This window comes from Corvus moneduloides, chromosome 19, assembly GCF_009650955.1.
Source record: "Corvus moneduloides isolate bCorMon1 chromosome 19, bCorMon1.pri, whole genome shotgun sequence".
NCBI classification, from domain to species: domain Eukaryota; kingdom Metazoa; phylum Chordata; class Aves; order Passeriformes; family Corvidae; genus Corvus; species Corvus moneduloides.
Window position 1 is genome coordinate 11,978,926 of NC_045494.1, and position 69,180 is coordinate 12,048,105.

A 69,180-nucleotide genomic window follows, 5' to 3' on the forward strand; every position below is an offset into this window, starting at 1 on the left:
CATCCCAGCCTCCGGTAAATGTTAAACTAACAAATAAATCTGCTTCACTCAGCAGCCGGAGCTGAGCCTTCGAGCTGGGCTGAAGCTTTTAAATATCATCGGGCATATTTTCTTTAAAGGAAGGAAGGATCTTAATTCCAGCATTCCAACCCAAAATAGATGTCCCTAAGAATAGCCCTTCCCCATGGCAGGGCAGGATGCTGCCAGGAGGAAAAGGGGCTGGGGGGAAACAAGGAGTGCTTTCCCTAAATAGGCTGGAATTGGGAAGTGATGGGGTTTAGCTTTGACCGTGGGTGATTGTCCCTGGAGCATCCAACCCCACAGAGGTTGCTCAGAGCTGCTCCTTGGGCAGGGGGCTGGAGCGGGCCAGGGGCTCCTGGGGTGGATGGGGCTGTTCCACAGGGATCTGCTGGCCCCGGCAGGGGAGGTCACTGCTGTCCTTCCCCCTGTGCCAGCCCTGCCCAGCCCAGCCCAGCCCAGCGGAGCCGTGCTCCAGGCAGGGAGGGACGCTCCAGGCAGGCTCTGTGTGCCCATGGAGAGAAGCAAAGGCATCCCTTGGGAACAGTGAGGTTGGGCAGTGTGGCCTCTCTTCTGGGGGGAGTTATCCTGGATCTGGAGCTGCTAGGCTGGAGGGATTTGTCTGGGTAGGGAATCTCTTATTCCCATCTCTTCCAGTTTGAAAAGTGCCGTGCTGAAGCACCTCAGGCTCCATGAAGTTCAGCAAGAGATTGGAGGGATGGAGTCTGCATTCCCACTCCTTTTCCCTAGAAAGTTCAGTTTTGCACCATTTGAACACTTTTGACTTGGATATTTCCCTTTTGGGGTCACCTTTTTTGTGCAGGTGGGAGCTTCAGAGAGGAATCTTGGCATGAGAGATGAGTTTCTCAAACAGCCCCAGAGTCGTGGCTTTAAGAAAACCACAAACTTCTGTGAAAGTCCCGATGAAACAATAAAACCTGACAGTGCAGGCAGCTCCTTCCACCCCATTTCCTTCCTGTAAGAGCTGGCAGTGGAATTTCAATTTCCCAACTCATAAACAGCCTCAGAAGCCGAGAGCTCAGCATCTCCTGGAGGTTCCAGCTGCACCTTCCCAGTACCTACAGCTTCTCCCTGTTCCTGGTACATCCATCCTGGAGCTTTTGGAAGCCTTTTCTGTGCAACTTTAGTGTCACATTTGGACTGAGCTTTCCCCAGAAATCTGTAACCAGACTCTGGAGATGCTCAGCACTAAGTAACATCACCCCAGGGTTTTCATGAGCCAGACCTCAAATATCCTGGTTTTGGCTTTACCAAATTGCATCTTTAGTTTGAAAACGGCATTTTGAGTGCTGCATGTGCCTGGTGGAGGGTGGCATTTGTCCCAGTCCACGTCCATTGGGAAAGTGTCCCCGTGGGAGCTGGCTGTGATGATTCCCTCAGCTCTCAGGAGGCGGAAAGAAGAAATTTTGGGGCAGAATCACTGCCTGCCATGATGGTATTAAATGTATAAGCAAGTGAATGAACTGGCTCTGTTTTGTAGCCCAGCTTTAAAACTGAGATGATTTATATATTCAGGTGGGTTGAAAAATGTTGGTCTAAAACCAGGCAAAACCCACTGGGCTTGGCCAATGACTTACTCTGTGCTTTGGGCCCCTCTCAAATAAAACTCCCGGTGGGTGTAACGAAACCACAAACCCCCAGATCGGAAAGATCCCTCAGCCAACCCCTGAGCAGCCCCCAGGAGCTGAACCTCGCCCTCCGGAAAGAGGAGAAAATAATCAGGTGGGAAAATGTGAGCTCCACCAGGCTGCAAACCCAAAACCTTTTGGTGCTTGTTTGTGGCAGACCAAGCCAAGGAGGGGAGCTCAGGCCGGAACTGCAGTGTGGGAAGGACTGGACCGGCCCAGTTGGCTCCGTCCTGTTTCTTGCACTTTCCGAGGGATAAACCCTCCACAGACACACGAGGGAAAAGACTTCCCATGGGATAAGATTCAGGCACACCTCTGTGAGCCCACGCTGTGTGCCGAGTCCTTCCGGTGCCTAAAGGGGCTCCGGGAGAGCTGGAGAGAGACTTGGGACAGGGGATGGAGGGACAGGACACAGGGAATGGCTCCCACTGCCAGAGGGCAGGGCTGGGTGGGATATTGGGAAGGAATTCCTCCCTGTGAGGGTGGGCAGGCCCTGGCACAGGGTGCCCAGAGCAGCTGTGGCTGCCCCTGGATTCCTGGCAGTGCCCAAGGCCAGGCTGGACACTGGGGCTTGGAGCAGCCTGGGACAGTGGGAGGTGTCCCTGCCATGGCAGGGGTGGGAATGGATGGGCTTTGGGGTCCCTTCCAACCCGAACCATTCCATGATCCCAGAATTGTTGGTGACTGAAGATGATCAGGGCAAGCAGATAATTAAATAATTTCTCCAAAAACTGTGGGAAAATGCAGATTTCCTGGTGTGCTTTTCCTGCTTTTGTGATACATTGCAAATGTCTGCTGGTCATTATTTGCTGCACTGTCTTTATCGGGTTTTATCTGCTCTCATTGTTCCAAGGTGCAGTCAGGGTGGTTTGTTTTGCTCTGTGCACTGATGGCTGAAGGTGGATCATGTTCCAGGGCCCCCCTGCCCACTCTCAGGCTCCTTTGTGTGATGAATTTCTGGTGCAGGACACCCCTGTCCGAGTCCGTCTTTGCCAGGCCTGTGGGTGGCACTGGGAAAGCCCAGCCTGGTGCTCCTCACCCCCTCTGTCACAGGCCTGGTGCCGTGCCTGTGCCTCGGATTATGATTGTGTAAGGCAAAATTTAGGAAGAAACCAAGGTATCTGGAGAAAAACAGAGGCTGGCACATCACTTTTGGGGATGCAGGTGAAAATCCTGGCTCAAACCTCGAAATTGGAGCAAATCTTTATGAAGGAGAGACCTCAAAGATTTTCATCCTTTCCTGTTAGTCTGAGGGACATCCATCTCTCCAAAACATGCCAGAATTAACCTTTTCCTGCAGGCAGCTCAGGATACAATCACAAAACATCCTTTGCTTAAACTCCTTGAAAAGATTTGTCACTTCCAGAGGGAGAAGCCCATGGCTTCATCCCTGCTTTCCGTTTCCATGAGCAGGCAGCGCGTGCTCTATCTGGCTGAGTGGGCGCAGGGCTCCAGGGATAAAAATGTCGTGTAATATGAGAGAAAGTATCAGCAAAATATTTATGTAATGAAATGTTAGTGATCCTTCTAAAGGTCTGTGGCAGGGCAGGGCAGAGAAGAGCCTCTCCTCCTGCTGGAGTGTCACAGCGAGGGACAGATGCACAGGAACGGCGCTGGCAGCGGGAGGAAAAGGGCCTTTATTGGGAAATCTGATCTGTCCTTTCTAGCAAAAAACCCTGACAAATGATACCAAGTCATTTGCAGGATCTGATCTGATCGCAGCTGTCTTAATTATTTTTCAGCTCGACGTGGGAATGGTTTCCCTTTGTTTTGGAGGATAAACATCCTCCGTGCTCCTCAGCCCGGCGCTGCTGCCGCTCGGAACGCAGAGAGCACCGCTGTCCCCAGCCCCACGGCCGGAGCTCAGGGCTGGGCTGGGAGTGCAGCCAGAGCCAGCCCCCATTTCCATGGGGCATCCAGCCCCCATTTCCATGGGGCATCCAGCCTGGCATCCTGGCTGGGGCTGGGGCTGGGGCAGCCATGGGGGCCAGGCATCCTCCATGGTAAGAAAAGCAAATTCTCCAAAAGGAAAGGACAGTTCAGATCCAGGCTCTCATTCCAGCTGAGTATTCGGGCAGGTGAGCCCGGCTGCTTTGCTGTCCTTATTCAGCACCTAAGGGTAGTTGGAGTTTTTCATATCACAAATCAAAACATCTCTTAAATACACAGGCTTTGGGCTTATCAGGGCTCTCAGGGCCAAATCTGATCAAAGGAAATGCTGTCTGGAGTTAGACAATCCCTCAGGTGATCCCAAATAATGAGTGATGCTGAAATGTGGAATTACTGCTTCATCGGTAGCAGCAGCAGCTCTGTAGGGGATCCCTCTGTGGAGGGGTTCACATCAGGCAAGCGCAGCCTGGGCGGGGTTCTAAGCCAACTCTGCTCACAAGCACTTGGTTTGCTGTGAGGGACAAACCACCCGAGGCCACCTGGATTTTGGGAAGCTGAAGTAAAAGCAGCTGGAATTTAAATTGTTGTGTTTTGGCTGCAGCCTCTGAGGTCCCCCGGGCACATCGCAGAATCCCAGAAAGACTTGGGTTGGGAGGGACCTCAGAGCTCATCCAGTTCTACCCTCTGCCATGGGGATGCATGTCCTGAGCGGCACCAAAAGGACGTGGAACATCCCCTGCTTGTGCCAGGGGACAGACAGCTCAGGGCACATCCCCCCTCCCAAATCCCCTGCTGGGGAAGGATGTTGGGATGCCCATGGAGGGAGCACCTGGGCTGTGCTCATGGGGAGCTGAAAAGTGAGAGGAGAGATTTTTGGGGGTTGGGACTAGGGGATCTTTATGGTCCCTTCCAACTCAAACCATTCTGTGATTTTTTTCTTTCTTTCTTTTTAAAGCAATTTCCATGAGTGCTGGTTTGGGTTTTTTCCAGAGGAGCTTTCTGGGCCCTTCCACACCAGGATTGTGTTCAGCCCTCACTATTTCCTGAGGAGCAGGGGCTGAGGTTGTTCCTATCAGCTCTGCAGACGTTTTGATCCTTTTGCTGTCTGTGGAATCACAGCCTGAGTACTATGACAGGAAAAAAACCAGAGTAACTCTGCCTCCCTTTTCCAATGCAAGCCCTTTGCCAAAGCAATAAAAAACTTTAAACAATGGCCAGTCATGACATAAACCAGCCCTGGGGCTGTCTGCCAAAACTCACCTCAAGAAAGGAGGTCCAGAAATAAACAGTAACCTATAAAAAGCCCCACAGACTTAAAGAGAGCCCTCTCAGTGTGTTAATTGATTTCACATCTGGCTCTGAAATGAGGAGTGTGTAAGGCAAGGAGAGGCCACCAATAACTCACTGCAGCTGAGCACAAAAGCGTGTGTACAGCATCAATCACCAGAGCCATCCACTGCTACTCCGAGACCTCAGATGCTGGGGCTCAGTTTTAAATTCTGTGTTTAAACTGCCCTGAAATAATGGGGCTGATGTTAATAAACAGCACATGGTTAAACGCTTTCACAGGTGGGATATTTCAAGGTAAATGTAGAGAAACTGGTTTCATTTCCCTTTTTCTCCTCCATCAGTTATCAGAGCAGTTTCTGCCTGCCCTTGGGAAGGAGTCAGCCCCAGGGTGGGTGGAAGGTTTGGTGATCAAGGGCTACAGCAAGGTGGGACCTACAAAGGAAAATAGCTGGGGATGGTTTCACGAGGCCTTTTCTGTGTGCCAAGGATGTGACCCCAAACTGTGACCTTGTGTGAGCTTGGCTGGAAGGGCCAAACTCGCCCGGGCTCTCCCCTGTCAGATCCCAGGGGCAGCGCTGTGGTGGAGGCTCTGCACCCCCTGCTCTGGGCTGTGTTCACCTCTCAGGCCAACATCTGCACCCTTTGTGTGGCTGTGAGTCCAGGGGTGCACGGAGCTGTCTCCTCCTGCTCCCACACCTGTTGGTTTGTGCAGCTGGGTGATTTTAGGGTGTGAGAGCCCCTCTGTTTGTTGGATGCAGTTCAGAGCACGCCTTCCCCACTGCCCTGGACTGTGCAGTGCCACCAAGGCAGAGGGCAAAGCCCAGAGCTCCCTCAGCCCAGGGGGGGTTGAAGAGGCTGCAGGGAGGCTCTCCCTGAACTCAGTTTTTTATTTCTGATGGTTCCTGGGCACTGCTGAGAACATCACCAGTAAATGATGACATCTTCTGAGGTCACCAGTGCTGTAATTACAGGAGTGATCCCAGGCTTAACCTTGGCGATGAGCAGAGCCTGCCCTGAGCATCTGTGGTTTGTTGGTTGTGACTCATCACAAGAGCTCAGGGGGGGATTTGTGGTGATTTATTCATGCCACATTTATTGTTTGGAAAGCTCAGTCAAATACTACTCTGGTTAGACTGAATAATTCAGCTGCCAGCCTACTTTTGGTCTACTTTTGGTTTACTTTTGATCTCTTCATTGCTTTTTCTCTCTCTTAAGAGCCTCATTTCAGAGGTGAAAATCATCTCAGAGAATCATGGAATGGTTTGGGTTGGGAGGAAACCTAAAGCCCATCTCATCCCACCCCTGCCATGGGCAGGGACACCTTCCACTGTCCCAGGGTGCTCCAAGCTCTCTCCCAACCCAACCCGCTCTGGGGTTCTGTGGTTCCATAAATAAACAGTGGATCCCTTTCAGGCAGGTGCAGCATTTATGGGAGACAGAGGAACATTCAAACGTGAGTAAGACTGTGACTGGGCTGTTCTGGGTACGTGCAGGCTCACAGGGGATGCTATAAAGGATCTGGGTCTGGGTATTTTCAGCAGGGCAGCTCCTGACCCAGTGTAATGCTGTATTAATAGACAGCCAGAATGTAGAGCTGTGACACAAAGATCAACAGCTCTTGGCAGTAGATTTTGTACTCAGGTATCCAAATGTATCCCTTGAAATTCCAGTTTGGTCAGCCTGGCCAGCCTGGGCTGCCGTGCTGAGAACTGGCACCTCTGCTTCCCATCAGCTCACATGGTTTTGTTCTTTTATTCTGAGCTAAACTGGTTGAGGCTTCAGCACAAGCTGTGTCCTCACGTGTCCACCCGAACTGGATGCGGCCCAGCACAGCTGGGTGGGGACAATTTGTAATTTTAGTGATGCTGCAGCTGTTGGAGTTGTAGTCAGAATTAAGGAACCAGGTTTAATTACTAGAATAAATGGTGGGGGTGTAAAGAGCCTGTTTAATTCACTGGGGCACTCAGAGATTTGGGATTTTGGGATCACAGACTGTGTGCACTTGGCCGCTACTTGAGAGGCACTTGTGGTATTTGACTGTTTTACCTGTGCCAATTCTCCTCCTCATCTTTGCAGCTTTTAGGATGTGTGAGTGGAGGTCTAGGTTGGATTTTAGGAATAGATTGTTCCCCCAGAGGGTGCTGGGCACTGCCCAGGCTCCCCAGGAAATGGGCACGGCCCCGAGGCTGCCAGAGCTCCAGGAGCGTTGGGACAGCGCTGCCAGGGATGCCCAGGGTGGGATTTGGGGTGTCTGGGCAGGGCCAGGAGCTGCACTGGGTGATCCCTGTGGGTCCCTTCCAGCCCAGGATATTCTGTGATTCTGGTGGGGCCAAAGCTGGGCCCACTGCGACGTCCCCACTGTCCCTGTGCTTGTGGCGCTGCCCCGGAGGGTCCTGCCTGGGCTTCACTGTGCACCGTGGGCCATTTACAGCATTATCAAATTATTATTGCCTAATTTTGCAATTACTTCAAAAGCCCTGTGGTTGCCTCCCACAATCAGTGGTGTCCCTGGTCGGGCAGTGATTCATCTGAACAGAATTAGCCACGGGCAGGGCGTGAGAGCCAAGCTGGAGCTGGGAGCGTGCAGGGAGCAGAGAGCTGGGCTGGTGTCCTGCTGGGGGACAGGGCTTGGCTGGCTTTCACTGCAATTATGTTATCTGGTTTGGCTGTAGGAAAACCAACTTAGGCGCTGAATGTTTTGTTTCAGGTGGATGAAGCTGATTCCTCACCCGGCTGAAGCAGGACGTGCGCTAGAAGGGAAATGAAGATGTGCTGCATTCTGTGTACACGAAGCACTTTGGGTTTCATTTTCCGTCACTCCTTGGCAAGGGGCAGAGCTGCCCAGAGAGCCCAGCCCAGGAGGGGGGGCCAGGGGGTCACTGCACCACCAGAACCTGGGAAACCCCTCAGTGCAGTCCCAGTCTGCAGGTGCAGGAGTTGGGAGAATCAGGAGAAACTGAGGTGGCTGAGAGAGGGCAGAATCACCAGCCTGGGTACTTGATGAGCCGTGGACACAGCTGGGAAATGAGGAAAATGAAAATATTCCTGTGGATGAAGTGAGACATGGAAGCTGCCACAGCAGAGCTGAATGGTGTTCCCAAAAGCTGGGGAGAGACCCCCTTGGATGAGCTGGAGTGCCTGGGCTCACCCCCAACATCCCTACCCAGCTCCTCCTGTCTGCCTGTTCCCAGGCTAGAGCCAGAGATAACCAGGAAAGCATTCCCAGGAGTATTCCCAGTGTCACTGGGTGACTGCTGCTTGTCACCCTGGTGCTGGGAGGGGCTCCTGGGACATCTCACTGGGGTGCCAGCACCCCCACTCTGGGGCACCCACCCACCTAGTGAGGCTCTGGCTGGCCCAGGAGCACCAGTGAGGACACTGGGTTGCCCAGGGTGGCACCGGGCTGTCCACTGAGAGCCCTGAGTTCATAGGACCATAAAATATCCCAGGCTGGAAGGGACCCATAAGGGTCATGCTCCTTGCAGGGCAACCTGCACCTAAACCAGGTGGCCACGAGCATTACCCTGCCACTCAACACCTGCCCCTGCTTGCCCAGGGGCTGCACAAAGCTGCCCAGCAGGGAAGGAGGTTTAGGGCAGGAACTGGGATGCCCTGGGAGGTGTTTGCTGGCCCCAGGTTGCCCACCCAGCACGCTGTGTTGCCCAACAGCCATTCCTGTGGCCATTACAGGGCGGGTCAATGGCCAGGACGGGTCACAGAGCCCGGGCACTGTCACAGAACCCCCCCAGAACACAGTCACTGGCCACGGAACCCCCCGTCCATAGCAACGGGGCCCTGTGCCAGTGCTGCCCCTCGGGTCCGGGCAGAGCCGGGCAGTGCCAGCACCACCACAGCACCCGGTGATGAGCAGCAGCACCCCCAGGCACCCCCAGCCCTGAGCTCACCCCACACTCGCAGCCAGGGGGGAGCTGTGCCTGACGGGGAGGGACCACCAGCACAGCCGGTACTGCCCTCAGCCCCAACCCTCCTCCATCCCCCCATATCCCAGACTGGGCGCTCAGCAGCTCCTGGGGTGTGCCCGTGTCCACGGGGACTGGAACCTCTCATCCTGGCATGGCTTATCCCAAAGGGGACACAGAGGCATTTATTTCAGCTGGAAGTGTGTGGAAAAGTAATCCAGTCCATTCCCAAGGCTTTTTTCTTCCTTAAACACTTGTCTGTCAGTGGCTGAAGGGGAAGGATTTATTCGCAGGGGTGGGAGCCAGGGAAAGCATCTCCCCCTCTCCAGCTGCTGCTCCCCAGGTATCAGTAAGTGGCATGGAGACAGGGAATGGCAGTGGCATGGAGACAGGGAATGGCAGTGGCCTGTCCCCAGCAGGGACAGAAGGGCTGGAGTGACGGGTTTGTGGGAACAGCACTCGCAGGGGCGTTTGCTGGAGCTGAGCACAGACGTCTCATCCTCGGTTCTGCCAAACTGACTCGGAGCCAGTCACACCTGTGAAAGCTTTTGTGCTGAATTTGAGGCTGTGAGTGTCCCGCTGCCCACCCCAAAGCCTTTGGCCAGGCTGGATCCTGGGATGAGACTCGCTGGCCTGGGTTGGAAGGGACCATCCCTGCCATGGCAGGGACACCTCCCACTGTCCCAGGCTGCTCCAAGCCCCAGTGTCCAGCCTGGCCTTGGGCACTGCCAGGGATCCAGGGGCAGCCCCAGCTGCTCTGGGCACCCTGTGCCAGGGCCTCCCCACCCTCTCAGGGGAGGTCATTAGATTGACAGGGAAAATGAAGGAATAATAGGAAATAAAGAATTAAGGAAAACAAAGGTGTGAGATCTGTCATCCTCTTTAGCAGCCGTGATTTGTTTCTCTCCTCATTTCAAGACCTGACACAAGATACCAAGGACAAAGCTGGTATCAAATCCCTCCCTATCCAAATGCTTGGGATGCTGTCAGGGGGGATTTACCTTCAGGAGATTTAGGGGCTGTGTGGGTGCCCCAGGCAGGGCTGGTCCCATCACAAGTCGGGTGCTGCTGTAAGAGGTGCCACAAGGACAGGAACTCTCTGAGTGCAGTTTTCCTCTGCCTCCTTTGTGCAGGACCCGCACCAGCTGCATTCCAGGATGGAACTCTACGGCTATCCCTTAAAAGCCAAGTTTAACCAGCCACGGCCACCACCTCCCAAGGTCCTGCCGGCCACCAACACCATGACCACCAGCTACAAGAACCGCATTCCCTACCATCCTGAGAGCTTCAGCATGCCATGGATGCCCAACTCCTACTACAAAGCAGCTGCCCTCAACCCAACCTTGTCTCCCCTCACTGAAAGCTTCCCGGGGCTTCCCCCCACCAAGATAGTTCCTTTTATTTCCGAGAGACCCAACGGCGTCTTCAGCCGGCACTCGCTGGATGACTGGCACAGGTCCAACATGACCAACTACAAGGAGTCGGAGACCACCCGGCACAACGCAGAGCGCCTGCGGGCTGACCTGACCCGCACCATCAAGGACGTGTACCAGCAGGCCAAGAGGACCCAAGGGGAGAGCACCAAGAACCTGGGAGAGCGCGTCAATGACATAGAGTACTGGAAATCCGAGCTCTGCATCGAGCTGGATGCCATGATCAGGGAGACCAATTCCCTGATGGACATGCAGAAACGGCTGGAGAGAGCCTTGGCCGACACCGAGGGCCCCTTCCAGGTAGGGACCCTGCAGCCCCCAGCCCAAACATCTGCAGCCACTCAAACCTCTCATAAAGTTCATCCCAGCTCTGTAACACTGGAAAGTTTTCATGGAGAGCCCATTAGTTGAGTCAGTGGTAAACAAATCCCCTGCATCTGCTGCGTTCCCCTCCAGCACATGCTGAGCACATCACTGCAGTGTTTGTTTAACCAAGTATTTCCCTATCCAAAATCCCGGTTTGGGACACAGAAGGCCATGTCTTACTACAAGGCTCTGGGGAGGTCGACAGCGAGCCTGACACAGGTCCCTGCATTCAGCTGTGGTGGCCCAGGGACACGCGGGCTCCCTCCCACTGGTTCCGTGCTGAAGTTCCACTCGGCTGCTGCTGTCAGCTCACCCAGCTGCCTCGGGCAGCTTTTCCCAGGCTGCCATCCCTGTGCCCACCGGAATTTTCTTTTCCTGCATTCCCTGACATGGGCACTGTCCCTGCAGGGAGCCCTGCCCCTGCAGCCAGCACTGATGTCATGACATGTCCCCACCAGGTCGCTCACAAGTGTTTGCTCAATCGGGAGAAGAGGATGGGCATCGACCTGGTCAATGACGACGTGGAGAAACAGCTCATCACAGTAAGTCTGGCAGCACACATCGTGTGCCAAAGTTATTTTTACCTAAACTCCCCTGAACAAGTTTGGCAGCCCTGTTCCCTCACTGGCTCTTCAGCGCTGGTGAGGTGCTAAATTCTTCAACTCTCCAAACCTGCTGGGGCAGGGGCTGGTGTTCCCACTCAGCAGCGTGTCCATGGGAGAGGAGGGAAGAGCTGGAAACCAGCCGGGTTTGTGTGGCTTATCAGGGTCCTCTGTCCCTCTTTGAGGAGTCTGTGAGATGGCCCTGCCTTTCAGAGTCCTGCCAGCACAGACCTCTGTTTATTTATCTGATCTGTCTCTGTATCTATAGCACATTCTATATATTACACACACACGCAGATGGAGAGGGCAGGGTGTGCCTGAGCTCGTCTGCTTTCCCCAGCTATATTAGCTGGGCTAATAAAAGGTACTCATTCCACTTCCCCCAGCTCTGCTCTGCTCAGGGCAGTGTGGCTGCAGCAGGACTGACACTCTGTGTGCTCAGGCAATGGATTTGATAGAAATCATAGAAACCTGCACTCCTGCCTGCCTTTATCTAGGCTGCTTTAAATCATGAATTAAAAGCAAACATGAGGAGAGCTGGCACAGCAAATGGGATCCTAATGCAGGGTACAGCGAAACAGAATCACTGCAAAAGCCTCACAAAACTGGGAAGGAAATTGCAGCCCCTGGGCCTGTGAAGTCACTGCTCTCTTAGAAGATGTTTTGTTATGAGTCAGGCCCTGAAAATTTAAATGATTAATTTAAAAGTCCTGAGGGTTTAGGAAATTTATCAGAGCTGGTATCTCCATAATGCCATTTGGGTTTTTAAGTGTTTGGGATGCATTTAGGCTGTGCTTTCAGCTGGCTCCTGCAGACAGGAGGATTGAAAATCCCTGGGTTTGGAGCACTGCTCACCAGCCTCTGGAAACCTTCACGGGGGCAATAGGCTTGTGCTGGAGTCAAGGGAGCCGAGAGCAGCACGAGCCTTCCTCCAGGGGAGCTGAACCCTGCCTGGAACTGACTGGGGATTTACACCAAAGTCCTCTTGTCCCATATGGATGGGATTTCTTGTGGGGAGGAAAATGCCCTGGGACTGGGGATGGGGATGCGTGGCACTGCTGGCCCAGGGTATCACTGTGCCTGTTCACATCAGGTCAGGATCTGGCTCTGTCTCCCTGTGATGGAACCAAGCAGCCCTGGCCATTGATGTCAAGATGAAAAAACTCGGGAATCCACCCTGGAAGTGATTTCAGAGACCTTGGCCATGGCCACAGCCCCCTCCTGTCCCCTGCTGGTGCCTGGCCATGGCTCAGCTGCACAAGCACTGGGGCTGGGGGGCCCTTCCTGCAGCCCCTGTTTGCTGTGGGGGAAAGGGGAGCCCTCGCTGTGTGCGAGGCTGGAGAGGCCCGAGGGGAGCAGTGCCCCCGATGTCTGAGCACCGAGGCTGATGGGGTCTGTTCTGCCTTCGCCCAGGAAATCAAGACCATCAGGTCCTGCCGGGAGAGGTTACAGCAGTGCCTGGACACGGTGAATTGCCAGCTCATGTAAGGAGGGCTCTGGGCCCCTGCTGCAGGGCTGATGTGCAGCTGTGCCGTGGCCCCCAGCAGATCCCTACTGCCCCGCTCCCTGCGGTCAAAGCCCTGCAGGCTCCACGGGAGGCAGGCAGGGATGCTCCGGGAGCTGCAGCAGAATGGGATGGGCAGGAAACCATCCCACGCCTCCATCCCGACTGAGGCCTGCACTTTGTGTGTTCCAGGTGCAACAAGGAGGCCCGGCAGGAGCTGGAGAAGGACCTGGCTGACAAACAGATGGGCCACCACATCGACAGCAAGTGCTACCAGCTGAAGAACACCTCCAGAGGCATCCACTACTACAAAGGCGTGGAGAGGGTCGATGCCACGTGAGTACGGGGGGCCCTGGCGGGCACAGACCCTGTCCCGGGCAGGGAGCTGGGATTTCCTGGCCCACTCTGAAGGCACATCCATCCCTCCTGGAGACACCCACCTCCAGGGCTCGTTTCTCTCTGGTCTCTGCAGGCGGAGAAGAACCCTCTGCTTTCAGATGGATGCTGAGCACCCGGCAGGCGAAAGCGAGCCCGAGCTAATTAAACATTAGATCAGGGCTCAGAGCTTAACCTGCAAACAAATTCAGCCCAGCACCTCTGCACAGCTCATTAAGTTCATGCATATTTTCAAAGATGTGTCAGTGCTTGCCTGAGTGCTCCTCACTGATGGAAAGTCTGGGGGCTCACCCCTGCATGGAGAGGGCCTGGCAGGGAGCCGAAATGACCCAGAAAATAAAGAAGTGAGAGCGTGGTCCTGCAACAGAGTTCAGCTGCCTTTGAGTGCCAGGAATTCAGCTTTGGCTCTGCAGTAAATGAACAGTGACCTAACCCAGCACTCACAGAGAGATGCCCTAAGTGGCAAAGGGCTGAGAGAATAAATCTGCTCACACACACCCATGAGGTTTATGGAGAGGCACAGATTGATACCATTTTTTTAATAGTTTGAATAATTATTCACAGTAGAGCTCAGACACATTTAAACAGGCAAATGGATTGCAAAGGATTGAGGCTAAAATTCAGAGGAGGGTAAAATGTGCCGAGAATCAGCAGGTTTTAAATGGAGCTTATGTGGTATTTAAGTCTTTTGTTGACCTTGTTCTGGACTACTGCACAGGCAGGAACTTCATCCCAAATGCACAGACAGGGAACGGAGTGGGATCTAAAGCTTGTTCGGTTTAGTGGGAGACTGAGATGGGCTGTGAGCAAAAGGAATTGACTGAATTGTGATGTGTGTGTCCTCGTGGGGCTGGGAACTCCTTGGCTCTTAATGCCTCGAAGGTGTAAATAGGAGCTCTGACTGGAATCTCTGTTTTTTATGGGACAACCTTTTGTTTGTCTGAGCTTTCACAAGCTGTCTTCATGAACATGCCCTCATTTGATAAATATCATCAAACAAACGGGGTCCAGATGTTTCACTTCCATGTAATTTAATTAAGGGCGCAGATTTCATTTGCATCAATCTCCACCCAGGCTCAGCAGCGTGGGTTTGCCAAGGGCCTGTCCTCTCCCCCCGCAGGGTCTCGGTGCCAGAGACGTGGGCCAGGTTCACGGACAACAACATCTTCCGCTCGCAGAGCGCGCGCGCGACCTCGGCCAAGCTGCGCGCGAGCACCGAGAGCCTCCTCATGGGCACGGCCGACGAGATGTGGCGGCAGTTCAGCAAAGTCAACGACGCCTTCACCAGCCGCATCACCGAGACCGCCAACGCCAAGAGCAAGATCCAGACACACCTGGCCAAGGTACCCGACCCCGCCCTGGCGCTGCCGCTGCCACTCAACTTCCTCCCGAGGGATGGGCAGTTATCCGTGGGCTCCCTGCCCTGCTCTGCCAGATCAGTGATGGGACCTGCCTCGGGCCAGTGGGACTCATGGAAAGCTCCCTGGCAAGGCCTCAGACTGGTTAAGTTTGCAGCACTGGGGGCTGATGCCACATCCTTATATGAGGAGCCGTTAAAACCTTTCCCTCTGTTAGCTGATGGATGATCAGTTCTTGCAAGCAGCAATTTTGGGAAGCTGGTAATTTGACACATCCATCACTGCTCCTAAACCTCCTCTGCTCCTAAATCTCTGATGTGACAGCAAGAGCAAAGACATTTTCCCTGAAAACTCTGCTGGATCTGTGCCTTGATGTGGCAGAGCAACGGTGGCCTGAGCCCAGGGGCTGCTTATTGAACTTGGGTTTTTTCTGCACAAACAGAGAAAAGGGAATGATGGGATCACTTGAGAAGGTATCTTTTCACTGATACCTGTGTCTCTGTTTCACCCCAGACACGGCAGGAAATCTTCCAGATCGAGACGAAGATCCAAGTCATCCAGAAGACCATAAGGGACAAAGAGGTTCAGTTAAAGGTGGCTCAGACCCGGCTGGATGAGCGCACGAGGAGACCCAACGTGGAGCTGTGCCGGGACGCTGCCCAGATCCGGTACAGCCGGGCTGCAGGGCTGCCAGGGCTTGGGGAGTCACTCAGGAGCATCTCTGCATGACAAATTTGCATTTTTCCCCCTAAATATTCCTTCCATGAGTGCCCTGGTAGAATCTAAAGCACTGAGCAGGTGTCCCAGCCTCTGGGTGCTGGGAGAGCTCTGCACCTGCAACGGAGGCTGGACACCACGGCCGGGTCCAGCCTGATGCCACCCCATGAGGGGCTGGAATTTTCCCACTTGGGTAAACCTCATCTTCTCTCCTGTCTCATCCAGGCAGCTGGATGTGCTCAGTTTTGAAGGATAAGCCCTTATTTGCTGTGTGTGCATCCTGTGCAGGACCCCTGCACAGGGAAATCCAGGAGGGTGAACCAACAAAGCCACAAACCCAAACAGAAACGGGAAACCACAGCTGCTCATTCCTGTTCCCGGTGGCGCAAGCTGCTCTGGCAGACGTGGCTGAACATATCCAGAGCTTTGGAACAAACTTCTCCATTCCTCCCAATGGAGGTCGGGAGGAGCTCTGCCCTTGGCTTTCCCATACCAGGAATGGGGCGCTGGCTTCAGCCTGGGTGTGCTGATGGGGAAAACCCTGTGCCCAGAGGGCCCATCTGGATGGGCACCGCCCCGTGGTGGGGCTCTAACGGGGTCCCGCTGTTTTCCAGCCTTGTCCAAGAGGTCAACGAGATCAACGAGACACTGCGGAACCTGCACCAGTGCCTGCGGGCCTCCGAGGACATGCTGCAGATGCTGGTGCGCTCCAAGGGCGTCCTGGAGCACGACCTGGTGGTCAAGAACAACTCCCTGTTCATCGACCAGGAGCGCTGCATGGGGATGCGCAAGAGCTATCCCAGCACCGTGCAGATCCTGGGGTACGTCTCCGCAGGACTCACCTGAGCGCGCTGCACCGACGGCGGGACACGTTCTCACTTTCCCTCAGCTTCTTTGCCAATACATTGTTGCAATTTCACAAACGTGTTTGGATGTCATTTCCTGATGTAAACTCCGGGCAGAAATTAAATGAGCGTTTTGTTTGTTGGGTTACCAGGATAATTTTTTTCCTTGGTATTTTCTCTTTCACTCTGTGCCAGGAAGGAGCTGAAAATATCCTGTATGTCACCAAATCCACCCACGGGGACCCATCCCTGCCCTTCCAGTCTGTGTTTTCAGGAGAAAAACTGTCGCATCTTCCTCCTTTGGAGTGTGTGTGATGTGGAAAAGGCACAAGGGGAAGTAAAGCCACTTGTCAGAATAATGAACTGCTGACATGCATGATGGACTTTTAATGGTGCAGCAGAAGACACACAAACTGTCCCGGAAAAAGTTGCAGTTTGTGCTGTTCCTAAAATAGAAAAATGTGCATTTTAAGCTGATTTCTAATGATAATTGTCTTGCTTTTGAAAAAAGTTAAATGCCATCAGAAATGTCAGTGCTGGGGTGTTAAAAAGAGGAAGTAGATTCGACTTGAAGAAAGTTCATTGAAGAAAATGCTGTGGGTTTAATTTTGGCTTCCTAATTAAACCTCTCACGTGTGCTTTGTTGGTGGGAGCACCAAAGCACTTTGAAGATAAAGAGATTAATCAGTGTTTAAGCCCCTCTGGCTTCCAGGGAACCTTCTCTTGCTGTAAATCCGACTGATTTTACCAAGTATTGGAATTTTCAGAGGGATAAGTCTTCAATCGATCTGAGACTGAGTGTGAAAGTAATTTTGCAGTTTCCCTCCTTAGACTCACACGTTTCTTAAGTCTTTTAACCCCAGCAGTCAAGCTCAGCCTAAAGCCGGAGGGCGCCAGGAATCCCAAAGGAGCAGAAGCTCGAGTCCCTCCCCCTCTCTCAGGAATCCAGGGCAGGGACCACCAGCCCAGCGTGGGGGCTCTCAGGAGCTGGGAGCACCTTTCCTTGTCCCCATCCCCGGGTGACTCCTCCTCATCCCACAGACCCCTCTGTCCTCCTCCCCCCGTCCTCAGCGTCTTGGCAGGATCTCCATCCCAGCACCAGCCCTAAACAGGAAACAATTTCTTTCTAACCTTTTTTTGTCTTTACTAGCACTTCTGTCGAGACTAAAAATAGATTTCCTCTGCTTTGTGTGTCTTGGGGCCGGAGTCTGTCAGAGATAGCAGCCACCCTTTCCAAGGAAAGGGACAACTGTGAGCAGGAAAAGCTGCCCAGCTGATCACACCTTCCCTTTCTGCACTTCCCTGCCCCCCAAAGGGCCCCCTCGGGCTGCTCTGGGCTGTTCTCTGCCTGTGCTCCTTTCCCGAAGCCTTCCCCAGCCCCTGGTGATTTTGGCTGCTCCGCTTCTCTGCAGCCCCACTCCAGATGTTTTCAGGTTTTTGGGCTTCATGAGTTTGTCCCCAGCTGAGTGTGGGGCAGCAGTGGCACCCACAGCCCCTTCCTGAAAAGCTCCAGCCTTTGAGTACCCGGAGCCAAGTCCTGGCACCAGCGACAGCTTTGCCTTCGTTTCACTTCCACCTTTGGTTTTGAGTCATGTCAAAAATATCTGGGCTCTGTTTTACAGTGAGGGCACACCACGATCAGTCTCCACTTTTCTCCAGTTTTGCTTTCAGAGCTCCCCAAACACTGATCTTTCCCACTGGCCCAGCTCCTTTAGGGCTTTCTCCTGATTGCCAGCATTTATGTGGTGCTGCAATTACCCAGCTCCATTTTCTCTTGCTGTCCTGCCCTCTCAATGCTCCTTTCCACAACTCTGCCAAAGAGTTTCTTTCCTCTGTTCGAGCCGTGACCAGAGGAATTTCAGTTTCAGCTCCTCTAATTTCTTTCACAAATACTTTCCACTTTCCTGCAGCAATTTCCCAGACGTTAGAGAATTCCCAGGTCCCTCTGGGGTTTCGTTCTCTCCACGCCAGTTTTCCATAAGTTGTCAGTACTGATGTTACTTCTGGCAGCTGATATCCCCAGCTGCCCCCAGACACTTTGCTCAGGGCATCCCATGTGTGCTTCAGAGTGAGTCCCTTGGTTCCCCTGAGGGGAGCCCACCCTGCACAAACTCCTCTAAAATGGGTCTCCAGGGACAGGCTTTGGGTGCAATTGCAATGAACACGTGGCTCTTGGCCAGGTCTCCTGCACGGGGATGGATTTGCTTTCCATGACAGAGCTGCTGCTGAGTGAAGCTGCTCCATTTAATCCCCACAGGGCTCTGTTTGGGATTTGAGCAGCCTTTGATGCATTCCAGGAGATGAAACAACAGCCCTGCCTCCTCCTGCTGATGGCTGGGATGCCTTTGCTGCCGTGCCATTAAATGATTTCCTTTCAGAGATCACTTCTAAATCACAGCCCAGGCCCATCATCCACCTTTCTGCACGGATGGGATGCCTCCTTTCTCCACTCTGAGGAACGACGTGTCTGCTTTTATTGCTATTTATTGCTGGTTTATTGCTGCCTCTCTCAGCCAAGTTGCTGAGGAAGTTTGTGGAAATTCCTTTGCATCTTAGAGCCATCTTCCCACCCTTTTGCATCATTCCTTTTGCATCACTGCTGCAGAGCTGGGTGTGTAAATTAATTGTTTACTGACTGGAAGAAAGACGATAAATTAATAAACCCAGGACGCTGTTGCTTTATGTCAGTCCTGGATCCAGGTGAACACTCCAGGCAGGGCTAGCAAGACACTTCTCAGACAGGAGGTTCTGTTGTTTAAGAAAACAAAAATCATTGAATGTCCTGGAAGGGTTTGACATGAATTTGGGCAAAGTCAAAGCTTGCCAAAACCCATGTTAACAATGTATTGCATAACTAGTGCAGATTATTGTGCTCAAGGGAGAGAGAATTCCCCAAACAGCATCAGCAGTCAGAAAAAAACCAACCCTAAACTCATTGCTATTATGGAAAAAAAGGGAGAAAACTTTGGCAAAATGCTAAAGGAAAATTTGGGCAGTGTAGGATCACAGAAATGCTTGTGCTGGCTCAGAGCAAAGTGCAGCCTCTGGTGCAGCCTCTGCCAGAGCCAATGGGAGATGCTGAGATAAAAGCACCAGAAGGCGGCAGGAACTCTGTGAGATTCTCCCAGTCCACTTTCCCAGCTTCCAGCACTTAGTATCCCAAGGACTTCCTGAGCTGACAGGGCTGTCCTTGGATTTAATATCCCCCAATGGATTTGTTTCACATGCTCTTGTTCCCGTTGCTCTTGGAGCCCGCACAGCATCCGCTGTGTCCCTGAGCGGGGATCCGCAGGGCACGGAGCATCCGCACCCTCAGAGCGGCAGTGGCCGCTCCAGGGACCCTGGGGGGACTGAAAAAGGGGCCAGACCTGGCACTGCTGGAGCCAAAAGTGTAAAACTCAATAGTTTGGGCAAAAATGTGGCTCAAAGCTGGTTTAGACCTGTGTCCTCCGTAGGGTCTGTTCTGCGCTGGCAGGAGATGAGCACGAACCAGCTGCTCAAGAAGGATCTGAGGATGTTCAGAGTCCCAGCTGGGAAGCTCAGTTGATTTTTTGAGGATTTGGGGGTCAGTGGGTAAATTCTGGTTTCCCTGAAGTCAGTGGGATTTTCTCCAGCGATTTCAGCCTGGCTCTATCAGTGCTGATAACTGGCTTGGAGTGGAAAGCGAAAAGTTGGATGAAGTTGGTTTGGGGGCATGAATGCAGACAGGACTAAAGTGTTCTATAATTTCTTCTTTCATTGGCAGAAAACAAATCGGGAAAAACAAGTCATGCTTCCAAGATATATTAGACCTTTTGTTATTGAAGTCTGCTCGATATAAAGTCTCCCCTTCCATTTCTTTCTGGTTGAAACATTTTTTCTGATACCCATCCCAGCGGTGTAAATGTATTTCTATATTTACAAATCTATCTATCTATCTATACATATCTGTATATCTGCATGTGTCTCCTTTGAGAGAGCACCATGGATCCTCCACAAAGTGCAGTCAAACCATATCCCGCCCTCTTCTTTTTCTTAGTGGCACAGTTGTTTGAAAACAGGATTTTCCCCGCCCAGTTCCCTTCCCAGCCCCCAGTGAACGGCAGGAGGGGTTTGCTGATGGCAGCGCAGATTTCGGCCCCTGCCCTTCGCATTGCAAACCCTCCTCGCTAATGGCCTCAATCACCAGGGTAGGGAACAGGAAGCGAGTCCCTAAAATTGTGATGAGAGAGCAAAATGTGGGGTTAAAAATGTTCATCCTCACAAAGACATAGAGAGGAAATGTTATCTTTTGGTGTAGTTGGGAAAGGTTTGTCTTAAGAGGGGTTTCGTTCACCTGGCCCGAGGACAGGGACGAGCAGAACCTCGATGGGCTGGTTCATTGATGCCACGCAGTTAAATGAGCCTGAGATTCCTTTCAATCCACCCCTGCCTTGTCAGATTAGCATCTGAGCCCCGTAAGTTGATAGAAAGCCCACTTTCTTTCCTGAATTCTCATCATTTTATTCTAGAATTTCAAGCTGAAGCATCATATTGAAAGTAGCCCCATGGAATAGATCCAAAGTGAGAAATCCACATTTTTTTACCCAGGGTTTATACAACTCGTCAATCTTCCAGTATTCCCAGCACAGCCTGTGGCGAATCTTGTTTGTACACAAAACATTTTTCCAATTTATTGTGGCGCCTGCTTTGATTCGGGCGGGGTGGCACTGCCAGCCCCCTCACCCCGAGCCTGAGCGGGGGCAGCTCCCGAGCCCCGGGAGCACCGGGAGAGCCTCAGCCCGTCCTTGGGTGTGACGTCGTCTCTCCAGCAAAACCCCGAGGGCTCTGCTGTGACCATCCTCGCTTCCTCGCCTCCTCTCGCCCCTGGCCAGGCTCCCTCCAGCATCTCCGGCTGACAGAAGGCGCGGAGAGGAGCTTTGCCCCCGCCCCGGCACCCGAGCTCTGTCACAGCTCGTGCTCAGCTGATGTTGGTCCCAAACCCTGCTCGGTTTCCCAAAGAAGTGTCCAAGCTGCAGGGGAGTGATGTGCTCTCCTCTGCGGGCTTTCTCCACCGTTTCCAATCCACGGCTCTCAGCCGAAACAGCCTTTGTTACCCACACACTGCTCTTTTCCCTCGTTTGAGTTTCAGGTATTTCTCCCGTGCTTAAAAAGCTGCTTTTGGCACCTTACTCAGAGCCGGAGCCGGGGCGGTTTTGCTGTCCCACACTCCCGGAGGAGCTCGGGAGCTGTCTGTGACCCCCACACGTCCCAGTGCCTTCCCCCACTGTGCATCCCGCTGTGCTCCAGGTTGGATATTTTATCCGGGAACAGCAGCCCAGATCTCAGACCTGCAAATCCAAACCAGAGAATGCTCTCTGCCAGAGCCTGGATGGCAGCCCTTGGGGACAAGACCTTTCTCTCTCAGCCCCGAGCGTGGGGGCTCCTTCAGGCACTCGGCGCACGGGGCAGGACAGCCCCAGTCAGCCGCATTAACCAGGAATGTTCCGATGGTGGCGCAGATGTTTCAGTCCTCTGGGCTTTGCAGTCCTGGCACTGACGAGCGCCACAGGGTGCAGAGGGACGGTAGCAGCAGAAGAATCGGCGGGATTGTTTGGAGGGGAGGGGAAATTGCATCCTTTGGAATCTCGTTTTAGCCGCTGGCCTCTCTCCCCCGACCCCCCCCCCCCCCGCCCCCCCCGGGTGCTCTCAGCTCCCCTCCCACTCTCTGGCCGATGTCTGTGCTGGGACCCCTTACGTGAGTGTGAGGAGCCCGTGCTGCAGGAACACGCCTTTGCTTGCCAGGAGAGAGGAGCCAAGCACGCTTCCCGACCTCCTTTCTCCCAAGATTTACAATCCCGGTGGCTGGATGCCGAATTCCCTCGTTTGTGCAACAGTGCGGGACGAGTCTGGAGCTGGTGCGTGGAGAGGGGAGGTGATGGGGATTGGTGTTAATGCTCAGCACTCCCAGGAGTGTGCAGGGCTCCTGGCGGGATTATTTGGGAGCCGGGGGTGGGCTCTGGGGGGGGTGTGTGGGGGGGTGTTTGAACAGATTGGCTGTGCTCGAGGAATGAGCGAGGGTGGCAGCGCAGCCACCCCTTCCTTCCCGAGCACCTGCGTCAGAGATCCCAGAATGGGCACTATCCCAGGCTGCTCCCAGCCCCAATGTCCAGCCTGGCCTTGGGCACTGCCAGGGATCCAGGGGCAGCCACAGCTGCTCTGGGCACCCTGTGCCGGGGCCTCCCCACCCTCACAGAGAAGAATTTCTCCCAATATCCCGTCTGTCCCTGCCCTCTGGCAGTGGGAAGCCATTCCCCGTGTCTTGTCAATCCAGACCCTTGCCCCAAGTCCCTCTCCAGCTCTCCTGGAGCCGTTTTAGGCAGTGGAAGGGCTCTGAGCTCTCCCCAGAGCCTTCTCCAGCAGAACAGCCCTAACTCTCTGAGTGTCCTCCCGAGCTCTGGAAAATCGCATGCTACATCTAGTGAAAAGTTGCTCAGTTCCACCTAATTTGGCTCTCAAGTGCTAAAAGATCTACTCCAAGCGCTAGAATCCCTTCAGCTCAGCCAGATGCTCATTTCCCAAATCCTGTGCCTCGGATCCTGTCCAGGGCTGCACAAACCGCTGGGCCGGGGTGAGGGGACCCCCGACGTGGGGAGCTCTGCCCTCTCCGGGCACCGGCCGGTCCTGCTCGGACACCCCGGGGCTGCAGCGCCCACGCTCAGGGACACCCCGCACCCACGGGGGGCTGCACGGCCACCTCTCCCCCGCCCTCCTCCACGGCTGCCTGGGCAGCGGGGGCTCGGGAGAACGGGAGGGGCCGTCTCTTGTCCCCCCTCAAATCTCCTCGCCGCCGGGCGGGAGCGGCCGTGCGGTGGCCGGGGCAGGGAGCGGCTCCTGGCCGTGTCCCGGGGGGAGGCGGCCGGGCCGGGGCCGGGCCGAGCGCTGTCCCGTTTATAGGAGGGCGGCGGGCGCCTGCTGAGCCCTCCCCGTGCCGCAGACGCAAACGGGGCGGTGGCCCCGGTTAAAGGGGAAACTTGACAGCGCCGCCGCCCGCTCCGCTCCGCGCCCGCTCCGCCGCCAGCGCGCTCCGCTCCGCCGCGATGTGAGTACGGACCGGCCCGGCCCCACTGAGCGGACACGGGCTGGAGACACCCGCTCTGAGGGTTCTCTAGGGAGAGGGGCCAGGGCAGCCCCCTCCCCTCTTCACCGACGGGGGAGATGGGCTGGGGAAAGTCCCCCCAACTCGGGAGAGGGTCCAGGAGAGCCTCTGCCAGGGGAGCCAAGGGAAGAGGGGCTGAGGGCACCCCCGGAGAAGAGGGGCCAAGGGAGCCCGGTGGGCTGAAAGGGGCAGGGGTTGACGCCCCCTCCTCCCCGCCCCCTGCCCTCTTCGCGGGGGTCGCCAGAGCAGATGAGCCCGGGAAAATTCCCCGTGGGGTGGGGGCTGACAGAATCACCCGCACTGGTCCCATGAGTGGGTGGACAAGGGACTCCCGCCCTCCTTTCCCTGCGGAGTCGGGCCGGGGCAGTCCCTCGGGTGCGATGCTCCGGGATCGAGCCCTCCCGCCGGGGGCGAGGGCGAGGAGCGCATTCCCTTGGGGAGAGGGGATCGGAACCGCTCGGGGAGAGGGGCTGGGGGAGCCTCCTTGGGGAACCGCCCCCCTTTGAAGCTCCTCGGGGAGGGGACTGGGAGGAGCCCCCTCGGTGGGAGAGGGGGAACAGGCTCGGGGGACCCCCAGGGAATATCGGGGAGCGGGCAGAGGGCTCGGACCCCTCTCCGTCGGCGGGGCCCGAGGAACAAGAGCCCGGGTGCAGGGCACTGCCCCAGCAGCATCCCCCGAGCCGGGCGGGGCGGAGCGGAGCGTTCCTGCTGCCCCCGAACAGACGCACGGACAGACAGACACACACACTCAGCATCATCCCTGTCCCGCTGCAGCTCTGCCCTTCACCACCGCCAAGATGCTGCTGCTGCTGCTGGGGATCATCGTGCTCCACGTCACCGTGCTGGTGCTGCTCTTCGTCTCCACCATCGTTAGTGTGAGTACGGCTTTCCCCCGCTCCGGGGTTCCCCGGGGCAGGGACATGGCATGGCGAGAGCAGAGGGTGTTATTCTTATTTCTGGCCGTTTTTACAGCCTGGCTTTTAGCAGGAAGCTTTAATTGGCTGGTTTCTGGCTTCACTAACAGTGGGATTTTGGAATCTGGGAGTTTGTGCTGTCAGGTGAACCTGGTGGGATGCGTGGCTGTGTGCTCTGCTGGGTGCTCAGGGCTTCCCCGCTGATACAGAGACACAAGGGCTGTTGGAAACCATCTCCTCATCCTCCCCGGGCTGGTTCACATCCAGGAGCAGCCTCGGAGCACCCAAAATCCCTCCTTTGGGGTGATGCTGCTCTCCCCTTTCATAAGGAGCTCCACCTGCTAATGGGCTTCAGGCACAGGACCGGAACAGCCGGTCTGAGCAAAGCCCTTCGAAACGGGGCTGGCTGGGCACTGACCCCTCAGCACAGCAGTTCTGCTCCCCAGCTCTCCTCCCTTGGGGCAGGAAATAAGGCACAGCCTCTTTTTCGTAACCCACCTTCCAAGGCGGAATCTTTGTGAGCAGTGGCAAGCCCGAGGGCTGGATGCAGCACAGAGGCTTCCCAGCACTGTCCTGGGGCTGCAGCCCAGTGAACACGTCAGCTGCTCGGGAGAGGTTTGAGTTGGCTTTAAAGCAGCTCTTCTGTGGAGCTGGTGACTTCCAAGCTTGCTTCACCAGGGGCTTCTTTCCCAGTTGTTGTTTTTTTGGGTTTTTTTGGGGGGGGGGTTCTTTTTCTTTTTTTCTTTTTTCTTTTTTTTTTTTTTTGGTGATCATAGTAGTGGAAAACGTTACAAAAATCTTCCGAGCCGTTAGGAATCACGTGGAAGCATTCAAATGTCCCGGCCAGGCAGCGGGCGAGGCCGGCGAGGGGAGGGAAGCGCGGCCCCGCGGGACTCGCTCCGTGTTTAAAGAGCATAAAGAGCTTCTGTTTTCGTGCCGTTGGGGCGAACGCGGCTAAAAGCAAATCTCGGGATTCGCTTTCCAAGCCCCTCTCTAAGGAAAAGCGCGTCCCTGGGAGCGCCCGGCCGGGCAGGCACGTGCGGAGCTGGAGCTGCTCGGGGCCGCAGCCTGGGGGGACACGGACACGGACACGGACAAGGACACGGACAGGGACACGGACACGGACACGGACACGGACAGGGACACGGAGAGGGACACGGACACGGACAGGGACAGGGACAGGGACACGGACACGGACAGGGACACGGAGAGGGACACGGACAGGGACACGGACAGGGACACGGACAGGGACAGGGACACGGACAGGGACAGGGACACGGACAGGGACACGGACACGGACAGGGACAGGGACACGGACACGGACACGGACACGGACACGGACAGGGACAGGGACAGGGAGAGGGACACGGACACGGACAGGGACACGGACAGGGACACGGACACGGACACGGACACGGGTGGCTGCTCCTCCCCGGGCCCCGCTCACGGGCTGTGTCTGTCCCGCAGCAATGGCTGGTGAACGGCGAGCACACGGCAGACCTGTGGCAGAACTGCAGCTCCGGAACCGTTTTCCAGTGCCTGGCGTCCTCCACCAACGGTGAGTGCCCCGGGACCAGGGCTGTGCCCGCACGCCGCTTGTGTTCTGCTCCCGGACCTATGGAATCGAGGGGGATTTGCCTCTGTGGGTTATTTGTGATTCCTTCTTGGATTTTCCTGCATCCCCGGAGCTGTTCCCTCCCGCCCCATCCCCTCGCCTCCTCTGCTCTGTCCCCAGCGGGAGGAGCACGGCTCAGCTGTGTCCCGGTGCGGGCACACGGGGCTGGCCCGGCAGTGGGGGATTGCTCCCCCCTCCCCTCCCGGTCCCTGAAGTTGTGATGGGGCTTAGCAGGAGAGCCAGAGCCGCTGCCCACCGCTCTGCCCGGCTGCCCTCGGGCTGAGGGGCAGCTCCTGGCAGCGCCAGGGCAGGGTGACACCCTCACTGCACTGGAGGTGACGGCTCGAGCCCTTTTGGGGGGCTCTCCTGTTTTTAGCACGTTTTCCAGTTGGATGTACAAACACGAGGTGGTTCTTGGGGCAGGGCCGCTGGGCGCCTGTCACCCTGCTGGGAGCTGAGGGGCTCTTTTTGTCACAGCTCCCTCTTGCTCTGCTTGTGAGGGGTCTGAAAGATGCCCACGGGGCCCTGAAGACGCTCTGTCTCCAGAGGACACTTGTCCCCTACCTAGAAATCTGTCCTGCGTTTTGCTGCTGGGACAGGCTGAGTTTTTGGGCACAGCCCTGGAGTTTGCTGTGGAGCACCGTGGGGATGTGCTGAGTGCTCGGGCTCTTCATCCCGTGGCACCTGCACAGCTGGGGGCTGAACAGGCACCGCGGGACCGAGCTGGGGCAAGGCTGATGTCACACTGGGTGCATCAACCCTGAGCTGTTTGCCGAGGTCAGAAGGGGAGGGGGGCGTGCTGAGACACGGTGACACGCAGTTCCCAGGGTGACCAGTGGCACCAGGAGCACAAAATCCGTGCTCAGAAAGTTGGGCAAGCCCGTGCCTCAGTTTCCCTAGAAGAGAGAGCTGGTGCCAGCGGTGCTGTGGCCAGCGTTTGTTTTGTTAGCCTGGTTTGTGCTTTCCCGATTCTCCCGGTGTGACCCGCGGGTCACACCAGATTCTCCCAGTGTGACTCACGCCGCTGTCACTGGGACAGTCACCCTGTGCCGGAAACGCGGGCCTGGCGAGGAGCGCACCGGTGCCAAGTGGCCCTGGTGAGGGGGACAGTCACCCCGGGAGCATTAAATGCTTCCGGAGGGTCCCTCAGTGGAGGGAGACTGTGAGAGGGCTTTTGGCGATTCCGAGCAGAATCCCCAGCCTCGGGAGCAGACCACTCGCGTTGCCCACGCGGGGAGGAGATGCCGCCACTCCGTCCCTCGCCTTCCCCGCTGCGTCCCCGCCTGCGCCCGGGCTCGGTTCGCTGCGAGTGAGGCTCCCAGCGCTAGTCTCTGCTGACGCCTGGTGGTGTCCGGGCCAGCCGGGAAGCGGCTGGATCCCATCCCAGGCCGGGAGCCTTCTGGAGCCGTGTCCCTCATCAGCAGTTGGCTGGGCTGGCTATTGCAGCGTAGGCAGCCCCGCTTCGGGGCCAGTCATGCGAGCTCCGAAACTGCTGAGCCTCCGCTTTGCAATGAAAGGCAGTGCTTGCTCCCAGGAGTCCCAGAGCCGAGGGCTCTAAAGCCTCCCCAAATCTTTTGCTTGTCAAACCTGCACTGCTTTTTCTGGATGTTTACAGGGGGTTCTGTCGGGGCCGTCAGTGCGGAGAGAGGCTTGTCCACACTGTGGCCGGGTGGTTTCCCGCACACCTGCTGGTCCTGAGCGTGTGGGAGTGTCCAGTGTCTGTTCCCAGAGCTGCTGGAGCCACTCCAGTGCTGGGTTTTCATCACTAAAGGGACTATGGTCAAGATGAAAATGTTAAGAATGCAGCTGAGCAGCTGAGCTGGGTTGATAGCCCTGATCCAGTGGACGGGGTCCCTGCCCATGGCAGGTGGGTGGAATGAGATGATCTTTAAGGTCCCTTCCAACCCAAGCCATTCTGGGATTCCAGGATAAAGTGTCCCAGTGAGCTGCTCTTCGAGTGGAAATTCATCATGCTCAGGGCTTAAACAGCTCTCACTCATGCAAGGCTCTGCTCTGGCACCAGGAGAAGGGGTTTTGCTTGGACAAAAGCTTGTGCCCCATCCACCCTGTAGGAGTGGTGCTGTGAGGACCTGTCTTCCTCTTGTGGGACCCTGGATACAGGGTGCAAAGCCCTCCACTGCTGTAGGAACACAAAATCAAAGGGTATTTCCTGGGCTTACATAAGGCTTTTAAGGTCTGTTCATACAAACAACAAAAATGCCACATGGTCTCCTTTCCAGCGGGTCCTGCTCCCTCCCTGCCCTGTCACCACTGCAGGGAGCTGCTGTCGGCCACTCTTTGGGGCAGTAGTGAGGTCACGGGGCAAGGATGCTGTGGCAGAGCCACCTCGAGGCTCACACTTCTCTTCTGCCTCATCCTCACAGCCCTTTCCCAGGAATTTGCTTATTTTCAAAATTAGGAACGGTCCCGTACAAACAGCACAAACCAGCCTCGGTTTCAGCTCCCAGAGCAGAGGCTGTGATGCAGTGGGCTCCAGACAGCCATAAAAATTCATATCCCTGTGCCAAGGGTGGTACTGAATGGTTAATCCTGGAGTGCTAAGGTGCTCTGGGGAAAGAGCAAGGAATGCTCATTGGGAATTTTGACAGAATTTTCCGTCTTTATGCAGGGGAAGTTTTTGCTCTGGCCCTCACCGTGACCTCTGGGGTGTGGTTATTTCTTCTTCTCTTTTCAAAAAGCAGTGGGACTCAGTAAGTGGAATTTGGGAATTAGATGGTGCTGGGTCACCTGCATTCCTCATGGATGGGGACTTTGGGGTTGCTGGTGCTGTGATGCCCCCTTGGTGTCAGCTGAGCCTCCCCGTCCTGTCACACAGGGACCCTTTGCTCAGGTGACCTTGGTGTGGATGCCCAAGGAGAAGCAGAACTTTTAAATCCAGCTGCCAGCAGGATTTGCTTTCGTTGCACACTGGGGCAGGTTCTGGGCTGGGCTCCTCACCCTACAGAGCATCCCATGGGGAGGGACCAGGCAGCAAAGCAGCGCCAGGGCTGAGCTCGGCACTGCCCAGGTGAGGATTCCCGGGACATCAGCAGACCCTGGGTACAGCTTGGCCTCGGTGGGGACTGAGCTCCCACCTCCTGAATTCCTCTTGGCAGGGCTCAGCCCCTGGGTGTGTGCGAGGGCCGATCCATCCCGGCGGGAGCCGAGGGCACATTCCCACTCCTTGTCCGTGTACAACCGCCTGCTTGTTGCTGTGATTTTCGCATTTGCTGTTAGATAATGCTTTTTTTTCTTCAAGAGGCCGAGAACTATGGAAAAAATGTTGCAATCTGCTTCGTTTGCGCTGTCAGACATTCCTGGAAAAGACTTATCTCAGGAATTCAGCTCTGAATCCCGGGACTGTGGGTCGGCAGGGCCGTGTGCCAGTGCCGGCTGTGTGGCCCCACGGCCAGCTCGGGGCACGCGGCCAGGCCCAGCAAGTGCCTTCAAGGAGATTCCATCCCAAATTTCCAGACAGGGATATTTTTTCCACCAAAAAAGGCCTTTTCTTTCTGGCACTGAATGTTTTATGCAGGCAAGAAGACTTTTCTGCCTGGTTGGGAAAGACCCCAAAGCCCATCCAGTGCCACCCCTGCCATGGCAGGGACACCTTCCACTGTCCCAGGTTGCTCCAAGCCCCAGTGTCCAGCCTGGCCTTGGGCACTGCCAGGGATCCAGGGGCAGCCACAGCTGCTCTGGGCACCCTGTGCCAGGGCTTCCCCACCCTCTCAGTAAAGAATTTATTCCTAACATCTAAAAATCTCCTATTCCAAGAGAATATTTTATATTTCAGAGCAGTTTGTCCCATAACTTTCTTGCCTTCAATAGGAAAGGGATTTCCTCTGCTTAAAACCATTTTTTTATTATTGCTTGTTCTTCTTACAAAGAGCATCTGATAAGGGGAGGTCGGGAACTGGTGCTGTTTTTTTCTTAGATGGTCCAGGTGTCTTTGGCTCCCAATTTTTCTGTGAAAGGTGAGGTCAGACAACTTTCCCTGCCATATTTGTGCTCTGGCCCACAGAGGAATGGGAGGAAGAAGGCAACGTGTGGGCAAACGATGACTGTCAAACCAGAAGAAAGGGTGAGGGAGTCCCCTGCAGAATGTGGTGCTGGAAAATCCTTCAACCAACGTTCTTTTGGCCTTGATGAGACTCTCAGATGTCCCTGTGGGTGCAGGCTGAGTGACCCTGCACCACGTCTGTGGGCCAAGGCACCACTGCTCCCTGCTCCTGCTGCCTGGACTGGAAATCACTGGGAGCTGGTACTGGCGTCCTTGGGAGGATCTGGGCATGGAATGATGGATCTGCCACCTCAACACAGGCCGGCAGGAGGTCAGAGCCCGAGCCAGAGACCCACCAAGGGTCTGGGAAAGGAGCTCCCTTGGGCTTTGTGGAGCTGTTGGAAGGAGTTTTCCATGGTGCCAGCAGCTTTCTGCTGCCTCAGCTGCCTCAGCAGTGGCCTCTGTGGGATGTGAGCTCCGATGGGATGTCGGAGTGTGGCAGCTCTGGATGTCCTGGCCTCATGGACTTCTTGGATGGAGCTTCAAGGAGAAGGAAAGGGAGGAGAGCCAAGAGGAAAAGGAGGGAATTCCCAGTGGGATTTCCAGGAATACCTCTGGAATGTCTGACTCGGTGCTGGTGGGAGGTTGGGCCACAGCAGGAGAAAGCTGCAATGGAGCTGGGTTTTCCCTGGATTTTCCCTGGGACAGCGCAGTGCCTCAGCTGGACAGACTGCAAGGAAGTTGTCCCCACAGGAGAGGGGTTCCCTGCAGCCCTGGGGCTGTCGGGGGCAGTGGGGGGATCTGGGCTGTGCAGAGCAGCACCACAGGCACCTGAGCTGCTCTGACCTTGGCAGTTCTGAGGGGCCTCTGTCCGAAGCGCAGCCCAGAGAGTGCTGCAGCTGAGCTGCTATTTCTGCATCTCCAGTTCCCCCCTTTCCAACCCTCTTTGGGGTGTTTGAATGCCAAAACCCCTGCAAGTCCCAGCGCTTTGCTGTGGCCCAGCCGCTTCAGAGCAGAGGATGTGAGCTGGGCTCAGGTTCTTGGTCAGGCCTTGACACCTGAGGGTCTGCTCTGCAAAAACCCTGCTCAGAAAATGTGGCTTTTCCTGGCAGCCCTGGGCTGGTACCTTTGTGCCTGTGCTGTTCCTGACCCTGCTGAGATTTACCTTCCAGCATGGAAGCAGCAGATTTTACAGTTGTGGGCATGAATTTCCCCTCCTTCCAGCTTTGTCTGTATTATATGCCACAGTTACCTCCTTAATGGATGTTTTCTCCTGCAGAAGTGGTTGCTTTTTGAATGTACAGAGTGCACACAAATGGCAAGGGGAAAACTCCACCTGCAAAACGTTCCCATCAGCTGCAGATCCCAGCACAGCAGGATTTTTAATGCACAGCACTAATTTAGGGATGTCTTCCAGCAGGGGATGAGCTGAGTGCTCAAATAAGTGTCTTCAGTTTGCACTTTGTTTTTTCTCCTTGGCTGTGTCCAAAGAGGATGTGGGGGGTGTGAATTAAACCCTGGGGAGGCAATGCCTCTCCTTTCGGACCTCTGCTCCTGGCCAAGAGCACCTTTTTCCCTGCCCTGTCAGTCCTGTCTGGGCATAAAGCCTCCCTGCAGCAGGCCTGGGGCTCTGCTGGAAGGGGCTGGCTTGGCTGCTGTCTCTCTGGGAGATTCAACTGCAATTTCTGCTCTGCGTTCCAATTTCTGCTCCTGAGTTTCTTTCTTTCATGCTGGATTTTAGGGCAGTGAAATACCGTCTTCATCATCCCAGGGCTGAAGTCTTTTCCCTGCTCTTTAAGCAGTGCTGTGAGCACATCAGGCTTGCAGAACTTAAGGGGAAATTCAAATTTGTTTTGTAAAAACTTCTTGCTTTTTGTCTGTGGCTGCCTGAAAGGGCTCTAAACCCACTCCCGCCAGCTCATCTCCGGAAGCGGCGTGCAGGGTGTTATCTGCCCTATCCACGCTGTTTCCTTTCCTTCTTCCTCCTGAAGAACAAAGATATAAACACAGAGCTGAAGAGATGCAGGGGAAAAATGGGATCACCAGCTCACTGCCCAGGGGAAACCACAAATAACAGCCTGGGACTAAACAGTGCTGACAGCCCGGCTGCAGCTCTAGCCCGGCTTCCCTCCGGGAAACTCGCTGTGCTTTTGAAATCCTAAGGGCTGGACACAGCACTAACAGCAAGGGGGTTAAAGGCACGTGGGGCTGAGGAGGTAAAAACCCTACCTGCAGTTATAGGGGTGATTTAAAATGTTTTAAAGGCAATCAGCTGTCCTAATACAGCTGAAGTCTGTGGGCAGCTGGCTTGGAGTTAATGGAGTTCTGGAACTCGCTCTTGTGTGTCTCACTCCTGGGCTGGGATCCTGCCCTTTGTTTTCACAAAGGAGGCCAGCAAAAGTCAGCAACGGGCTGGATGTGAGCGGGCTCAGAGCTCTGGTCTGTGGGATCATCTCCTGATTTCCCTGCTCCCAGGCCGGCTGCCGAAACCCTCCGGCCACAGTCGGCTCCCCCCTCTGTGCTGCCTTTCTCTTCCTCTGACACGGCTCTTTATGACAATGGGATTTTGCAAAGCCCCTATAAATCATTTGCATTCAGAACCAAAAACCAGGCAGGGGAGGCGGATGCAATTAAAGGGCAGCTCAGCTCAGCTCAGCTTGGCTTTCCGTCTAGACAGCCTTCTCCTAAAATAACCGGCAGTGGCAGCATCCACCTCCCAGCAGAAAGGGCTCCTCTTGGGCCGGATCCCGCGGCCTTTGCAGTCACAAAAGGCTTGGCTTTCTGGGTCCTGGATGAAACTGCAGGGCTTGACTTTGGCTCAGCCAGTGCATGGAGCTGGACACAGCTTTGGGGCTTGGGTGAGAGGAGGGCTCAGCTTCCCAGAGCTGGGAGGGGAGCCCTGTCTGTGCTGAGGAAGGGAAAGAGATGCAGTTCAGCAGCTGCACATCCTCCAACCACATCTCTGGTCTGATCTGAGCAAGGATTTGTGATGATTTTAGTGGTGCTGGAGCTGCCTCATCCCATTTACCGCTGGTGCATCACGGCCAGAGCTGAAGGGGCAGGTGGGGCTGGGGCAGGGGGGCTTTCCCTGCCTGGCTACCTGAGATAGGGGAAATATCTTGGACATTTTGTGTGCACATTGCAGTGAAATGCACCCTGGGATTTCCTGGGAGCAGCAATAGCTGCTCCTTCCTAAGGAATGGCAGCAGCTGGTGCAGGGGAAGCCGGCGCACTGGAGTGAGGGAAGGGCAGCAGCTCCCTGATGCTGGGGAGAAGCTTGGAATGGGAAGTGTGACTGGGAGGGGAAGGACCCGGCTGGCTGTGAGGAGCAGGGGCTGCTCTGCTGGTTCCAGAGCTTTGGGAGCAGGGACTGCATCTGCTCCAGTGCCTGAATATCCAGAGGCAAAGACAAGGGGTAGAAATCCTGGTCCAAAGTCAAACGCACCAGACGTGACTGAGCGGCACAGGGTGTTCCCTGCAGCCGTGGATGTGCTGGGAGTGCCCATGGACGACCACGGCCATCCCAGCTGAAGGCTGTGCCTCACTCTCCGGTCCAAACTCCGCCCTCCCTGCCCTGAGTGCAGCTCGCAGGGATGTAGTGGGGACATGTGGTCCCCTCCCTGGAGCAGACGCTGCCCTGGACAGTCCCAAAGGCCTCGTTTGCTGCCCCAAGGTCGGAGGTGGCTGAGCTGAAGGGCAGCTTCATGTGGAAGTTTTGCTCCATTTCAACCATTTGCTGCAGGAAGCCGATTCTGCGGGCAATCGGTGGGAGTAGAACTGTGGCAGGAACATGGGGCTGAGCCCGAGGCTTCAGTGCTGCCTAATCCCATCCGAGGATCCAGCCCCAAGCATGATTTTTCTGCCTTTCACTGGGTGGTCTGTGCCTCAGTTTACCTGTACTGAGTCCTGTCTGCCTTTCATGGTGAGTTAATTGATGTTGCGTCCTCAAAAACCTCTCAAGGAAGCTGCAAACCTGCATTTTGATTTCAGACTTTATAAGGAAAGGGGCAGGCAGAGGTATTTGCGAGCACTGCCTCTTTCTTCAAGCTGCAGCAGCTCATGGCATTTTGCTTGTTTATTTATTTATTTTTTTACGTGGGGAGTTACACACCCACTAAGCCTGGAAATAGCTGAGCAGTGACTCACACAGGGGCTGGTTTAACTGGTCTGCTCTGGGACGCAGCTGCGTTTGGCAGCTGGAGAAGGCTCTTCCAAAAGGTTCAACTCTGCAGGGGCAGAGGGTGTTTTCGTTCCCTGTGTGTTTATTTGCCCTCGGAGCTCGGCCAGCGCGGTGTCCCAGAACTTGCTGCACATGGCTTTGGTGTTTGCAGCGCAGCTGAACAGCCAGGACCCGGCACGGAGCTGGGGAGAGGCTCTGTCTGGGTTTTGCAGGTCGGGGTTGATGTCTCCGCTCTGTTTTACGGTCGATGCTCCCGAGGCAGAGCCCAGCCCTGTGATCCATCCTATTCCAGCAGCTGCTCCGTGCACGAGGCATCCACAGGGCACCCGAAATCCAGGGAGCACCGTGCCCACGCCGGGGATCCCAGCAGCTGGGGCAGCCCTGGATGTGTCCCCAGCTGCTCCCAAACCCCGTGGGAGCCAGGGTGGGGTGGTGGCCCAGGGCTGGCAGCAAGGCCATGGGCACAGCAGGGGCTCCACGGTGCCCACACTGAGGTGTCCGTCTGTCTGTCTGTCTGTCCCCAGAATGGCTGCAGTCTGTCCAAGCCATGATGATCCTCTCCGTCATCTTCAGCGTCCTGTCCCTGTTCCTGTTCTTCTGCCAGCTCTTCACGCTCACCAAGGGCGGCAGGTTCTACATCACCGGAGTCTTCCAGATCCTCGCGGGTGAGTGGGGCTGAGGGGCGGCACTGTCACCTGGGGCCAGGCTGCCAGGCAGGGGCAGGGGCTGGAGGGAATGAGCAGCTTCTGGGGCACATCAGGAGGGCCGTGGAGCTGCTGCCGGCAAAGGGAAGGGAAGGGGGATGAGTAATTCGGGGGGGTTGAGGTCTCACATGCCTGGGATGGGATCCAGCCCCGGGGCCACTGTGCACCCAGGCTCTTCTGCCCTTGCACAGGGAAAGGTGCACGAGGGTTTCTGCCCCAGCCAGGGAGGTTCTGGAGGGACAGGGTGCCAGAGCCACTGGGGCAGAGGTGGGGGCAGCACATCACAGGGGCTGCTGGAACGAGAGCTCTGCCTGTTCCCCAGGGCTCGGGGTGGGATGTTGGGTGTCCAGGGTGCTGTGCTGGCTCTGGGACCCACCTTCACCAGGCTGGGTGAGGCTTCCACAGCTGCTGGTGGGGTGGGGAAAGTCATGACGATCCTGTTTTGGCAAAAGAGGACTCGGTGATTATTTATAAACGTGCCATGAGGGGGCCTGGTGCTTTCCCCATGAGCACAGAGCCCTGGAGCTGCAGGGTGAGCGCTGACTTGGACTGCCAGCTACTATTTTTAACTCTTTGAGAACTCAGTGCTGGAAGGGAGCCACAGTTCATGCCCTACGCTGCAGTTCCCTAAGTACTGATGCTGTAAAGCCCCTGGCTCTGCTTATGTTTCCATGTATGAAACCAGTGGAGAGAATTTTCAAGCGTTCAGGCTAAAAATTGTAATTGTGCTTCAGGGTCCTGGCTGCATTAGGACAGAGTGTCTGGGAAGGAGTCTGATTCTTTCCTAGAGCTTTAGATGTTAAACTAGAAGCCACCTGAGGTCCTGCCACTTTCTCAGTGGAACAACTCATTCACTGAGTTTAGACAAACTTTCTGGGCATCCTTTAAGCAAGTGACCTTCCCAAACCTTGGAGAAGTCCAGAGCTAACCTTTATTGGCATGAGACCCATGAGGAGTGGATCTGCTCAGCCACAGTGCAGGTGGAGTTCAGATCAGTTCACCATCTCTGGAAAGAGAGATGTATGGAAACCCATTACAGCCATGGAGCCAAGGAGGGGAAATGGGCATTAATAATGCAGTTACCTGCCTGAGAGCTCTCTAATAGACCCGGGAGCAGAAGGCTTCTCTCTCCTGAGTGATTCTGGTGAAACCTTATTGTCAGAGGAAGAGAAAATGGGATTGCGGCCCTCTGTCCATGCTGGGTGTCCTGAGGGGATGCAGGGTCAGACCACAGACCCACAGACTCTTTCCTTGTTGGGCCTGAGCTGTGGGTCAAAGCCATGCCCAGCCAGTGTGAAGGACAGAAAAAGTGTCCTCATCCCATCAAGCTTCCCTGTGGCCAGGGGGACCTGTAGGCAGAGGTCTGGATCCAGGGGGACCATGCAGAGGTGGGCACTATTGGCCATCCTTGCTGTTTTCCCTGGCCAGGCCTGGAGGAGGAGGCTCAGGTCAGTTTTGATCTTTGTGACCCTAAATCTTGGGGTTGTTGGTAGGAACAGGACATGGCTGTGCCAGCACTGCCAGGAGATCCCACCTGGAGGCAGGACAGCTTTGGTCACAGGAGCTGAGCCTGTTCTGGGCTCCTTGCAGCTGCTCGTGGGAAGCCAGGGCAGGAGCACTGGGCTCTGGTGGGTGGCAGAGCTGGGCAGTGCTGCCCTGAGAGCCAGGGGGGAGGGCAGGGGCTGGTCCCCACTGCAGCTGCAGCTCAGGGACACCAGGGAGTGGAGGAAGGGCAGGAAGAGAAGTGTGAGGCCACTTTGGTCTGTGGTGCAGCAGCCAGGCAGGATCATCCCCAGCACCTCCTCCACACAGCTTGGAATCACCCCCAAAGCCTGGCTGGACTTGTCCTGATGGGATCAAGGGCATCAAAAGGCTTTCAAAGGCTCCACTCCATCCTTGGTGGGTCCCTCATATCCATGGGTAACTCCTCATAGCCCAGCATGGCAGAGACCATGGTTGGTTTGGGCCTCTCGGGGCCTGACCCAACTTTTGCATCCCCCTCTCCCTCTCATCATCCCTTTTATCCCTTCTCTCCCATCGCTCTCACCCCAGAGCTGCTGCCCTGTGGGTGCAGAGGGTGGGCTCAGCCTCGGGGGCTGTGCCTGCCCACATCCCACAGCTGTTTGCAAACACCTGGCTTGGAGAGCTGCCCTGGAGCTTGCACAGCCCCAGCCGGGTTCCTCTGCAGGGCTGGGGCAGTTCCAGCAGGAACAAACCCTGGGAACAAATGTCGGGAAGCATTTGCCCTCCTGACCTGCCGAAGCAAGACTGGAGCGTGTTCCCAAAGCCAGGCTGCACAGGGGGATGCATTATTGCTCGCAGCAGTGCTGGCAGCTGGCTGCAGCTGGGCCTCCCTCCCTTTTCTCCGGGCCCGGAGCAGGGCAGTGCCCCAGAAGTGCGGTCGCAGCCGTCGCCTCTGGCCGGCCGCGTTCCTGCTGCGGACAATCGCCGCTGTATCTCGTGCTCTGTAGGTGACTGGGCGGCCACACGCCTGTCCCCTGTCCCCCAGACAATGGCTGTGCTCTCTGTGCATGGGCTGGGCAGTGGGAGTTGGCTCCCATGCTTGGAGAATGGAAACTGCTCCAGCGGCGCCTTAATGAAGCGAATTCCCACTTGTGCACTTTCCCCGAACAAAAGGAGCAGTGTCAAGTGGAATTACAGCTCAAATATCACGGTGCTGAGATGTAGGTGGTCCTGAGGTCCGGGCAGGGGATTTGGAACTCGGCTCCAACAACAGCCCCACAACTGTATAATAAAAGTGCTGGGATTGACTAAAAAGCTTGTTTGGGGCAGGAATAGAGCTGGCTTTGTGTGAGCCCCGGGCGGTGCCCACCCCTCATCGGGGGGTTTGTAAGGAAGCTTAAACGCTGCCTACCGGGGCTGGGCCTGGCCCCTGGGACACCCCTGGGACCTGCACAGGCCCTGGCTGGTCAGGGGGTGCCAGAAGCCAGGGAAGAGGAGTGGGCCGTGGGCATGAAAGGGTTTGCAGGGAGCTGGGTTTTAAGGAACAGGGTTTGCTGGGAATGGGGTTTGCAGTTGAGTTCCTGGTGCAGCTGTGCAGGATGGGGGGGTCACAGCCAGAGCATCCTCAGGCCCAGCTGTGTTTGTGGGGTTTATGTCCTGGAGAGGTGATACAGAAACGTTCTTGCTTTGAAAGCCCAGGTCTGACCTCTTGCAGCACCGCAGGGAGGTGGCTCAGGCCAGGGTTTTAAGGAGGGCACCAGGGGAGCGGGATTGGTCTGGAGCAGCAGCCCTGAGCTGGGGCTGCCTGAGGGATGGGTTAGCCCAGGCGATGCTGCAGCTTTGTCTGCTCCAGAGCCTCTGGCTGTGCTTGCTGAGCACGGCAGAGATATCCCTGCTCGCCTCCAGCCACGCCAGAGCCCACAGCATCCCCTCCCCACATCAGGAGACTCCCAGTTTTCCAGGAGCCAGGATCCAAAGGGGCAGTAACAAAACCAGTTCCCATGCTGGTGTTGGGTGTTGTCCCGTGTGACTCCGGGTTCCCAGCAGGGAATGTCCATGCGTGGCCTCACTAACGCGCTCGCTGTGCTTCCCTGCAGGGCTGTGTGCGATGAGTGGCGCTGCCATCTTCACAGTGAGGCACACGGACTGGCACCAAGCCTCGGAAAACACTTCCTACGGCTTCGCCTACATCCTGGCGTGGCTGGCCTTCCCCCTGGCCCTGGCCAGCGGCATCATCTACGTCATCCTACGGAAGCGCGAGTGACGCCGCGGGACGTGGCCTAGCGTGACAGGGGCACTTGTGATGTCCTCGGAGGAGATGGAGGCGGGGGAGAATAGACGAGAAAACGGAAAAGAAAATTAACCAAAAAACAAAAAACAAAAAAAACAAACAAACAAAAAAAAGGAATAAACCCTCCCATCCAAACCAAACCCAACCCAACCAACCCCCAGAGGAAACACTCAAAGGGTTCCTTGTTAATTGAAGATGTATATAGTATCTATGGTTTAAAAAACCTATTTATAACACTTTTTACATATATGTACATAGTCTTGTTAGCTTTTGTTGACCATGCGCTGTTTTAAAGCCTAAAGCAAGTGCCTAAGGAACTCTCACTCCTAACAGTGTAACAAGAGCGCAGTGATTTTTCTCTCATGCAAAATCCTCTCTAAGCTGAACTCTCCTGCCCTGTCCCAGCCCGTGTTGAACCGTCAGAACCCCCAGCCCTGACTGGTTTTAGGCTGGCGTGGATCAGAGTCACACCTGGTTCCGCAGCCGGAGGGCTGGGCCCTGCTCCTGCCACATGCTGTGATCCAAAGGGCACATCCAGATCTGACGGGAGATGCTTCCAAAAGGTTTGAAGGATTTTGGAGCAAAGGCTTTGATTGCCCCAAGTGCCTAAATGACTTATGTGCCTAAGTCCCATTGCCTTGCCACCACACCCGGTGGGAGCTTGGGCTTTTAAATCACTTAGGTCGTGCTGCAATCCAGCCCGGGCCGTCCTCCTTCGCTTGGGCTGCGGGATTGGGCTGTGCCGAGCACTGGGAACTGCTGCTCCCAGCCTGGAACGTGCTCTGTCCTTGCTGTGGAGCTAAACTGCCCTGAGAAAGAAACCAACCCAGCCTGTCCCTGCAACCCAATACCAGATGTATGAAATGGTGCTATCTATTTACCATTCCTTATCCTGCTAAGCCATTTAACCTTAGTCACTGGAAATTCAGTTAACGACCTTGAGGTAAACAACCAAGCTAGAAATGAGAAATAATTCTGTGTAATATAAATGAGCTATAACTGCTTTTGTACTTAGATTTGCTCTTACTATTATTTTTAATAAAGCATTTATAACCAAGATTCCTTTTTCCCCTCCGTGGTGCAGAGGAACAGAAGCAGCTCTGGCTGGGGCCCATGGGGCTCTGGCACAGGAGCGAGATGTGAGTCCTCTGTCTGTCAGCAACGAGTCTGGCCATGAACAGAACAGGCACCAGCACAGACCCCGGGCTGCCTCTGAGGACTCCAGACACTGTTGCTGTTTTTGGTCAATTTTGGTTTTTTTTGGGGTTCTACTTTTTTTTTTTTTTTTTTTTTTGCTTTGCTTTTCTGATTTTATACCGTGTGGACTAAGAAGCAATGAAATAAAAATCAGAATAACTCAGGTGCTTCTGCGTTTTGGGGTTTTGGGGGGTTAGAGGTGGACTGTGCTCCACCAGCCTGCCTGCACAGCCATCCCACGGCATCATGGACTCACAGAGTGATTTGTGTTGGAAGGGACCTTAAAGCCCATCCAGTCCCACCCCTGCCATGGGTAGGGACAAAGGGCCACAAATCTTTCCCTTCTGAGGAGCAGGTAAGATCACAAGTGGGTTTTCTCCTGCTGTGGGCAAATTAAAGATATTCTTCCTCACTCTGGATCAACATCTCAGAAGGCAGAAAAAAGCTGAGTGCTTCAGTTTTGGCCCTGCTCTTTGGCCATTCACAGAGTAAACAAGTGAGAGGCATCGCTCAGGCCAACACCTCGGGCTTGCAGAGCTGCTTTGTGTCGAAGATGCAGTTCTGGAAGTGCGTGCAGCAAAAGGACTTTTCAAAGGGTTGAAAACCTTTTGGAAAGGGTCTGAAGGGGAACAGCCACTGCTTTGCAGCAGCCTGTTCCCCAAACTGGCATGGAGCTATGTCAGGGGAGGTTTAGGCTGGATACCAGGGAAAGGTTTCCCCCATTATTCCCCCGTTTATTCCCCGTTTATTCTCCCGTTTATTCCCCCATTTATTCCCCATTATTCCCCGTTTATTCCCCATTATCCCCCGTTATTCCCCCATTACTCCCCCGTTTATTCCTCGTTATTCTCCCGTTTATTTCTCGTTATTCCCCATTATCCCCCGTTATTCCCCCATTACTCCCCCGTTTATTCCCCGTTATTCTCCCGTTTATTTCTCGTTATTCCCTGTTATCCCCCGTTTATTCCCCCGTTATTCCCCCGTTTATTCCCCGTTATTTCCCCGTTTATTCCCCATTATTCCCCGTTATTCCCCCGTTATCCCCCCGTTTATTCCCCGTTTATTCCCCCGTTATTCCCCCGTTTATTCCCCGTTATTTCCCCGTTTATTCCCCATTATTCCCCGTTATTCCCCCGTTATCCCCCCGTTTATTCCCCGTTATTCCCCCATTATTCCCCGTTATTCCTCCGTTTATTCCACGTTTATTCCCCGTTTATTCCCCGTTATCCCCCTGTTTATTCCCCGTTATCCCCCCGTTTATTCTCCGTTTATTCCCTGTTTATTCCCCCGTTATCCCCCCGTTATCCCCCCGTTTATTCTCCGTTTATTCCCTGTTTATTCCCCGTTTATTCCCCGTTTATTCCCCGTTATCCCCCCCGTTCCCGCGGTGCCGCGCGGCCTCAGTCCCGGCCGAGCGCGGAGCGCGGGCGCCCTCCGGTGGCTGCGGGCGGAACGGCGGCACAGAGAGCCCCGAGCCGCCCCGGGCCCCCCGGGCTTGGGGACACGGCCGGGAGGCGACAGAAGGGATGGACGGCCCCGGGCTGCCAGCAGCGCCCGTCGGAGCTCTGGAATCCCAGAGAGGTTTGGGTTGGACGGGCCTTGCAGCTCATCTCGTTCCACCCCTTTGCAGGGACTCCTGCCACTGTCCCAGGCTGCTCCAAGCACCGTCCAACCCGGCCTTGGACACTTCCAGCCTGTGCCAGAGCCTCCCCACCTTCACAGGGAACAATGTTCTCCCTGATAATCCAGTCTAAATCTACCTCTGCAACTCGAAGCCTTTCCCTCTTGTCCTGTCACTCTGTGCCTTGTCCCCAGTCCCTCTCCAGCTCTCTTGGAGCCCCTTCAGGCACTGGAAGGGGCTCTAAGCTCTCCCCAGAGCATTCCGTTCTCCAGGTGAACGCCACCAGTTCTCTCAGCCTGGCCCCATAGGCTGCTGTTCCTGTGGTCAGGTGGTGGGAGATGGGATGCAGCTCCCAGGCCGTGTTTAACAGCGGGGAGAGCTGGCTCTCCCCCACCAGCATCACTTACTGCCCATTGGGAATGCCTCAATTAAAGCGTTAAGGAGTTAACGTTTATAATGAAACCACAAGATGTGCCACAGGCCTCTATTCCCATCTCCTGCTTGGGCGGGACTGTCACCAGCTCTAGGCTGGGCCGGGCTTTGTTTCACCAAACCTTGAAAATCTCCGAGTGTGGAGAGTCTCCAACACTCCCCTCCTAGGACAAAAACCTTTCCTAACATCCCAGCCCTCAGTCTGCCCCTCATTGCCTCCAATGGCCACAGTATCCATCCTCTAACCCCAGCTCAGGGATTCCTCCCCGCAGGGGATGTGGGGACCACCAGCAGACAGACTGGAGGCACATCCCCACTCATGTGCCCTGCTCTCCCCACGGCTCTTCCAGCTCCCAAAGTGACAGAAGGGATTAAGGCACGAGCCAGCCTTTCCGCCTGATCAGCTGTGAGCACTCTCAGAGCTAAACGAGTCTCCAAATTTCAGTGCTCCCTGGGGCTACAGCACAATTAATATCCGAACAGCCCATAAAGCAGCGAGCCGAACACAACAGCAGCAGCACGGCACGAAATGGCAGAGGAGTGAAAAAAGTATTAGGGAAGTTTCTTTAATGTGTGTTGTGTCATAAAAACAATTGTTTAAATGGCTTTTGCAGCGGTCTCAGCAGTAAATACGCCTGCAAAATGCGCTGAGCAAATCTCATCTTCCTCTTTCATTTACTGCCTTGTAAATTGAAAAGTTACGGTGGGAATTAAACCCGTGGGCGTCCGGGCACAGCTGCCGGCTCCAGCCCGCGCCCGGCGGGTCCCGGCGGCGGCCGGGCGGGGGCAGCCCCGGCCCGCGGACCGGGAGCGCTCCGGGACGGGCGGGGCCAGCGGCGGGGCCCGAGCCCTGCGGAGCCGCCGGCCCTGCGCCGAGGGACCCGGGACCCGGGGTGCGGGATGCGTGATGCGGGATGCGGGATGCGGGATCGGGCGGGACCCGGCTCGACCCCAGCGCAGGCAGGACCAGCCAAGCCGGGGCTAAAGGGTTCCCTCTGCCCGCTGAGGTGAGACCCCACCTGCAGAGCTGCCCTAGCCCTGGGTCCCAGCACAGGAAGGACCTGGAGCTGCTGGAGAGAGTCCAGAGGAGGCCCTGGAGATGCGCCGGGGGCTGGAACCCCTCTGCTCTGGAGCCAGGTTGGGCTCCAGGGCACAGTGGCCACTGCTGCCCTTTGCCTGCACCCCTGTGCCCAGCGCGGCCCCTGCACACAGCAGCAAGGCCGGTGCTGCTGCAGCCACCTCCAAGTATCAGCTAATCAGTTAATTGTGGCCTGACTTTGGTCATTAACTTAGGGAAGGTTTCCCTAAGCAGCCCAGAGTGGCTGACAAGCAGCCAGAGGCTTTAGCCTGTCCCAATGAACAAGTCAGCTCTTCAAGGGGCTCAGCCAGGGAGGGCTCTGGTGCAGACAACTGGTGCCGAATTCCCCCAAGCACAGGGGTGTGAGGGCTGCATTTCCCCAGATGGGTTTGAGCTTGGATATGGATGAGGAATTAATGGATATTGAGTATATTTAGTGTCTTTTAGCATAGCAGTGTAGGTTTGTATAGTACATAGAGTGTTTATAGAGACACTATAATAGTATATAATACAGGATTTAGTATGTTTTTTATGTATTTGGCTTATTTAGATCCCTTCAGGACTTGGCTGGCATGGTCTCAGGCTGCTTTCAGCATGCAGCAACATCTCCTCTGCACACATTCCCATCCCTGAGCCCCCCCATCCCTCTCCCACCCTCATCCTCCCATCTCTGCCCTCGGGCTCTGACCCCCAGCCCTTCTATTCTCACTTGGTCAACTTTTCCCTGTAATTATTTAACAGGATTATTGATGCTTCCCTGCCCAGGGCTCTTTGGGCAGTGATTTATGGAGCGTTTCCTGGCTGCAGGTCCCTTGTCCCCTCGTGGGGCTGGGCAGGGGCTGCCATGTCATTCCCGGGGTGTAACAGTGCTGGTGTCCCTGTCTCAAGGCCAGGAGGGCCTCAGGTGCTGCAGAGACACCCGGGAGTGGGCAGGGCTCTGATCCTGCTGCAGACACGGGTGGCTTGTGCCGGGGCTGGACCGGAGCAGCTCCGGGCCGTGTGTGCCCCTCAGCCCCCGCGGGTCTGGCCTCGTCCCCAGCAGGGAGGAGCTGCCCCTTCCCTGCCCCGGCATGGGCAGAGGGAGCTGTGCTGCCCAAAGGTGCTCAGGGCTGGGCTGGGAGCCAGCAGAGCCCCCAGGCTCATCCACAGACCGGGAGGGAGCAGGTCATGGGTGCGCTCTGGGGTCCGTCCTCTGCCCTCATCCCTCAGCCAGGGCTGTTCCCTGGCTCTCCGTCCTCCCTAAGCTCACAGCATTAACAAGCCACTTCCCCCAGGCTGATGAAAGGATAAAAGCTCTGCGTTGTCCCTGGTTTATTTGCTTCCTGGGGGATAATTCAACATGTTTAGCTTTCCCCAAGGGTGAGCTTTCCTGGGGGAATCTTTGGCTGGCACTTTGCAGGATGGTTTTATTGCTCCTCTGCAGGCACTGGGTGGGGAGAGGCTTTATTTTAAAGTCCTTTAACTGCTTCATTACAGTCTTTGTCGGTCATGTCTCCTTTCATATCCACTTTTTCAGCTTTCATTTCCCAGGGCTCCCTCTTATCTTCCTTTGGAGGCAGCCCTTGTAAAAAAAATTTTAAAAAAGGAAAATCAAACCCCGAATCTCTGTCCCTGGGCTGCTTTCAAGAGAAAGGCCCCTGCTCCCTTTCAAACCTCTTTTGAGAGAAATGGACCCCCAACCCTGCGTGCACCACAGCCTCCAGGAACGCCTTTGAAGTAAATTAAACCAAATTAGTGTCTATGATATAGATGAGCAGAGGAGCTCCCACTGTGTCCCTGGCCTGGCCCTTGGCGTAATCTTTAACCCCTGTCTCTTGCTCCACTCGCCTCTAATTGACCGTGAAGCACCTGGGGGTGGCTTGGGGGGATCCCATCTGCCCTGTGCAGGGCAGGATTCCCCACTCCAAGGGGATGGGGAGGGTTTAATAGGCTGAGGAAGGCTGGGATTATGAATTACCTTCCACCTCCCTGTCCTCGTGCTCAGTATCTAATTCTGCTGCTTCTCCTCTCTTATTCCCCCTTAATGAGAGACCCCCTGAGCCCAGGGGCACCCCAGCACTGCCCAGAGCCCCGGCCGTGCTGGGGGAGGTAGAACCACTCCTGACCCATCTCAGTGCAGGAGCAGGTGGAGCAGGAGGCTCCTGAGCCTGGCACTGTGACAGATCCAGGGTGGGCTGTCCCAGTGTCCCAGGGCTGTGACAGATCCAGGGTGGGCAGTTCCAAAAGGTGGGGTTTTCCAGGGCCCTGACCCTGTGACAGCTCCTCAGGGGGGGCTTTCCCGAAGGCGCACCCAGCCCTTTGTGTGCCCCACCCAGCACTCGAGGGCCCCATTGCCTTTGGCATGAGCTGTGCTGGTGTTTACTCTGTCAGGAAAGGTCGAGGTGGGGATTTTGGGGGTGTGAGGGGGATTTGAGCCTCCTCTGGCCCTGTGTCGTGCTGGGAAGGCAGCACCTGGTGGCCTGGCAGGCTCAAGGCCAGTCAAGGGACACTTGCATATGCAAATTACACCACAGCCATGTAAGAAAAGGTCCTTAAGGCCTGCCTGGATCCCCTGAGGCACCCACAACATCTGGGGTTCACTAACCCACAGCGGGGTCACCTGCTCCTCTTCCGAGAGGTCTCAGAGCAAACCTCGGGTCCCCTGGGGACAGCTGTCACTGTGCTGAAGCGTCTCCACGCGGTGTCCGAAGGGCTCTGAGCTCCGCTGGCCGCACCAGCTGCGCTTCCCTGGGCACGGAGGGACCCGGAGCTCTGGACTCCGGGGAAGGGACGGGAACAGAAGCATGAAATTTGCTGGTAACGCTGGAGGGCAGCCTGGCTGAATGTCCTGGTCCAGGGGAGGACGTTCCCCAGCCCCACGGCAGCCTGGCAGTGTCACCTCGGGGCTGTCCCGAGTGCACCAGGCAGCGATTTCAGTCGCTGCAAGCACTCATGCGCACACGGGCTGCAGAAGGGGCTGCATATTTTATGAGGATGGCTATAAATAAATCACGGCCAAATTAAATCGTGAAGCAAAAATAACCCCCGGTGGAGCTGAGAGGCAAACGAAGTGAATCCCCGATGGCCGGGAATGCGCGGGAGAGGGCGGTAGGTCCCTGCAGCACAGGCAGCAGCCTGGCCCGGAGCTCCTGTGCTGAGAGTGCCTGGCAGCGGAGCTGAGCATCCCGGGCTGGCAGCGTCCCTGCGACCCCCGATGGGACACAGAGGTGCCAGGAGGCCGAGCCAGGCTCTGGGGCAGTCAGAGACCGAGTCACCCCTCCCCTGAGCAAGCACCCAGAGCATCCTCCTCCTCTTCCTCCTCTGGGCTGGCTGAATAAAGCCAAACCCGGGCGTTTGGTTTTGCTTATTCCATGTAAGGATTCACAGGCAGGAGCAATTTTAGTTTAAAGCAGCAACTTTGTGGCTGAGGATTCGCTTCAGCACAGACCAGCCCAGACTGGTGCTTAGCCTGGGCAGCACAGCCTGTGGGGTTGGGTTTTGGGATGAACATTTGCAGGGTGGATTCATGCCCTCCCGGAGCCTGGTGCTCAGCCCTTGCTGGGGCTCTGTGGGGAACCTGCACAGATTTCCTCCAGTCTTGGACTTCTCTGACTGATGCCTGGAAAAATCCAGCAGTCCCACAGCGGGGTTTAGTTCAGGGCAGAAGGAAGAGCCAATGAATCTGTATGAAAGCCAAGGTTGTCATCGACTGAGGTGTGAGGAGATCACGGGCAGGGAGGTGACCCTCGCTCCCAGGTCACACTGGGTTATCTGATGCCTTCCAGGAGCTGCCTGAGGCCTTTCCCGCAGTCTTGTAACATCAGGCATGGTGTGAACCTCCCCTGCATGGAAAACCTGGATTTGTACCCAGGAAATGCAAGGAGAGACTTTTTAGCTGTGAATAGGAGCAGTAAAAAGGAATTTCTCATTGCTGACGATGGTGGGAGGAATTATTGGTTGTTTTAAGTGGTCTCAGTGAATTCTTCAAGTGCTCAGAGGGGAAAGACATGAGGAGAGGAAGCAAACTACAAGAATAAGTCAGACTGGCAGCTTCCCATGGATTTGCAGGATTTCCTGGTGTGCCAGGGTCCCCAGTGACTTGTGCCATGGTTTTGAGCTGCACATGGATGGGCAGTGCTCTTGGTGAGCATCCTTCTTGTCTGCCCAGGCCACTCTCAAACCCACCTCTTCCCACCGAGACAGGTCCAGCTCTCACAGTCTGGCAGTAACTGGGCTGAGCACCCACGTGCAGGCGTTCAGCCAGAGCTGCACTCACCAGGACAGCAGGATCCCTCCAGCTGCTCCATCCCCAGTGTGCAGGCTCTGAGTTCACACAGCCAGGGCTGCTCTCAGAAGAGCAGCCCACATTCAGGATTTCCTCCTTTTGTGAGAGGCCAGATCTGGGGTGAGCCAGCGGAGGAGGCTGTGCTGCCAGTGGAGTGGGACCAGCTCGAGGGCTGCACCTCTGCCCTCGTGCCCTGTGCACGGCAGGTGTGCTGGGATGGGGACACTCAGGTGGCCTTGGGGGGATGTCAGAGCATGTCCTGCCCCTGGACCAGCCAATGCTTGAGCTGCCAAAAGCAGAGTGACAAAAAATGCAGCAGAATGGCCTCAGGCAGGGCTCCCCAGGCACTGGTGTCCCGTTAAGCAGCTGTTCAGAGCACCCCAGTGCCCCAAATCAGCATCCCAGGGCTGCAGTGATGCTTCCCCTGCTGCCTCCTGAGATGGCCAGATCCCAGCAGTGCCCTCCCAAACCTGAACAGGGGAGCTGGGGCAGTGGGGAGCAAGGGTGGGGATCCCCAAGTGTTTCAATATTCTAATCACTCCATCTTCTGGGAGATAATACTTTTAATTTTCGCCACACAAAGAATATGTCTTGAACCAGAAGGGGTTTGCCTAATTCATCATGCTTGCTCTGCACACAATACCAGGGCTGACAAGCAGAACATTTTAAAATGAGAGAAGTGGACATAATTAATGCTCATGAATTGCAAACGCTTCTTTATTAAAGGGCTTTTGCTTGCCCCGGGACCATCTGCTTCATATCACTGGGCCGGGGTCCTCAGGCTATAATAACTTGCAGCTTTAATAATTTTACCTCTTAATTAAAGCTCATCTCAAAGTGCAGGAACACAGACACGTTCCAAGCCCAAATCTGATTTTTAACGCAGCAAACCTTGAGGGATGGGTAATAGAATTTGCATCTTTTCCTTTGAAACCTCCCCCCAGCCAGGCTGAGTGAACCTGCTGCCTGGAGAGGACCACGGCACCTGTGTCCTCCGAGGTGGGGATTTTAGGGACTGAGGGATCGGGAGCTCTGCTCCTCCTGGGATGGCCACAGACCCAGGGCATGGAGTGGACAGCAGAGGGGTCACTGCTGCTCTCCCAGCCCTGCGGGGTGTGGAGCCCTGGCTGGTGGGGCTGGCCTGGCTGCATCCCCACTGAGGCTGAGGCTTTAGGAAAGCTCCTGCCTGAGCAATGGGAGGCTGATGGCAACTTCCCCCTGCAAGGGGGTCCCAAAGCTGTGTTCTCTGGTGTGAGTTAGTAAAGCCCAGGGCTGTGCAGGGAAGGTGGTCCCAGGCTTAGTCTGGTGCCGTTGGAGCCTTGGGGCACCCCATGCAGTGGACCCCAAACCTTTCCAAGGCTGACACCACATCCACAGCTGCTGTCCCCACAGATCCAGGTGACCTCTGGGGGCTGCGCTCCGTGGGGGTGGGATGAGTTGACAGCCCATGAAATACGGTGGATTAATTCCCTCTTCATTGTGCCAGACGTGAGGCCGAAGGTCAAGGCCCATTAGGAAAACTGGGTGTGAATTAATTCCCTGCACTTCACACACTGAGGTCTTCTTATGGACAGAACATTTCATTGGAAATGTTTTAATTATTTATGTGTTAATTGAGTGCTGTAGAACTTGATTCAGTGAAGGCACATTAAGGAGGAAGAGTTTGGGTTTTGAATGACACTTTGTTTGTCCAAATTGAAAAATCAATAAATAACCTAAGAACCACAGAGACATCTTGATCCCTTTCTTCTCTTCTCTCTCTTCCTCTTCCCCTTTCCTTTTTCCTTTTATTTTTCCTTTTCCCTTCCAATGTTTCCCTTCTCCCTTCCCCTTCCCTCTTTCTCTTTCCCTTTTGCCCTTTCCTTTTCCCCATTCCTTTTCCTTTTTCTTAGTGGCCGAAATGCTCCAAGTAAGCCGCAGACAAAAGTCTCTCAGAGTGACGTGACCAACTCCCTCAGCCCTGGAAAGACGCTTGGACAGACAGAGCTGTGCTCCAGGTGGGAGAGAGGCAAACCCTGCTCCAAAGGGATTCCCGGTGGCCATGGCAGAGCCCCTTCCCCAGGGAGCCTCCCCTGGCTGTGCCCCAGGGCCGGGTGCCAACTCCTGCCCCAGCAGCAGTGCCAACGAGCTGCGTTGGGAAACACCTCCAGACTGACTCCTGCACTATGCAGGTGCTGTCCCGGTGTGGGGCTGGTCCTAGAAAGGACGGAAAGGGTTTTGCTCCTGGAGAGCCGCTGTCCCGTCCCGCTGAGCCCCCCCGGAGCAGGAGGCGACTGCGGTGCCGCAGGCAGCAAACACTCGGCATCTGCAGCAGAGCCAGGGACTACAATCGAGTCGTGTCTTCCCTTTATGTTCTTGGAAGTTCTGAGGAAAACATTTATTTTAGTCGTTGCGACAGTTTCCTTTTGTTTTTGCTTTGCTGACCGAAGCAGCTGCTTTTCAGAAACATTTTAAAGAACAACCTTCTGGTTTTGGTTACAGAAAACAAAACAAACAGCTGCTTCTCTGTAACCAACATTTACTTTAAGGAAAATTCTTGCTTTTGATGAAAATTTGAACAAATGATTGATCATAGTTTTGTTGGGTGTTTTTTTCCTGCAAAAATTGTAATTTCCAGTGACACGTCTCCAGGCAAATTTCCATTTGGATGGGGAGTGCACAGCCAGCTCTACCCCTCTGCCTGTCTGGGCTCACCCAGGAATTCGGGGATGTCTGCATGGAGCTGTGACCCTGCAGGTTGCTTGGCTCAGCAGGGTGCAAGAAATTACCCGGGGGAGCCCCCACTCCTGATGGCTCCAGTTAAAGCTTTCAGAGCGTGCGGAGCGCGGCTCTCCAAGGAAAGCACTCGTGGATGGGGAGCTGTGGCACTGTGCTGGACCAGGCTGCAGATCAGAGTTCCACTTACTGATCATAATTAATTTTTGCCCCTCAAAGGGAATCCCCCTTGAAAGGGGATGGACAAAAACCTGTTTTCCCCCCGTGCTTGTAGCAAGAGGCACCGGAGCAGGGACTCCTGGCAGCTGACTTCTCCTGAAGCTCATCCATTATGGATGGGGCTGGCTGGGAAGGGCTGTCCCCACAAGCTGTTGGTGTTGTTGTGTCTCTAAGAACCTTCAGTCACGCTACAGGAGAAGGTTCCCATCACCTCCATGCATTTGCCTTCTGTGCTTCCCACCCTGTGTCCAACATCCTCCCTGCTTCCCCTCTGAAATGGCTCCCTTTGACAAAACAGGGTCCCTGACACAAAATTCCTGACAAAACAACAAAGTAGCAGAAAGAATATTGCCCATTTTGAGCTCCAGACGGTGCCCAAAGTCTTTGGGTTTCTCATCTCTTTGGGGACGTCTGTACTGGGCATGGAATAAATCACCAGACACTCAAAACTGCTTGGGCTAAACCCAAGGGATCCTCTTTATCTCCAGTGATGGTATTGGACCTTTTGATGGCTCTTGGGCTGGAGCCCTGCTGCAACAGCAGGGGACTCTCCCTTCCCTGCTGTCACTGGGGCCGAAGGAGGGCGGGTGGGCTGCAAGAGAGGAACAGGCTCCTTGCAGGGACCAGGTGGAGGGTTTGGAGCTGAAATCTTAGTCTTCCCTCTGCTCCCCCCCAGGACCATGGGCATGTCCTGCTGCCCCTGAGCTCGGGACACCCCAGCAAGGCCAGGAGCTCAGAGAGGGCCTGTTCTGTCCCCTGCCTGTCACCTTTGGGCACTTCCAGGGATCCAGGGGCAGCCACAGCCTCTCTGGGCATCCTGTGCCAGGGCCTCTCCACCCTCACAGACATCGAACAGAGGATGTGAGGCACAGAGGAATTACAGAAGCTAAATGAATCTTCCCATTTCTCTCCAAATGAGTTATTAATCATATCTCATTTACATATTCATTAACCATAATACACACCATATTTTTATTAATGTGGCAAAGAAACAATTACAGGTGAAGAATGGGTTGTCTGTTTATTTTATACAAGGATCTTGTTCCTCATTTGCATGAGTTAAAAATTGATGGTTTTTCTTGCCACACTAAAAAAACCCTGCTGTTCCAGCCTGAGCCCATGGAAAGGGGTGTTTGGATGAGCAGCTGGGAATCAAAGCAACTGGCATTGGGGGATTTTCTTCTTTTTGGGAAGGAATGGGTTATACCGAGTCAGTCCTGCACTGGGACAAGGGGGAGCAGCCTGGAGCAGGTATTTCCCATCTGGTGCTGCCTCCTGTTTGAAGGGTTTCAGAAGGTACCTTGGGAAGGTTCTGCAAACCAGCACAGAAATCCTCTCTGTGCATTTCCACTCAGGCAAGAGAAATGTGGGGAGCAGAACTCACAAATGAATATTCAAAGCCCAGTTCTGAATTGATTATAAAGGGGAGCCAACCAATGCTCAATAGTTTCTTTTATTCCTGTGGAAGTGAGATGATGTTTTGGGTTAAAATGCTTGAGAAGCTACATCCCCAAGTCCTTCCCACTTCCCTCCCTGCAGTTTTCTGATGAAAATCACTGGATTTCAATACATCTTTTGGTGAATCAGGCGTGAGCCACTAATTCAAAGGGAAGCTTTGTTTTTCCCACTGCCATTTCTTTGGTCCGGAAGATTCAACTGGACTTAAGCAAAATGATGTGGCTTGTATTAGGAGTTCCTGTGGGTGAGTGGTGGTGTTGGGACCACACTGGGAATCAGGGGAGCTCCCCTTGGAGCCCCAGCAGGGATGCTCCAGCATCCAGGGATGCTCATGGCTGCCAGGGTTTGTTTGGGAGACCAGAGACTTTCCTGCACGCGTTTCTCCCTAGAGCAGGAGGAAACCAAGTTTTGAATCTGGGAAGGGAAAGGGTGTCTGGGCAGTCAGCTGGCCGAGGAATGTATCTCTGTCTGCCCTTGTGCCTTTCTCACACCTGATTTCACCTGAATTTGCAGGGAGCTAAAATATCCAAATCACCAAGTTGTGACCCCAGGTGGGACCTTGGCTACTGAGGGGGACAGACCCAAACCCTGCAGAGCCTGGAGAGCCCAGGTTTGCTGGGATCGCTCTGTCCTGGCGTGTCACAGCCAGCTCGTCCTGCAAGGGCACTCAGACAAGGAACAGGAGGGGGATTTTATCAGCATGGGCAGGGATGACAGAAATCTTCCCCTAATTCAGTTACAAACCCAGCTGAGGGAAAGACGCATCCGTAGGAATTGGTTCACTGGCTTCTGGCTGCAGCTGGGAGCTCAAAACACCTTTCTGTTCCCAACAAGAATGTTGAGTTTATTCCTTGTTGGAATATATATCTGTCGGTCCCCTACTTGGGAAGGGGAAGTTTCTTTCAGAGCCCACGTGTGAAGTGGGTGAAGTTTGGTCCATTCCAAATCCGAGTCTGCCAGCACAGGGAGGAATGGCAAAGTGTAACAATGAACAAGAAATTCTGAACATTTGTCAAAAGCAGCTGGCTCTGGGCATGAGCCTTCCTTCAGAGTACCGGGATGCTTTCAGGCTGTCCCGCTCCCCTCGATGGCACAGAGCAATCCAGAGCAACTTCCATCTACGGCCAGCAGGCAAAGTGCTCCACAGGGCCTGGGCTTTCCATTTGGAAGAGTCAGTTCAGTGTATTTGTTCTCTTTATTAATGATACTTTTGATAGATTTCTGTTTCTCCATGTTCTGGCTTGCATTTCTCTCATTTTTATTTAACAACTGTTCCTACTCAGGAATCTTTCCTGCCTTTGGTGTTGGTGTATCCTGGAACTGGGCTGCCAGTAGGATGCAGAGCTCCAGTTTTCCTTCCCGGTGTGACCTAATGTACAAACCCCAGGTGATCAGAGGTTCTAAAAAAGATTCTGTAACAAATAAATCAAAAGAAATCATACAGAGGGTGCTTGGTTTAAAATCCAGGGAGTGCTGGAGATGGGAAGCATCGCATGGCTCACTCTGAGGCCCCTTGTGCAGCCGAGAGCTCCTGGAAGCTCAGCAGGGCTGCATTGCATGGACATCAGTTCCTCTCTCCAGAGGATGCACATCCTATACAGCTCTCTCAAAGCTGTTCCTGGTCACAGGGCTTTGCTTTAATTAATTACAGCAAAGCTGCTCTCCTGCAGGTCAGACCAGCACACGCCAACACTGCACCAACCACAAGCACACAGGAATATCACACAGTGCTCGCTGGGATCTGCTGGAAACTGGTGGGTATTGCTGTTCTCACTTTCCAAAGGGGAAACTGAGGCACGGGGAAGACCTTGAATGCCTCTGAGCAGCCTGGGGTTTGAACGAAATGATCTCTAAGGTCCCTTCCAACCCAAACCCTTCCATGATTCTGTGACTCTGTCTCGAGGCCATACATTCCCTGGGGCCGGGGGAGTCCCAGTGTATCCACACAGGACCAGCACAGCTGTGCTTTGGCTGCACCAAACTGTTGTCAGCACAAACAAGGCAGGTGGTGTGACTGCGACCCTGGGGGCTTTTCAGGACTGGCTTTCTCTGCCTTTATTCTGGCCAATCCATCAATCCTGTGACCAGAAATCACCTTCTTTATAAAGTTGGAGATTGCTGGGCTACCTGAATTCCAAACCTGCCCCGAGCCTCCCACCTTCTCTCCTCCTCACTCCAAGATGCCGCCTCTGGCTCGGGACCTGAGTCCCTGTGGGGTGATCATGGGCTCCCAGCTCAGCAGGGAAGCTGTTTTGGCAGGATCAGGCCCCATCCCTGCAGAGCCTTGTGGAGGCAATGCCTTTCCAATCCAGCTGTAAGGAACGTGCCTCTGTTGGATTTGCTGCCCGAGCCATTCCCAGCGAAGCCCAAAGATTTATCAGCAGGGAAGCCGGGGGAGCCAAGTTTTCATCAGCTTCATTTCTGCATCGTTATCAGCCCTGTTAAACCCAAGTCATCTCCCCCTGACCACTGCACCCCAGCATTTCTTCCCTCCCTTGTTTCCATCAGTGCTTTTCTTCCCTCCCAAGCCCTTAAACAACCTTGACTGCGACGAGCTGGCGATGGCACAAAAGCACATCCGTTCCAAGGGGAAATATTGACGCTTCTGCGTCATCCCGTGGCACATCTGGGGTCCCGGGGGCCCGAATACCAGCCCTGCCCAGCCCGCCGGGCCAAGGGAAGCAGGAGGAAGAAAAATAAATGTGATGACAGTTGGGCTCTTGCAAATGAGTCGTGGTCTGAAAGAAGCCAGAATAAGCATCTCGTACCGACTCGCACGCGGGGCTGGAGCGACGGGGAAAGGGGGGAACGTGCAACATTCACACCATGGGGGCAAAGGTCTGCAACATGAGCAGCACCTCTCAGAGAGGCAGATTTCCTGCCTAATAATGCTCCAGGAAATACCTGGGCACTTGCTGCTCAGCCATGTCCAACGCCTGCGTGTGGAGCAGGAGGAGGGGACTGGGAATGCTGCAGCAGGGGCTCCTCCAGCCCAGGTTTGGGGGCACAGCCCTTGTCCAGGGCTGTGCTTGAGCTCTGGAAGCCCCACAGGTCCCCAGGTCTCCCTTGTATTTTGGGCAATGTGCTTCAGCCTGAGCTGAAGTCTGGCCTAAAACCCACGCTAACCTCATGCACAGAGATGTGCTCTGAGCCTGAGCTTGCGTCCGGCGGCTTCCAGGGGGACTGAATTGTGCTGTTCACGGGGACTTAAACTCGCTGCTGACAGGCTCTGGGTGCAAGGGCAGGCTGCTCCTGAAGGCAGGAGAATTTTGTCTTTGCAATGAAGAGTTAACTTGGATCTGAACAGCACAGTTTGGGGTTTATTGTCCTCCAATGGCACCAAGCAATTCCCTGGGCTGCTTTTTCCAACCTTTTTAGTTATTCTCTTTCGTCTCCTTCCTGCACACCACAAGTCTCTGGGTGGTTTGTGCACACTTGGCTGTGGCTCAGATCCCTGTGGCCCTCTCCATTCCTCAGCCTTGGGGCTCCAGCATCTGCGCTGGGTTCCAGTTAACTTCCGCTCCACCAGAAACCTGGAGAACTTCTCCAGCAATGTCAGAAAGCTCCTGCAGTTGATATTTATTAAGGCTTTTGCTGCCTGTAAGAAATGTGAAAGCCAATCCAAGTGATTGATCAGTCTGATCTGCTTTGTTCTGCGCTTTCTTGGCCAGATTGAGATTTGGCTGGAATGAATGAAATCTGGGATTCTCCTTTGAGCAGCAGCATGGTCAGTCACAGCTTCTGGCCAGAGACAAAATAAAGGCAGAGCAGGACCCGGCTGTGAGAGCTCACCTGAGCCCCTGCCTGTCTCACCTGCACTGTGGTGGCTTCCAGGGGTCCTTCCCAACACTGGCCAGCTAAATCTATGGTCAGCAGCAGCAATGGGTTATTTATGCACCATCTGCATCCCGAGCCACATCTGCCCCTGCTTGTTTGGGAACAAGCCACAGCTCCTGCCTCCAAAGCACAGCCAAGCTGCCAAGTTTCAGCGCATTTCCTCATGTCCATTAAATCTGGAGAGGGTTCTCTGTCTGCTGCTACACCTCCTCAAATCCTTTTGATCACAGCTTCCCTTCCCACAAATCTGCCATGGCAAACAAACAGCCTCGTCCCACACTCGGTGCCCGTGCTAATCCATGAAAGGCATTTGGGGAGATGTGTCAGCGCTCCCGGCAGCTCCGGACCTGCAGGGCTGCACTGCCAAGTGGGAGCTTTCACCCAAAAAATCCTGACACATTTCTCCTGCAGGCGAAGAGCCCGGGGTGGGGTGAAATGTGGGAGCAGACGGCGGCTCTGGGTGCCAGCAAAGAGCTGCTGAATCCCACGGCCCCCGTTCAGCGCTGGGGAGGGGCGGCAGTGGCAGAGCTGATGGGAAGATGGCAAACCCCGGCACACTGCAGAGCCTGGGCGTGCTGGGCTGTGTCTGGGCAGAAGCCCCCGATGGAAACCAGGCTGCGGAACCACTGGTTTCAAAGAGACTTGGAGTGCTGGCATCGGGAAGAAAAACTGCCCAAGCGTGTTTGCAAGACTGGTGCTGTTCAGCCCTACAGCACAGGCATTTGTGTTTGGGTTGCTGGTCCTGTCCTCTCTCCTTAGGGAATTACATTTCCTGGCCTTTTTCTGCCTCAGATCAGACCCTTTCACTGATGGTTCTCCTGCTTTCATGAAGAAGTGTCTAAAAAGGGTACGAGCAGTGCCCCACTCAGTGACATTGCTCTGCTGCCCGGGGGCTGCACACCCCGGATTTCACAGCAGGGCACTCAGGAGTGAGCTCGGGTGACACTGCCCTGTGTCTGCAGGAGCACCCTTGGAACAGGCACTGACAAGGAGTCACACCTGAGGTGCTGTGCAGGGCAAGGCCGCAAAGTCTTGGTGATGAAGCTTCACCAAGTGGGAAAATTAGGGCTTGTGTTAGATGTTTCCCCTCTAAATCCCAGCAAACCCAGGTGAAAGCCTTTGTCTCCCTGTTCACCAGACCACGCTGCATCCCGGGTAGTCTTCGGGGTAGTTTTGGTTCCTGGGGAAGACAGAGCTGTGACTTTTCAAATCAGGAGCAGAGGGAAGCACTCACATTTTCCCACAAGCTGCAGCCAAGGAGCTGTTACGCTCTGAGGTCACGCTCCAGGGGGATGCTTGTCCCATGAGCTCACTCCCGGGATGGGGAGGGAGCAGGTGGCTCTGTCCCACACGGATGGGTGTGGGATGGGCTCCTCCCAGCCCACCCTGAACCCTCCCCTTGCAAAAACCACCAGAGACCCACGGAGGACAACAGCCCAGGGAAAAGGGAGTGGGAAATTTTCCCCTAAGGTAATATATATATATATATATTTAACTAAGGAAGTAATTATCAGCAAAATGGGAAGCTTATGGTTGAAAACCATTTGAGTTTTTTTCAAAAAACATTTCCAAATGGAACATGGGAGTGTTTAAACAAACACCTCAAAGCAAGACACAGCTTGGAAGCAGTGCTTAAATGGAATGAAGCAGCTCTAATCACACTGGTCCATTACTCGAGAGATGAGGAGCTGCTGAGCACCTCTGTCGAGGGGAGGCTGAGCTCTGTAAAACAACTTGCCTGAAACAATGAGCTCATGTGTCTGTCAGCACGGGCTCCACATCCCATTTCCACACACTGGGCTGTGCTGACAGCCTGGCCTGGACTGGAAGCCACGCAGAGCCCCCTCTCCAGAGAGCCCCCACAGAGCAGCACAGCCCAGGGAGGCTTTTCCCTCAGACTAAGGAGCAGTGGCTGGGGTCTGTTTGTGCAGAGCTGGGAACGGGGTTTGGACTGTGTTCAAGTTTTTCCACTGCCTAGTCCTAAATTTCAAGTTTTCCGCTTGCCTTGCAAGATTTGCTGAGGAATATTGCCCTGATTTCTGTTTGCACCGGCCCGAGCCGAGCAGCAGCATCTCTCACCTGCTGGGAATCATTTGTATAATGAAGCTGTTGATGGTTCTGCCTCATGGCCTGTTCCTGAATATCAGTGGTGGGAACAAAATGAACAAAAGCCAATCCACCCTGGTAACAGGCAGATTTCTGCGGAGGCTTGGCACGGCAGTGTGGAGTTTCAGCAAAAGGACTTTCTTACCGCAACAGCTGAACAAAACACCACAGTCTGATGGGTTTTGTTGTGACAAAATAGCAGCAAAATGCAAGGGTGCGTTTCGCAGCTGGGTTGACAGTTTTTTGTAAGATGGGTGCTGTGATGCCCAGGGATTGTTCCCACACGGACCAAGTGGAGATGTGTCAGACTGCTCTGAGGATGTGACTCAGCTCCAGGCTTCCATCAAGCCTTCAGTTCAATGGCTTTTCTCCAGGCTGGAATATGGCTGGTAAAGGGCTGTGACCCAGGGTGAGGGCTCAGCCCCCCTCCACGGCTGCTGGTCACCCCTGGGGACAGGGATGTGCTGCTGTGACTCCTGGCAGGCAAGAGGAGCATCTTGGGACCTGTTGAACAGAAGAATTTTAATTGGCATTATTAAAATGTTTTGCATGACATCTAAAGCTGGGGATGTAATTTGGGAAACAGCCCTGTAATTTATGCCCAGATATTACTTGGCACATTGGCTGCTCCGTGACAAAGGGAACTGAGAGGGAACAATGTTCCACCTTCTTCTTGCTCCTCCCACCATCTGCTTGCAATATTCCTGCCTGAGCACATAAAAACATTCATGTCCAGAGGAACTGGCCCATCTCATCAGGCTAAATATGAACCATGTCAGAATGATTATGGGAGAACAGGGCAAGAATGGCTTAAACATCCAGCCCTCCTCATTAATAGCTTGTTATTGGCACAACTGATGTGTTACCATCCCACACTACACTGAGCCAGTACATAAATGTTTTCCTTAGCATATTTTTAATGTTGCTAATTTATCTGTAACTGTCACACTGGGGCTGTTAGCTTTGAACAAATGGCTGTTATTAATCACTGGAGAGCTGTTAGACACCACAGCCGTGGTGTTAAATCAACTCAGGAGTGGCACTTGTAGGAATATTCAAACAGAAATATAAAATTGCCTTGGTGCTGGGCGTGTGGTTGACACCTCTGGGATGGGAGCCACAAATGCCTGCAAATGCTGCTCCTGTGCTCCCAACATGCCCAGTGGAAATTCCTTTCTCTGAAGAGTAATTTCAGTTTAAGACCTTATTTATTATGAAGTTACTTTGGGGTGGAAAAAAAGAGGCAAAAACATTTGCAAAGGTTGGAGTTGAGCAGTGTGGTGTTTAACCCTGGCTGTGCCGTGCTCGGGGGATTTGGGGCTCTCTGATCAGCAAAGGGTTCGTGTTCCCTGGGTTCCCCTGCTGATCTGCTGGTGCTGGGGAAGGACAAGATCTGTGGGATCCACTGTCTCTGGAGTGAGGAGAGGGTTAATTTGTGCTAAGCTCGGCCTTCTGGGAGGCTGTGCCAGTCTGCTCATCCCTCCTGGGCACAGGCAATGCCTCGGATGTTTGTGGGATGGGAAGAACAAAGAGCTTCAGTGCAGTTCAGGCTGCAGGAGAATTTGGCTGATGTTCTCCTGTTTTCTACTTTGTTTTCATCAGGAAAGCTGAGCTACAGGGAGATGAGCATTTTAAACAGCACTAAGCTGGTCTCAGACCCAGATGTCCCTTCCCCTGCTCTTACCAGGGTGACAGGACGCCGCAGTTTCTCCAGCCTCTGGCACAACAGGTTCTCTTTGGCATGATGGCAAAAACAGAGAATCCCAGAGTGGATTTGGGTTGGAAGGGACCTGAAAAATCATCCAGTTGCAAACCCCTCCCATGGGCAGGGACACCTTCCACTGTCCCTGAGCTCTCCCAGCCCCAATGTCCAGCCTGGCCTTGGGCACTGCCAGGGATCCAGGGGCAGCCACAGCTGCTCTGGGCACCCTGTGCCAGGGCCTCCCCACCCTCACAGGGAAGAATTTCTTCCTAAAATCTAAATTAAATCTCTCCTCCTAAATAACAAATTTAGGTTATACCTACCCACTCAATAGCTGGGAAGCATCAGTCCAGGTCAGGCACTTCCCCAGGCTGAAGGGAAATGAAAGGAAGGAAGGGAACTTCCATGAGAGGAGATGTTTTAGACAAATCATTTGGGGTTTAATGGATTTGTGCTTTCCAGCAAGACATTGATTCATGAGAAACCTTTGATTCATGAGACCTGCTGGACTCCCAGACCCATGAAATATGTGGCTGCTGTAAGGGAGATGCCAAAAAGCAGCCGTGAGTGGGAGATGCCTGGTGGTCACCTACGGTGCTCCACAAATGTTTCTTCAACTGAAAACAAATGGAATTTGGCACGGTTTTATTGCTGTTTTGGAAGGCCTGCTGTAATTTTTTATTTTCTCCCTCTTTTCTGTAAGCTGAGTCCATTTGGAAGTACAAATCCCAGTAGCAGAGTGCTTTTGTCATTAACCTTGTGGGAGACTTCAAAGGGAAAACTTTGGAGGGATTTTGGGGTCCCATGAAAACGTTGTAGCCCAGATCTGGTACTGGCATTTCACAAATCCACTGTAACCTCACAGCTTTCTGTGGCTTCCATTCCACCTGTACCTTCTGCACTGCAGGGGAGTTATCTGGGAAAATCTCCCAAAGGACTGGGAATCAACAGCAGTTCCCTGCTTGGAGCAGCCCCACAGTGCCCCAGCCACCAGGGGCTGCTGCTGGACTGACTGAGAAAAGGGACTTTTCTCTCCTTTTGGCACTTCCTGCGGTGTTTTTCCATACTGTCAGTGGCCTGGGAACACGTGTGGGTTGGAGAAGGTGTGCAGGGAGCTGGAAGGCCCTTCCTGCCCAAATGCTCTGGTATTCCTGCTGCATTTCATGAATGCTGCCCGGAGGTGCTGCTCATGGATCTGTGTTGCCTCGGACTCCAGAGTGTTTGCCTTGTGGTTCTGTCCCTGATTGGAGACATCACAGATGGTCTCACATTTGGGATAAACCTAACTGGGGGCCTTTCTCAAAAACCCTCTGTGCAAAGGCAGAGCAGCCCCAGGGATGGCCCAGCCTGACCTCCTGCATAATTCAGGTCTGAGATTCCCACAAATCCTGTCTGTGTGAAGGTGCTCATGCGGGACTGAGCACCTGCAGGGACAGCCAAGACTTCGGAATTTGCACTTCTTCAGCCAAGATTTCTGAATTTGTACTTCTTAGCAGACAGTTTTGTTTAACTTTTGGTGGGCAGCCACTGAACCTCGCTGCATCTTTACCTCTTGGTTTCAGAGCCTTCTCTGGAGGTTTTGTGCTCAGGTCCCTTCTCTGGTGAAGAAGCTCAGGAAATGGAGCATCCCAAGGCTGGGCCTTTGCTGTCATTGCTGTTTCCCATCACAAAGCTCCCCACAGCAGACAGCTGCCTCCCAAATCCTCCTCTGGCCATGCAATTAGTGGAAGGGGGCAGAGGATGGGAGTTTTTTCCTTAACACACAGCACCATTTTCTCCCCTTGAGAAATTAATTCTGTGTTGGTTCCAAATGGGTGGCCCCAAAGATTGCAACCCCTCTCTAAACAAGGTCCCCTGGGGCTCTCCAGCCATCAAACCCTTTCTTTTCCAGGCTGCTACACTGCTGTGCCACAGCTGGGTGTTACAGGAAAAGGCACAGGGATGCTCTCCCTCCATGGCCAGGCAGGCTTGCTGCCAGTTCTAACCTTGTCTGGGCTTCAGAAGAGAGAGTGATGTATTGGCTGTTTTAAAAACCTGACTGAATTGCCACTGAGATTCTCCCCCTGCCCAAAAAGAAAAAAGCAAAAAGAGAAAACATAATCAGTTGAACTCTCAGTCTCTGGGTGCTCCCTTGGGAGCAGCTGCTCCCCAGCACCTCCGTATTTGAGAGCAGTGTCAGTGTAAGGAACTTTTCCGGGGGGACTTCTGCCCTTTCTCTCCTCAGGACACGTTTCTGGCAGCTTGCACTGGAGATCCCCAAGCGCTCCCTCCTGGCTGAGGGGCTGTGGAGTGCAGGCAGGCAAAGCACAGACAGAACACATTGACTGCCTCATTCCTTTGTGCCCAGCCTCTGTTCTGGTAACAGAAACCCAAAGCCTTCCTCTTTCTAAACTCAGCTCTAAGCAGTAGCTGCTATAACATATTAGGCTGGAGTATGAACTCTGTATGAAAGATGAAGGGGAAATGATGAATTTCAAAAATGATCTCAGTGGGTCTTAACTTAAAAGCATCTGTAGAAATTCATTGCAAGTAATATGCTCTTAATTATTCATTTTCCTTGGCACTGGTTAAAGAGCCAAGTTACGGCTCCTGTCTCTTTATATTTAGTCTGTTATTGTTTGAAAGAGGCCAAGGGAACGCCAGCCCTGGCCAGAAATGATATTCCCCCTTATATCCACACACACACATTACCAGCAGCCCCAGGAAAGGGGGAGATAATCACCAGCAGCTGAGAGACAATGACATTTTTATGGAGCTCCTGGCAAACCTGCGGTGGGAGAGAGCCTGACAAGTCCTTGGCTTTCCACCACATTCCTCCGTGAGCTGGGCTGGGGGGCAGCTGGGGCAGCTCGCAGTCCCTCCCAGCCCCGGGATCAGCAGCTGCCTGGGGCTGAGCCATTCCCTGCTCCCACTGGAGCAGCCGCAGCGAGCGTGGAGCAGCAGCAGGAGCAGCACCAGGAGCAGCAGTAGGAGCAGGAGCAGGAGCAGGTCTGGCAAAACTTGAGAAGATTTCATTCATAGAATCATGGAATGGTTTGGGATGGAAGGGACCTACAAACTCATCCAGTTCCACTCCCCTGCCACGGCAGGGACACCTTCCACTGTCCCAGGCTCCTCCAAGCCCCAATGTCCAGCCTGGCCTTGGGCACTGCCAGGGATCCAGGGGCAGCCACAGCTGCTCTGGGCACCCTGTGCCAGGGCCTGCCCACCCTCACAGAGAAGAATTTCTCCCAAATATCCAATCTAAATCTACCCTCCTTCAGCTTAAAGCCATTCCCCTTGTCCTGGCACTCCAGTCCCTTGTCCCAAGCCCCTCTCCAGCTCTCTTGGAGCCCCTTTAGGCACTGGAAGGGGCTCTAAGCTCTCTGTAGAGCTTTCTCTGCTCTAAGCTGAACAACCACTGCTCTCTGTCTGTTTTTCAAGGTCTCATGCTTGAATAGCAGAAGAGACCTGGGGCTGTGCCCATGGGGTAAACATGGCATGTGCTGAGGGGGTAAATCCAGCTCTACCCTTAGCCTGGTTTGCTCTGTGGGATGGATCCAGGGTCTCTCAGCACCGAGTCAGTGCTGCGAATCCTCCCCCCCAGCTCTTCCTGGTGACATTTCATGTGATGTTGATTATTTTTCTTTCAGCCTGGCAGCAGCAGAGTCAGTGGTTTTCTCTCTGTCTGGAAAGCACCAAACCCTCCCTGTGTGCTCAGCCATCCTGCCCAGGCTGCCAGCACTGGCACTGGGGGGTCTTTGCTCTAAAACCCTCAGCACTTCTCCATGGCTGGTGTCCTGCCAGGGCTCCTCACCTGAAAGAGCCACTGTTATCCCGCTTTTTGCCCTGAACAAAGCCCTGTTTGCAACTTCTGCCTTCACAGAGTCCCAGAGTTTGGGGGAAGGGGCTGCTCCTTGCCAGCTGCTGCCCTCTACAAATAATAAACATTAAAGCCTTAACAGTCTCAGGCAGATGCAGGCACCCCAGCTTAATTCAGAATAGATGAGATGAGGACAATTTCTGAGGGAAAAGTTTTGATAAATTGTAAATAGCATTTGTTGAGATTCATCTCAACATTAGAAACCAAATATTTCTGGGGTTTGGCAGCTGACAAGTCAAACATTTCAAGCAGGTCTTTGGCAATTCAAATAGAAGAGAATTAGCTGCGTGGTCAAAACTAATGGGGTTTGCAGTATTTTCCTTTGACTGGTTGGCATGTTCCATTTCTCAGCTGTCAAAGACCTGAAAGATTTGTGCTTTGACAGAAAACCCTCAGAATATCATCAGGATTAACATTTCCATTGCCTAAAATGAGTCTGGTTTGAAAATGCCTTGAACTAAAAGTTTTTATGGTCTCCAGCTGATGGCCCATTGCTTCAAATCCTGACTTCTCGGAGGTTTTCTCAACCCCACACCTTTTTCCTCAAGAACAGCTTGTGTACCTCAGGCAGCTGAGGTCGTGTTTAAATGCCCACTGAGGGCGGGCAAGTTTTGCCAGTTTAGGGTATTGGGTTTGTTTTGTTTGGGTTATTTTTGTGTTGCTGGAGCCTTAAATGCAGCCCTTGGAGGTGCTGCCAAATGATTTACCACTTTCTTTCCAGCCAGCATGGGGGAAGTCTGGGGCATTGAATGTTCTCACTTAATATTTAGTGGGAGCAGGGTCCTGTGTCTGACAGCTCTGTTTGCCCTCTGCGAAATCCAGGGAAAGGTGTGGGAGCAACACCTTTGGGCAGTGCAGGAAGACTCCCAGGTAGGGACAGGGCTGAGGAGCCCCTGGCCTTGCAGAGGTGCCAACAGAAAAGCCTGTTCCCAGTTTCCTACTGGAAGCCCTAATTAACAAAAGGAATGTTCCCAGGATGTGGAGCCCCAAGACTTGTCACACAAGGCCCTCCCGTTGTCACTCTCATCTCAGCATCCTCCCAGCCCTCCCTCCAGCCTTTTCCTCCCGTGTCCTCAGGCTTTTGTCCTCTCCACACCTTGGCACCCTCCCTTTTCCCACTGTGCCATTATTTCCTGCTTCACCCAGGCATGTTTAGTGCCAAGTTTCATCCCAGGGCTCCCACACCGGTGTGACACCTTCCCATGGCATGGCAGATGTCTGGTGAGCTGAAGAGGTGAAGAAGGGATCTGCATGGACATCTTTTCCCAGGTGTTCCCAGGATTTCCTGGTTATCTCCCACCAGCTCCACGCAGTCCTTTCCTTTGGTGACCCCTTATCCTGAACTCCCCCCTTCTTCCCCTACTGTCTGCAGTTCTCTTCAGTGTCCTTTCTTTTCCATTTGGATTTGCCCTGAAGTGGTCAGGCGGTTGGACTACATGGTCACTGTAGGTCCCTTTCAACCAAAACATTCTCTTCCCTTCCCTTCCTGTGCAGGCTGCCTGCAGGAGGAGCTGCCCATGGCACAGGAACGGTGTCCTCAGCACATGATGGTTGTGGCTTCCCTGAGCAGAGATCCAGGAACACTTCTGGATTCTCCTCAAATTTCCCTCCCCAGTTTTCCCCAAAATCAAAGAGCACCTGTCCAAGGAGGTCTAGAGGATTCTTCGAAACATTATAATTACGGGAATATTTTCCTCTCCTTTGGAGTGAAATATTTGATGAGTGCTAGAATAGTTTTTAATTCATTAAAGACACTTTTCTGCTGGAATTAGCTCTTTTTCAAAGTAGTAATGATTATTATGATGAAATTTTCTCCCATATTATTTCCAGCTTTGATAACTGTGTATTAGTTGGGATAAGATTCCTTTGGCACAGTGAAATGCAAAGAAAATTAACTGAGCCCTCCCTTGTGGGAAGTCTTCCCTCTGCTCTGCCCAGTGCTTCAGCATCAGCAATCTGAGGAGTTGTAGCTTCACTGAAATGAGTAAGAGAACTTTTTCTTATTTAGGCTTTTGCTTAGGAGATAAGTTTGGTTCTAATTTGGTTTATTCCTGCTCTAAACCACAGGACAAACTGGAGGAATCGCTTTTTAATTCCCCCATTTGTGTACGATTAATTTAGGGCTTTGACTCTTGCTGACACGTTTTGATTTGCTGCTTGGAAACTCCAGCTGGAGCATTTCAGTTTGACTCATTCTGACATTAAATCTTATCTCTCTGCTGTGTTCCAGAGGCTGCTGTGCTGCTGCTCCGGGAATTCCTGCAGCTCCGGAGCATGGGGTGGGAGTGCTGCTGGCTGGCACTCACACCCCACACAGCTCACTCCTGCTCTGACAGAGCAAATCAGGGCATCAAAGAGGTGTAAGGGAGGAATGGGATGTGGGAAACATAATTTTCAAGGTATTTTTCCCTAGGAATCACCACTGGGACTGCTGGATTTCCTATCACACTTAGCTGAGTTTTGGTCTGGCTGTTAGGAAAAGGCTGAACAGATATTAGAGAATCCCAGAATGGCTTGGGCTGGAAAAGACCTTAAAAAACATCCATTTCCACCCCTGCCATGGCAGGGACACCTCCCACTGTCCCAGGCTGCTCCAAGCCCCAATGTCCAGCCTGGCCTTGGGCACTGCCAGGGATCCAGGGGCAGCCACAGCTGCTCTGGGCACCCTGTGCCAGGGCCTGGCACCCTCACAGGGAAGAACTTGTTCCTGATATCCAACCTAAACCTCTCTTCTTTTAAAGTCTAAAACTGAATGTCTGGAAAGATACGCCAAAAAACTGGGATCCTTTTCACCTCCTTTCTTGTTGTGTCATCCCCGAAGTCCTCCTAAGTTTTCCCATTGGGAAGAGTGGGCGAGTCACCCTGAGGGGAAAAGTGGTGCTGATGGCTGTGGAATACAAGGTTGGATGAACTCAAACACAGCTTTCACCAAAGCAGTCTGTGCCTGGTATGAGCTGAAGACTGAGGGAACACAAAGGTGTGGTGGCAGTGGAAAAGGAGAAACACTCAGATCCAGGGACGGGACAGGGGCTATCTGAGCAGGGAAAACTCCACACTTCCAGAGATGTGTTTTTAGGTTGCAAACATGGGATGGATTCCCAAAGGTAACAGTGCAATAAAACCAGACTGGGATGAAAGGGATAGAGGCCAGCTGAAAGGAGCTTAATATGGATCTGTGGAAATGAGCCTACATTTATATCATTTATAGGGAAAAAATTCCTTTCTGTGTCTGCATGGTTTCTGAACACTGCTTCAGAGATTTCTCTAGCAGGGTTGTAATGCCCTTTTTTCCGCCCATTCTTTAGGATGTCCTAATCCTTGGGCTGCTGAATATTCCCTACAACTCCTTTTTCAAAGAAGGCAGAAAATTTCTTTTGTGGCCATTTTAATAAAGTGCCATTGGCATTTTGTAACTGCCTGTGTTTCCTAAGGTATGAAATGAAAGCCAGGGTCTCCCCAAAGACCTTCCTGGGGGCTCCAGCGCAGAGGCCGCACCTGCAGGTTTGTGTCCCTGTTTGTGCAGAGCTGGTCTGTGAGGCGCCAAATGCTTTGTGGGAGTCACTGAGCCCACTCAGCCCCTGGGTGCCCCCTCTGTCCCTCTTCCTCCATCGAGAACTGAAGCTTCTGGAAACACGAGCCAGAGAAATCAGTGATATCTGGAGTATCTCAACATGGCAGCTCCTGGTGCTTCCCAGGGTACAAGTGAAACATCTTCAGAGGGAGCAGAAGGAATTTGTGATGTCAGCCCATAAATTTCCTGTCTCTTTTCCATCTTCAGCTGAACGCAGGGAATCAGTTTCTGATAACATCTCCAAATTGCTGGGAGCAATTTTGCAGCTTGTGGTAATTGCAATCTTCTGTTGAATGCCTCTGAGCTCTTAATAACTTTGTAATTAAAGTGCAATTAACAAATTATCTTGTATATGTCAAATGGAATGCTAATGTTGTTGTTAATGAGGAGATAATTAGCTGGTGTCATGGAGAGACTCATGGGGCATCTCTGAGCTCCAGAACCCTTTTGGCTCCTGTGGAGGTTAATGGAGTTTGCTGGAGTGAAAGAATGAGTGAATTGTCCCTCGATGACATGCGGTGGAGCAGCCAGAGATATCCAGGTGAGTGATCCAGGTGAGTGATCCCACAGCCAGGGAACAGGATTCCCAGGCAGCTGCTTCCTGGGCAGCTGCCAGTGTTTCACAGAGGTTTCTCTGGCACAACTGGAACGCTCGTTAAAATACACAGCCGGGCTTTGGGAAGGGCTTAGCAGGTGATGAAACCACTCAGCACCGTCCAGGCCTGGAGGCAACATTCCCACTCCTAAAACCCTGCTCAGCTTCTGCGTGGTGCTCTCCAGTCTCCCTCTCCACACCCCAGGACACCTCTGCCCACCCCATCTCTGCTGGACACAGGTTCCCTCTCCAGATGCTGTCACAATTTGTGTCTGTACTGTGACAGTCTGGCAAAAATGCCTGTATTTGTTAAAATTGACTCCAGGAGCCAGTCCCAGATGGAAATTTGGTATGGGCTGTTCCCTCATACACCCAGGAGAGCATAAACCAGCTTTGGCAGAAAAGGCTGTGAGGTGGAAAGTCAGAGACAGGGCAGAAATGCTCCTGGCTCACCTCTGAGAAGTTCTGCCTGCAGTGGTGGGGGGGTTTGGGTGACTGGAACCCAGGGAACTGTGGGGTCGTACCTGGGGGATGCAGGAGAGGCCAGTGGACAATGGGCTAGGACCAGAAGTTACCCACATAGCCCACATGGCTGCCTGGGCACAGCAGCCTCTCACATCTCCTGATCTTTGAGCTCAGCTTTGCTCTTGCTGACCCCACCAGGAATATCTCCTTTCACCCACCTCCCCAGGCTCTTCTTGCCAGTGCTGAAACCTGCCCTGCACACAGTCAAAATGCTTTCCAGTTTCACTGCAGGTCAGAATCCCCTTCCCCATTGCTAAAAGGATGTGACCTGGCTGAGGAAGCCCCACTGTTTTTGCAGGCAGAAGGTCCAGGAGGGAAGCTGTGGCAGTGCAGTGATGCTGCTCTCACAGCTGTGCTCATAGCAGGGGGACTTCCAGACACCTTTACATCACTTCTGTGTAAAAAAATGGGCCTGAAGTCACCCATCAGCCAGGCAAGTAAACCATTACTGGAGAAGAAAGGAGCTGCTTGTGGTCTGAAGCCTCGGTTCAGTCTCAATGACTTTAAATTAACGATGTGCCCCATACTTTCCTGAACAGCCATGTTTTCCTGTCTTAGGTCAGCCACAATATCCTACAGATAAACATTTCCCCCCTCCCTGGATCTACAAAGAGAGGTGGCTTTGGACTCCGTGTTTCTCCACAGACCCAGAGCTATAAATTGGACATTTCTGCTGCACGCATTCCCTTCAGGACCCGTGAGACTGCACACATCAGCTAAGCCATATTTTACTGGGATTTTCTTTAATGACTTCAGAGGTGCTTATTCTTTCCCTCAACCAGCATTGCATGAATAACGTAATTCTACAATTAATCCTGAATTACTCATACACTGCACTCCATTTTCTTTTGCATTCAGGACAAGTTTTAAAAAGTTATTGCTTTCCCCCTCCTTTCTCGCTTTTTAAAGACTTCTTTAATCAGACCAAATGGGGCTTAAAAGTACTGGAAATGTCTGGTTTTCTTTCATACTCAGCCTGTTCAAAATCAAGCTAATTGCAAAAGACAAGGAAAGTGCACTGCATTCATGGGCTGAGAGAAGGGACACGAGGGACAGGGAGTCCTTCACACATTTCTGATGCACACTTGGGGACAGGAATGTTTGAGCAACTATATTGGGTCCCTGGTGGGGACAGAGGGGGTTTATTCATGCGTTAGACCTGTGTTTTGTGACTGATCTCTACAAAAGTGCTCATTTTAGGGTGAGTTTAAAATGCCTAGAAAGCTGAGTGGATGCTTGAGGCAGGTCCTGAAAAGAGAATGGGATTGGTTTGAGGAACCACAGTAACCCCAGACACAGTCAGTGGCAAGGTCCCCAAGCCAGCCAGGCCCCTCTGTACACAAAGCCAGACAGGGGCAGCCCAAAGGTGGAGCTCCTCCATTCCCAGATATTCCTGGGGGGGTTTGTCCCCCCTCTGGAGTCTGGGATTAAATGTTTGATCTGCTGATTGCCAGTGAAGAAGGGGAACACCTGAGTTCTCCTGATCCTGTCAGCTGCCAGCCAGGGCCCTGTGAGCTGTGCAATGGTGCCACCGTCCCACCACAGCTGGCTGGTGGATGAGGGGGCACTGCTGTGCACAGGGGTGTCCCTGGCATCCCCGGGAGCAATCCTGGGATCTCAGCGCTCTGCTGCAGCCCCATCCCAGGGCAGTGCCTGTGCTGGGAGCTGGCAGAGCTGTCTCCCGTCAGGGCTTTGCTGACATCAGCTCACTCCACACTCCAAGATC

At 54.0% G+C, this 69,180-nt stretch overlaps 2 protein-coding genes across 2 annotated transcripts; both read left to right on the top strand.

Moving 5' to 3' along the window:
• Positions 1–8,679: 8,679 nt before the first annotated feature.
• TEKT3 (tektin 3) lies at positions 8,680–16,062 on the top strand. Its single transcript, XM_032129221.1, has 8 exons — positions 8,680–8,811; positions 9,901–10,500; positions 11,025–11,108; positions 12,582–12,652; positions 12,865–13,008; positions 14,189–14,411; positions 14,940–15,094; positions 15,758–16,062. Exons 2-8 carry the CDS (start codon positions 9,925–9,927, stop codon positions 15,987–15,989), a joined length of 1,485 nt encoding a protein of 494 aa, XP_031985112.1. The 5' UTR covers positions 8,680–8,811; positions 9,901–9,924; the 3' UTR covers positions 15,990–16,062.
• Positions 16,063–22,945: 6,883 nt separating this feature from the next.
• Positions 22,946–39,331, top strand: PMP22 (peripheral myelin protein 22). Its single transcript, XM_032129227.1, has 5 exons — positions 22,946–23,048; positions 23,880–23,980; positions 25,487–25,577; positions 34,339–34,479; positions 38,079–39,331. Exons 2-5 carry the CDS (start codon positions 23,903–23,905, stop codon positions 38,243–38,245), a joined length of 477 nt encoding a protein of 158 aa, XP_031985118.1. The 5' UTR covers positions 22,946–23,048; positions 23,880–23,902; the 3' UTR covers positions 38,246–39,331.
• Positions 39,332–69,180: the final 29,849 nt, after the last annotated feature.

What these genes read in the sequence shown, in the direction of transcription:
- TEKT3 (XM_032129221.1), top strand. Translation starts at nt 9,925, where the DNA reads ATGGAACTCTACGGCTATCCCTTAAAAGCCAAGTTTAACCAGCCACGG. An exon ending in TGGAGAAACAGCTCATCACA is followed by an intron (nt 11,109 to 12,581) that starts GTAAGTCTGGCA and finishes GCCTTCGCCCAG; the next exon opens with GAAATCAAGACCATCAGGTC. An exon ending in CGGGACGCTGCCCAGATCCG is followed by an intron (nt 15,095 to 15,757) that starts GTACAGCCGGGC and finishes GCTGTTTTCCAG; the next exon opens with CCTTGTCCAAGAGGTCAACG.
- PMP22 (XM_032129227.1), top strand. Translation starts at nt 23,903, where the DNA reads ATGCTGCTGCTGCTGCTGGGGATCATCGTGCTCCACGTCACCGTGCTG. An exon ending in CCTGGCGTCCTCCACCAACG is followed by an intron (nt 25,578 to 34,338) that starts GTGAGTGCCCCG and finishes GTCTGTCCCCAG; the next exon opens with AATGGCTGCAGTCTGTCCAA. An exon ending in AGTCTTCCAGATCCTCGCGG is followed by an intron (nt 34,480 to 38,078) that starts GTGAGTGGGGCT and finishes GCTTCCCTGCAG; the next exon opens with GGCTGTGTGCGATGAGTGGC.